Below are 71040 nucleotides of genomic sequence, written 5' to 3'. Positions count from 1 at the left end.
TTCAGAGCTGCTTTTGTTGTGGCCTGTGGGGCGTGTTAGCAACAAGGCCGAGAGTGAGAAGGCCGAGAGGCCGACTGGCTCCGGGGACTCTTCCCCCTACATGTGGACGACTTTACAGTTCGCTGCAAAGATGAGGAGAGACAAGGAGAAAAAACACTTCCTCGCAATCCGCGCAGAGAGCGGCGACGAGCCAGTGCGTCACACTGTCTCGTCCCGTTACCGGGGTCAGCGGTGCCGATGCTGACAGTGATGGGTGTCACTGCGGGTTTGTAATTAAATGGCAAGAGGCTGTTTGAAATTCAGTGCCATTTCTTTCTTCTTCTTTTTTTTGCCTATATCACAAAGAGACACAAACACACACACACACAGGCTGATTCTTATCGCCCGAAACTACCTGTATATTCGAAATAAATGGCCTGCCAAGCAGTTGATGGGTTGGCTAGAAATCCCAAATGCTTATACTGCCTTGGCTGCTTTCAAGTAATCATCCCCATGGTAACACCTGACACCAGCTATTCATCATGCAGCCCATATAAACTCCAGCATATTCACAACAACAAGTCAGAGTCAACTTTTTATACCAGCCGCTGACAAGTAGCCACACAAAACATGTCAGCGCATGATGACGCGTTCAAAATCTAACGATCTGCCGCGCACGCGTGTCGCCTTGCATCATGCTCTTCCCTCGGCATTAATTGTCAGTCGTTAGAGCTAACGTGACAGGGGGAAAGTGAATTTGTTAAGATGGAGCTGATTCTCATGTGCCGCCACGGTTCACATCAGTCAGCGGGGGATACCGAGGAAGCAGGCCTTCATTTAGCATTTATACAAACAGAAATGGAAATTCTTTGGCTTTAAATTAAACAGGATGAGGATGCGCGCACGGCACAAATAGTCAGACTGTATGAAGATGTTTTTTTTTTCCCTCCCTCACTCTTGCTGTGCTTCTACCATCTGTCAGAGATATTGATGTTTCTCACAAAGGGCTAAGGGGTGCGGGATGAAGGAAAGGAGCGAGCGTGAGGAAATATTTGTGGGATGTAGACATACACATCTTCTCGTCACTCCTGGGGACAGATGTAGAGACCTGGAGGGTTTATGTCGACGCTGGACCGCGCTCAGTTTTAGTCAGCGGTGAATTGATCTGATACCCAGTAATTATACGTCCAGTTTTGCAGATACTTTCAACTAAAAGGCAGCTTATGTAGGGGAGAGCAGTGTGTCATGATTTATGAGATGACTTTGCAATTTCCACAATAATTACTTAATACGACATAAAACACCTTTCAGCTTTTCATGTATTTTGAAACATGGGTGTTATTAGAGACCTGGAGGGCAAAAATGTGCCTGTCTGTAAAGAATTTTGGGTCAACTTCTGTGGTTTGAAAGTGCTGTAGGCTATAAATTAAAATAGAGGTGACAGTCAACACAAAAGGGTTCAGACGTTTTTCATTATGCATGCTTGAGGTATATCGTTTCATTTCCAAAAAATAATTTATTTTAAAGGGTTCAGTGGGCTGTATGCTGAAGTTTGGAGGATAGAAACAAAGTATCGATCATATCGCCCTAGTAACAATCCGATATTAGTACCAGTGTCGGTATTGATCAGCCCTCCTCTAGTTCTTGCATAAGAGCAGAGGAGTTTGTGCAGACGTGTCTCCTTTCTGATGAACAGGAACAGCATATTGAAGCCGATACCAATACCAACGATGCATCGATACTATCCATACTTGGATCGATCCGCCCACCCCTCGTCATGGGTGTTGCGTGTTAATTTCCACTCCTCGCTAGCATTGCAAGCGGTGCAGTTTTAAGAAATATGCAATGCCTGCCTTCGGTCAACCACTTTGGTTCGGACTGAAATATATAAACACTAAACATGTGGACAGGGGATCAAGCCGTTTCAGTCAACAAAGCCTCAGCTCACCCGCACTGCAGCATCCGCAAACACAGATTTTTCTCCATCCATGGCGGCACATAGATGCTCCTTGTGGTTCAGATCTCGTTTCTGGCCTAAATCCCATAGCTAAGGCTCGAATTTCTCTCGGAAGGGAAAATATTCTTTCAGCGTGTGGCTGCTATCCTTAAACACTTCAGAGTTTATGCTTCCATCTATAAATACAAGTTCACCTAAACCGCTGTAAGAAAAACAGCACCAGACTTTGTTGTTCCCACCTTCCTCCACCACTATACCCTTAGTGCAGGCTGGTTGGAGAAACTTTCTGCCTACAGATCAGTCTAGGTGGGATTTGGTCTCATCTCAAAATAACTCATGTTCACATGCTGCTATTGTGCAGTTTTTGTGTTTTTGTGCTTATGAAATAGGCTTCCTTTGCTAATAGCTTTAACTGTCCATCTATGTTTTTTGGGGGGAGAAACAAATGATCTTATAGTGGAGAAATGGATGAGTTTCAGCTCTGTTTGATGCAGATATTCATGTTCCTCTAAGGGTGTTTTCACACCAGTCCCATTTAATCTGTTTAAGTCAAACTCTGGCTTGTTTTCCCCTTGGTGCAGTTCATTTGTGCAGATGCTTGGACCAGAGGAAATGGACTATTGGTGTGAAAATACCCTAAAGGTGAGCTATCATTAATTGCTGGTTCAATCCCCGGCCTCTTTCACATACTGAAATGGAGGAGAATGACACTGAACCCAAAGTTGCATCTTCTTTGCCGTGCCATTTCTGCCACCATTGTCATGAGAACATACACTGTATATAAAAGATGGGCATAATCACCACTGTCTGAAAGCAGACGTCACTGGCTTGAGACTCAGGCTTGGGGAGAATGTGCTCCGCGCAGAAAATCTATTTAATCTATTTAATATGAGGCAACAGTGTTTGAACAAGTACATGATGAAGTTATCTCTCAGCTCTCTGTTGTAGAGTTAACTAGCACATTAACACATCATCTAAATCAAGGATGGGTCATTAATTTTCCAAACGGGGCACAATTAGTGCCTGGCTGTGCTGTCTTCTGTTACCGGTAGCAGTTTATAAAGAGATTAAATTAATATTGAAGAAAGTTGAGTTCAGCTTATTGGTGCAGTTCTGGTTCAAACCAGTTCTAGTTTCTCACGTGGCCTCCTTGGTAAAATTAATTTCCCACCCTGCTCTGAGTCCAACATGTAAACACAATCATTTTGCACATGTTAGCATGGATGCTAATAATAGCATTAAATAGTAAACGGACTGAGTCTTATAGCGCTTTTCTACTCGACTACTACAGTACAGCTTCCCTCATTCACCCAGATGTACAAGCACTTTTTAACCATCTTCACTCTCCGATGGATGCACCAGAGTTCAACTTGGGGTCAGTATCTTGCCCAAGGATATTTGGCATGCAGACTGGAGCAGCCCGGGATCGAACTACCAACCTTCCCGCTCTGCCTCCTGAGCTGCAGCCACACATATTAGCAGTTCATCATCAGATGGCGAGTGCAAAGATCTGCGTGGACAGTTGCTTGCCTTCCAGTTTTTTGCGGCCGTGCAGACTCCTCCGCGAGGTCACATCATCAGGAGGGAACCAGGAGTGGGCGAACACACCACTTTCTCACTTTCCTCACTTCAGCTTTTTTTGTTGTTGTTGTTGTTTGTTTGTTTGGGCCAAATACAAGAAACAAAGCGGCTCTTCTTTCTCGTGCATGGATGTCGCCAACTGACCCGAGAAGCAGACAATGACAGCGGTGAGCAAGGTTGGAGGTTTTATTTACAAAAGCAGAAACTTTAGAAATCAAGGTAGAGGGAACGGAGCGGGAACTAAAATCTAGGCTGGTGGTCGGGGAGGGTCTGTGGAGATGGGAGAGACATGGTTAGAGAGGGTGGATGGACAGGGGCCATATGGATAGGTGTGGGTTGAGTGGATGTCTTACGTGCAGTCCAGGGAAAGGTACTCGAGAGAGGGGTGGTCAGAGGGCAGGCTGTTATCCGGTGGTACCTTGGAATGAGCAGGCAGGTTATAATCCAGAGAGAGGTGTTTACCAGAGTGAGGTGGCTGGCTGGGTGGACGAGTGGAGTTGGATCCATCTCAGGATAGAAACCAGAAAAAACCCACAGCCCACCACAGCCTGCCTGGACCCTGACAAAATCCCTTGCTTGGACTTTTGCAGGTCTTTGTGACTGCGTCCATGTAATTGTTCCTTTATGCTGCAGACTCTTAGTATTGTGTAGCTAATAGATATTCATTGTTCAGTCAGTGAATATATAGACAAGCTTTAAATGTTATCATACTCTGGCTGATGATAAAGTACCTGCAAAAATGACTTTCCAGTCAATCTCAGCTAAACTTTAGTGTTAGTGCGCAGCAATTAGCAAGCAAGCCTTTAACTCAAAGAGCCCCACAGCCTCGTCAAGCTGCTAGCGTGGCTTCAAACTCTTTAGCCCTTTTTCCATCTGGATATATTTTTTTTTCCTTTTCATAGCCTGCAAAGTATTTTAAATAAATTATTTGGCACAAAAGAGAGCTTTCTTTGCACGGGGTTCGTCAGGCTGAAATTGTGGAGTTCATTGTTTTGGGTTTTTTTCCTTTTTTTTTTTTTTGCTCTAGCTTCAAAGAGCGGAGCAGAAGAAAGCCGGGCTTCTAACTGCTAGAGGTTCCCTATCTGTGGACTGCAGATAATGAGGTGGTTGGTATCTGTTAGCTTGAAGAGAGCAGCCCAGCCGGACCGGAGCATCTGTCCGCAGAGAATTGACTTCTCGTCCGGTCACAACGGTAGCGCGAGGTTTTGTTAGGTATATCCTGAATTCCTCCAGGTTTAATGTCTCCATCAAAAGGAGATCAAAAGGATGGGATTAGAGCTGCATAACAGAGGTAAGTGCGGAGAGGAGTCTTCACTAAACTCCGGCGCGCTTTTGATACCACTCATCCCTGCCAAAACCGTAGCCATGGCAACAGTGGAGAGGGAAAGTGTGCAGCATTGATAAGAGTGCGACAGGGGATGAAGGGGTTGACAGATCATTTTGGAGGAGTCTGACCCTTCCGCGGAAGGACCGTCGTCTTGTCTGGGAAATTAATACCATACGCAGATGGTGTGTAGAGATTGACAGTCTTGGACCCAGTTCTCTCTGTGAGAGCAATTTAACACATATCATACTACAAAGTGTTAACTTCAGACACTAGTGAGGGTATTTTCACACTGTAAATGCCTGTGACTGTGGGTCTCTTCTTCAAGTCCTTTAGGATTTATCTGCTGTGCCGAGCTTACTCTGCCTCTCATTGTTAGGAAAATATGCACATAACTCCGCTGCCATGCCTTTAGCTGGGCTTTAGCACACTGCCACGGTAACAAACGTCACGCGGAAACGGATGTTCGGCTTCTAGTTTAAACGGGATCAGGTAAAGAGACAAATTAAATATCAACGCTTTTTCCTTTCACCTAATTTTTTTTCCTTTTAAACTTACTAAGTTTGAGTTTGTGTCAACAAGGCCGGTACACATATATGTGTATGTACCAGCTCTGGAAAACCGCGGGGAATTCTTCATTTCTTCTCTTCTTCTCTGAACACATGAAGACAGATAAAAAAGAAAAAACAAGAAGAAGAGAAAGAGCAATGTACAGTATAAGGGCCTCCAGCCTGCCTCAGGGGCAGCAAGCCGGATACAGCCTATGATTTGACAAACAACGTTTTTGCACCACTGATTCAGACGGAGTGTACTTAATTAGCAAAAATGGACACTAATTGAGCCCCAGCTGTATGTGTGGGGGGAGAAAAAGGAAAAAAAAAAAGATGTGAATCTCTAAGCACACACCAACCCAAGAGCTCCAAGTCTCTCTGATCCTCTTCTCCCCCCCTGAGCTCCGTCTGTTCACTCACTGAGCGTAGCGGCTTGTTAGCACACTGGGAGATTTGTAAGGATAATGAAAAGTCGAGAGAAAAGCATGAAGAAGAGGGACTTCAGGATTTGTTCTTTGCTAAACAACACCTTGTCCTGCAAGTCTTGACGAAGTGCTAAAGAAAGAAAGAAAGCCTTCATTTTTCACTACCACTCTAGTGGATGATTTAATCCCAAATGTTTAGCCCTTTATATTGCAATAAAGCGTGGTATTGCATTGAGCATTTCATAACACGCGCAGAGATTGTTTTGCTGCATCATTTGCACAATTTTTTTTCCTCTGTGAAGGAGTGTCCGACTGTAAATGCGATTCCCGAATCTCAGCCAGACTGACTCGGGCGCTGCGGATAAATGAACGAGCACAACAAACTCAAAAGCAGACTTCACTAAAACATGTAAATGAGCTTTTCACTATGCTAATGAATATGTAAATTTCCCACCCTTAAAAAATAAACTATACAGCCAGAAGGCAAAGTGGAAAGAGTAAAATACAATAAATTTGTCCTTCTTCTTCTTGGGAATCCACAGGGGGAGTATTCATGTTTTTACACAAATCCCTGGAAATTATTTAAATCAGCTCCTGCTTCGCTCTAGCATGTAGTGCATGTTTGTTTTCACTTGACAGTGGGCTATACGTTTTAGGCTGGCAGATGTCGTCATGTTCACGCAGACTAATCATGATGATCTTTGCATTTGTGCCACAGCTGCTTGGTATTTTTCAGTCTTCTGTTTGTTGTGATCATGCACTACATAGCCTTATGTGTCCCTTTACAGGCACAAACCAACAAGCAAATATATTATTACAGCATACACTTTGGACCGGAAAGAAAATACCAACAATACGACCTGTTCAAGATGTTTTGAGCCACCATTCATTTCTCCATATTTTCCTGCCAAGAAGCCAGACTTTCTTGTCTTGAGCAGTAGTTCTCCAGGATGCCTGAAGGTCTTTCAATGTTATTATTTGGACATTGGCTGCTTTTTCACTCATGTTCAGTGCACTCCTTCTGCCTGACCATGTTAAGAGGAATGTTTCGATATTTTTTAACCCATTTAACTCTGACCTATCACTCATCCAAGCATAAAAAGGCACCTAACTAAAAGTTTGAACCAGTTTTATGTACACACTTGGCAAAAAACCCGTTTTAAATGGTATCTTTAGGTGCTTTCTTAGCAGCCTGTTGTAAAAAGACATCATTTGTTCCCATTTGTTTTGTTGAATCTATGAGAAATGCCAAAGACAGCACAGTTTGACGGGCATAAAATGGCATTTTTGCACCAACAAGGTGATTCTCAAAGAGATGAAAACTCATATACCTCTGCATGGTGTGCAGTGTGTCCTAAAACAACATCTAGAGCTCATAAAAAGTCTCTGAAAGTCATAGTGGCTGTCAAGAAGATGTTCTTTAAGAAGGAAAGCAAAGAGAAAACGCTGAGGTATGCCAAATTACAGAAATAGTGGACTGCATTGTCAACATGTATGATGGAGGTCAAGAAACAGTACAACAGCGAGTGTCTAAAGCAGGGGTGGGGAACTCCAGGCCTCAAGGGCTGGTGTCCTGCAGGCTTTAGATACCATCCTGGGTCAGCACACCTGAATGAAATGATTAGTTCATTACCAGACCTCTGGAGAACTTCAAGACCTGTTGAGGACATAATTTAGTCATTTAAATGATCTATGTTCGATCAAGGACACATCTAAAACCTGCAGGACACCGGCCCTTGAGGCCTGGAGTTCCCCCATCCTTGGTCTACAGCAATCTGTAAAACACTGAGAAGCTTCTGGTTTGGACCTGCATTTCAGCCAGTGCTGCTGGAGAAACTCATGGAATTGTGAACGTAAAATTCAATTCAATTCAATTTTATTTATATAGCACCAAATCACAACAACAGTTGCCTCAAGGCGCTTTATATTATAAGGTAGACCCTACAATAATACATACAGAGAAAAACCCAACAATCATATGACCCCTTATGAGCAAGCACTTCGGTGACTGTGGGAAGGAAAAACTCTCTTTTAACAGGAAGAAACCTCCGGCAGAACCAGGCTCAGGGAGGGGCAGGGCCATCTGCTGCGACCGGTTGGGGTGAGAGAAGGAAGACAGGATAGAAGACTTGCTGTGGAAGAGAGACAGAGGTTAATAACAGATATGATTCAATGCATAAAAAAGTACCATCAAAATTTTGATCGACCATGTAATACCATCTGGTCCAGATGAACAGAATCAACCTTTTGGGACTTACTTACCTGGATGATTGAACATGCATCAAGACCTAGTCATAGATTGGCCTCCCCAAAACCCAAACCTTAACATTACTGAAGCAGTGTGAGATCATCTTCACAGAGAACAGAACAAAAAGCAGCCAACGTCCAAAGAAGAGCTTTAAATGTCCTTGAAGAAACCTGGAGGAGTATTCCTGAAGACTACTGGAAGAAATGACAAGAAAGCTGCCTGAGAGAGTTCAGGCTGTGTTGAAGTATAAAGGTGATGATACCAAATATTGACTCTCAAGTTTGTTGGAATGGCAAACTCTGTTTTTCTTTATATATTATATGTTTGCACAGATTTATTGCACCTCTTTCACGTTCTTTTAGCGAAACACAGAGGAATGAGGAGCGGCTCGAGACTTTTGCACAGACGCCGTAGTCTTAAAAGAGCCATCTCTTTAAAAATCATCGTACAGATGTGTGCGTGTATAGGTCAACTAACTAATCTAATCAGTCCTAATAAGTTAAAAAGCATAATGCAAGACATGCTCACAGTTAATGATGTATTTTCTTGTTATTAAAGGAAAGTCCAATTAGTAATATCCCAGAAAACCTGTTAAATCTGTCTCAGTGAACCCAATTAAACTAATTCACATCTTTAAAATGAAATATTTATGGCAGATATTCAGTCCAGTAGCAGCGCCTGCTGTTTATTCTTTCAGTTTACTGAATGAAATATATCAGTGATGGCCAGTCTGGAGGACATCTTGATGCTAACTGTTGATAGCTTACAAGTTTCTCTCAACAATGCTGCAAAAGCAGACACTGTCTGTTTCCCCCCCATAAGAGTCTAAAAAACCATGTTTTCTTGTGAGTTTTCTTGTCTTCTTGTCATCAAAGTATTGGCAGGAATACAGACTCTGTAATCAGATTTTAGGAGGCCAGGAGAAGCGGAGACTTTCCTGCTGGTTTTGGTATAAACAATCAGAAGGAGAAACAGTAACTGAGACAACACAAGCCAGACTGTGCGTACAGACATGTGTTGGAGGAGGTAAAGATGCTTTTCATATGTGAAGATTTTGAGAAATTGTCAACATTTGGAGCTCTGTAGACACATGGTGTGTACATTTTTTTAAATACCTTGTTATATTCATCTTGATAAATGGTAAATGCTGATTAGGAACTAGGCAAGATTTCTATTTTAACTTCAACTTCATGTAGTAAATGTCACTCGACGGTGTAGTGGCTATAAATTAATAACATCTATAAGCCTCCTTTTAACTATTCACTTGTCACTGAAGTCTCCTGAGATAATGAAGGCTTTATTGTGCTACCTGAACAGGAAGAGGAAAGCGCTTCTGTTTTGCCCAGCAGCCATTTATATCTTTCCCCAGGTAGCTGAAACCGTGGACAGCAAAACAACTGGGGTACCCGTGGAAACACTGCCTGGAAAAAAAAAAAAAAGAAATCCATTGTCGGTGTGCCAGAAAAGGTGAGAGAAACTGAAGGTAAAACAAGAGTGAACTTCAGAGAGCTCAAGGACCTGTGAGGGCTCAGAAGCAGCTTTCAGTCAGCAATATTCCTCTCAGTAACAACACAAAGCTTTGTAGTCTTTGCAACAGGGTCAGTGGGGGGAACGATGTCAATCTACTAATCACAGAACAAGCCGGTGCCACTGATCTTGGAGGTCACTGCAAGTAACTGTACGCTGGAATCTGCCACTTGTATCTACATCATCTGGTTGGACATTAAGCTTTTCATATTTGATTCAGTGAGCTGATGCTTTTATCCAGACCAAGAGACAAGAACTGAAAAATAAACCCAAAGCTTGAGGCTGTCTCCTAAAAAAGAGTCACTCCCAATAGACTCCCATGTTAAAATGTCCAACTTTTAACCATTAAAAGCATTTTTACAGCGTAGATCTCCATGGATAGCTTCCCCTTCATAACAACTATGAGTGCGGTGATTTTCTTTCTTTTATTCTTCTTTTTAACTCCTCCACCTGGATTATTGATTTAGTGGGCGTGGCTGCATTGACCGACAGAACACAGGCAGCGGGAATCGACTGGTGTGCTCCACCACATCCATTAAAATAGATCGCTTCACTGTGCAACTAATGTTGTAGCTCGTTGGGTTGTGCTTCAGTTTTGGGGAGTAAAATTCTAATATCTTATCAGTCTTAGCACTAATAGCTGATATGTGTGTTTGTGTGTGTGTGCATTGCACCCATGCAGTTCATGGACGTATATCGCTAACCATGCAGGAGAGCGTTGGCTGATGAGTCACGACTAAAAACTTCGAGCTCTAAAAAGCATCACGTTGGTGATCAAAAATGTGAAGTTCAAAACCAGTTAGGTGGCATCATAGTGGCTACATCTGTCTTTCTAAATCATCAGTTTTAGAGTAAAACATACTGTAGTGGTTAAGATGACTCAGGATTGCACTTCTCCTTATTCGTCTCCTAATGTATGAGGTTAAATATGTGCCAAAATTATGTTCCCATGGACACTGGACCGTCTCACTGCAGCATTAAAAGCTACATTTTAGCTATTAGCAGTGGCTCATGGTCAAAGTAGCCATTCGTTTTACCTAAATCCCCTCTCTTCCTTATGATATCACTCCATCTATTATCCTACCCCCATCTCTTCCTTGCAGCTAACTGTAACAACAGCAGCCTCCTGTGACTGCAGGGCCTGTTTCTAGTTGTTTCTGGTAGTACTGTTGACGGCGCAGCAGCTGCAGCCCCAACAGCTATCAATGCAGGTTCATTTGAAACATTTTGCTGCATCTATTTTTAGTTTAGTTTATCTCTTTGCTTTTCAGCTCCACCTTTTTTGCTGTTGTTTGTCTATATTTATCAACCACCTCTTCTACTCTGTACCATTAGGTGCATGAGTGCAGTAAAGGTAGGGGAGGGGCCAGCTCGTTAAGAGATTTGATTGGCCAATCCAGTGCCAGTAATGAAAATGAACGAATGGGCTATTATCAGTGCATACAAGGCCAGCGCATAGTGGCCCTTCAATTGATCAATGGTCCTAAAAGTGCATCGGCCCACCAGGCAAATGCCAGATCACCAGTCCAGCCCTGTCCCCATGTATCACCTGACTTATGTTTGCATTGGTCTCGATATTCGGCACTTATTCTTGAGTAGTTGATGTAATCGCCTGTACCGTAGCAGTTGTACTAATTTGTGAATGATACCTGGCATCATGTTCATTCTATTGATCATTTCATACTATTTGTAAGATGTTATAACTAATCTAATATTCTTATTTCTGCCTGATCCATTGTGAGGTGTTGATTTTTGCGATGATGGTTTTTGTAGTTATAGTTATGAAGAAGATTTTTAAACTTGTATAAATGTGACTCACAATTACTCACACTGATGTTTCTGCTAATATCATCACCCGACTAATCACATCACATGATGTTTATTGGGTTTATTAGGCAGTAACCTCTAACTGGATGATTGAAGGTTTTCCGGTGGATGTGTGGGAATACACAGATATTCCCATTATGCCCGATGAAGGTCAGTAGGAACAAAACATTTTAATTTAATAAATGTATTAGCAGGCTGTAGGAGTTACATTGAAATGCAGGTTTTTTTTTCTGCAAATATGAGACACATGAGCACAACCTGCAGAGCAGCAAAGAAACAGTCAAACAACAGGAAGTGGAAGAAGACGACTCAAGTACTGACACAAAAGTGTTGTAAAGAATAGACAGTCTGGTAGTCATGAGTGAAAACGTACAGCTAAACATTAAAAATAAAAAGGTTTGACAAAATTAAGTAAATCAGAATCCCATTAAAAATTGTAACATTGTGTTCATTTAGTCCCTGTCATCTTCTGTCTGGGTGTAAAATAACGTGAACTACATTCCCCACGTATAATCCAGCCTTGAACGCCGGGTTCGTCACTTTGAGCGCTAGAACTGTTTGACAGCTTACGTAGATGGTTGGAGACTTGATGAATGACTGACTTCCATATCCTCAGATTGAACACGAAGATAAACGCATGAGAAACACATGTTAAAGCAGCATTTCTGACTGTTATCAGAGATACATGATGAACACCTGCCACAGAGGGATGTTTTCTACAACCTGGAAACTTCTTCTCACTGATTGCCTGTAACAGATGGATAAATAATTAGTTAGTGTTTTAAATAAAACCAGGCTTTAGATGCTTAATTATAGCAACACTCCTCATAGGCAGATGTGCTGCTTATTAGAGGACAGAACTTTGATTAAATGCTCTAAATAACATTTTAATGTTCTCCTTTTAATGACTTTTCATAATGTGACGCTCTATATTTTCTAGAAGAGAATGATCTAGCATTTCCTTCTTTGCACAAAAAAGTGAAAACACGATTAATTAACTTGTTCTTAAGCCTTTCTGAGATTAGCTGGCTACGTTTATTTTATTTTATTTGAAGTCTGCATCTCATTTCCGCAGTTGCCAGTCTGAGGCCTCAGAGTAGTGGACCTTCTGTCTGCATCAAACCGAACCTTTCGCTCGAGTGATTTCCATTTAAGGACGCTGATGAAAACTGCGAGAAGCAGAGTTTAATCTAATTCAGGGACTTTATTTTTCAGACATCCTGTGCAGGTTACCAGCGGCCACCACGGGATCAAAACAAGATCTGGAAGTTTAGTGAACTGAAGAGTACGCTTGATTTAATTAGAAGGGAGATTTTTTTTTTCTTCTGTTGCTGGCTTGTTTTTCCTCTGCTGCGCCTTCCCATTATTCGCCAACATACAGTAATGAAAGTCTGTGCTGATTGCAACCACATTGGTGGATCCTTTTGCTCGTTTTAACACATTAACATAGTTTGCAACAACTAGATGAGCTCTTGATGAAAGCGATTTGATTAGAAAATGCTGGATGGTTATGAAACGGAGGCCGAAACACCTCAGTTAATTCAGCTTTGAAGTGTTTTATTTGACAGTCACTGATTGCACTCATCTTTAAAAAAGGACCCTTTAACACAGACAAATTCTCTCTTATTATTCACATTACTCGCAAGTTACCTAAAAAAAACACACACATAGCAAATGTTGGTTTTAACAACATGAGCACCAAGCCAGATTTCCAGGAATTGTTTCTGATATAATTAGTGCCATTTCATGAGGAAAATAGCATTTGGGTATTATCGCAGCAGAGTGGTCCATTAAATAGAGACCTGATAACTGTTCTGTCCTGAGCTTTTGTTTCTTATAGCACCCAATTGACCACACCACCAGAGGGTAATTGCAAATCATCGAGGGAGGAATATCACCAGAAGTGGGAAAAGTAAGCCTCAGTTGGGTTGACAACACCATAAATGTCACTTATGGTCAAATTTCTAAAATTTTGACACCAAGGGAAGAGTTTCTATAAACTGTTTGGCAGATGTCCACTTGAAACTGCCAGTCATAGGCAAAATACAGCAGTCCAGAAAGTTGAAATAGACGGTCCACATTAGACACTTTTAATCCTACACAGAATTCTCCAACATTTAGAGACAGAGAGGAGTTCTAGATAAATATAATTTAGCAAACCCCATAGGGATTGGGGGGGTTCGAATCTATAATATTTTGAAATAACACCCAATAAAAACGTTGACCATGTTGATTATGTTCATTCTAATGTGCAGAGATTGGCTAACCTGACCAGGGAATGCAATAAACAGGACTGTCAGAACAGTCGGCGTTAAAGTCACTTTTGACAGTCCACAAATCCTTAAACTCTGCTGCTCGAGTCCTCACTAAGACCAAAAAAGTGGACCACATCAGTCCAGCTCTGAGGTCCTTACACTGGCTGCCTGTCCGTCAGAGGATAGACTTTAAAGTTCTGATGCTGGTCTATAAAGCTCTGAATGGTTTAGGACCAAAATACATCAGTGACCTCCTGACCCAGTATGAACCATCCAGATCCCTCAGGTCATCTGGATCCGGTCTTTTATCAGTTCCCAGAGTCAGAACCAGACACGGAGAAGCTGCATTCAGCTTTTATGCTCCTTATATCTGGAACAAACTCCCAGAAAGCCTCAGATCAGCTGAAACACTCAGTTTATTTAAATCCAGGTTGAAGACTCACCTGTTCTCAGCTGCATTTGAATAAAGCACCAAATCCACACTTTTAAGCTTAAATTTCAAAACTTACATTTAACTACTGATTTTATCTACTGTTCTGATTTTATCTGTTTTGATTTTATATACTGTTGTTTGTTTGTTTGTTCGTTAATTAGTTAGTTAGTTTATTTGCTTGTTTTAATCAATTTTAAATCATGCTTTTTATTTGTTCTTGTTTCTAATGTCTCTGTAAAGCACTTTGAATCACCTTGTTGTTGAATTGTGCTATACAAATAAACTTGCCTTGCCTTGCCTTAATCACGGCAGCACCTCAGTACATTTAGGCATGAGACAGGGTCAAGATGACCTGCTGAAGTTCAAATCTCACAAATCCCGATCTTGAAATCAAATCTTTAGAGGAAGAAAGGGGATTTAACTAATTTTGAACGCACAACTATCTCCACGGTTTAGAGAGAATAGTCCAAAAAAAGATCAGATACCCGTGAATGTAATGTTAATGTGGGAGCAGAATGGAAAGATGTTTTTGAGCTAACAGGAAGGCAGCAGTAACTCAAATAACTACTCGTTGCAACTAAGGTATGCAGAAGAGCATAGCAGATGGGCTACAGCAGCAGAAGACCACACAGAAATCTGAGGCTCTAATTCACAACTGGTCATTAAAGATTGGAAAAATGTTTCCTGGTTCGATGCGACTTGATTTCTTACACTTTAAGATTTGGATGGCAGGTTCAAACTTTAGTCTAAACAACATGAAAGCATGGTATCAACAGTTCAAGCCGCTGCTGGTGTGATAGTGTGGAGGATATCTTCTTGACATACCTGAGCATTGTTGCTGTCTGCAGTTTGTGTTTGTGACCACAATTTACCCATCTTATGGGCACACTTGTGGGTACACTGAGTACTTCCAGCACGATAATGCACCATGTCAAAAAGTAATCATCTCAAACTGCTTTCTTGAACATGACAATGGGTTCACTGTAGTCAGATGGTCTTCACAGGCACCAGATATCAGACCAATAGAGCAGCTTTGGGATGTGACGAAACAGGAGATTCACTTCATGTTTCTCCAGCTGACAAATCTGCAGCAACTGTGTGATGGTATCAGGTCAATGTGGACCAAAATCTGTGAGGAGTGAAGTGACCTGTGAGTGGAAATGATCAGCATGGCCCACAAGGGATGCAGCTAATGTAAATTACAATTGCTTTTTCCACGCTTCCATTTTTCACACACTAAAACGTGCTTGTTATAAAGCCTTGTGTGAAGCGCTTTAGAAAACCGCTCTTAACTACATCTGCTGCTGCATAATTAATCCTGGTTAAAGTGCAGTTGGATCCTCGGAGAAAGACAGCCACGGCATTCAAAGTTCTTAAACATTCAGATTTTTTACTGACCTCAAGTCAAGGAAAGGTGATCAGAAAAGACACGGAACATTTTTCTTTTTACAAGTTGAGTCAAAATACTGAGCGTGACCTATAACCTCCCTGTGAAAGAGGGACAAGGATACCTTTGGGAGAGTATGAACACCAATAAAATTATCCACAGTGTAAATCAGCTGAAAGGGAACAAAACTATCAGTGTGTTGCTTCCAATTAAAATAAATTTTGTGGGGAGAATTCACTGCAGTCACTTAAACTAATAATCTAGTGATCAAAGTGGAAGATTTATATGAAATAATTGATTTTACAGTGATAAATAATCATCTCGAGGGCCTAGATGCTTGAACGGATCTTAAGTTTAACAAATAGTTTTTATTACTAGAAAATATCCCCTGATGAATGTTGTATTGTGCCCTAACACCGTTGTGTTGAAATTATTCAAGGACAAGGCAGCTGATACTCATTACTTTAGTCCAACATGTCCTTTAGTTTATGACCTGCAAATGTAATAGCATTCAGCGGTTTGTGCTTAGCATTAATTAACAAATGCTAACACGGTAGCACACTAAACCAAGCTGGTGAAGCTGGAAAACATGATACCTGCAGCATGTTAGCGTTCTTCTTACTGTTTTTAGCATTTAGCTCAAAGCACCGTCTAATTACAACCTAACGGTGCCCCTAGCGCGCCTGCAGACACGTAGCTGCCAGTGTGCTACAATAAAAGCTAAGAGAAGGTCAGAAATTTGCTAAAGCGGCTGAGCGCTGAACTTTACAGGGTTTTATTTGAAGAGGCCACTTTTAATGAGTAACTTTTCACCTGTGGATTAACTTGTATTAGTGCAGTGGCTCTGTGGAACAACTAATTGCAAGTTTGCAGCTCCCACGAGAAGCAAAGGCGACAGGAACGAGGGACTGAAGTCGTTCACCTCAGCCTCCCGCCACCACAGCAGTCGACCTCCTTTGAGACTGAGCAGAGAAAAGAGTTACATTGTTTTTTATTTAAAGATTTCTTAAAAAAACACGACTTATCTGAGTATCTTTGGGATTAACCCTGGGTTTTCAGTGTTCACCTCTTACCAGGGTACATCGCCATGGTAACTTAAGCTCCAGGTTTAACCTTCTTGGCAGCAGGTTGTGTTCCAGATTAGAGATCAGTCAGCTGTCCAGAAAATAACATCACCAGTCCTGGAAGATTCCTGTGTCTGTGCACAGATAGCAACAGGATCTAGAGTTTTCTATTTCCAATGTATCAAGAAGAAATATCGATTCTTTGACACTAATCATTTCACTGCAGTTTTTTTCTAAGCTTTAATATATTGTACTGTGCAAAAATCTTGAGCTGTTCCTCTATTCTTTATATAATATTTCCGGAGAGCCAGACTTTCTTCTAATTTTGCAAAAATAGTTCTTTCAGAGTTTTTCTTTGCAAATTGGCTGCTTTTTTACTCATTTTTATGGTGGCGGTAGATGTTGGATTTGTTATTGATCTAATTACAAACACAGAAACATACAGTCTGAATCTGATCTAATATGTAGAACCATGTGGAAAGCATATGATCCACGGTGGCTTCATTTTTCAGCATGAAGATGACCCCAAACACACTGCCAGTGCGTATCAATCATGCCTTCTCCTCCACAGAACCAGAGCACAACATTGCTGAAGCAGTGTGGGATCATGTTGACAGAGAACAGAACAAAAGGCAGAAACATCCAAAGAAGAGCTTCGAGAACTATTCCTGAAGACGACTTAAAGAAATGACAAGAAAGCTCTATCAAATGCACATTTCAAATGCTGTGACGACAGAGCATTGATCCTCAGACACTTACATGCACAGTCAGCGTTTTTGCTGGCTTTCCTTCCTGGTTTCAAAAAAAACCTTATTAGTGTAGTAGGTCTTGTCCAGTGTTACTGACCAAAGCACAAACATTCATATAGCTCTTTGAACACTAACACTTTCACTTTGTCAGTATGTGTCATGTGTTTAAGCTCTTCATATTTTCCTCATATTATCTCCTTTAGTAAAATCAGCCGCTCGGCTGCCAGCACACTTATCCATGTTTGTGATTGGTCACATGCTGCCAGTGCCAACCCTTTTCATGTGAACGTGCTGCAGCTAGACTGATAAACCCTGGATTAACCTGTTGAGTTTATAACCACCTTCGTGCGACGGCTTCATCTGATGGCTGATGTCAGGGAAAGTGAAGCCAGATTGTGTAAAGATACTTTGGGTGTACTCAAAACCCAACTTTTAGCCTAAATTTGAGAACAGCCCACCCAAATGACTTAAAACTCGACACTGCACTTACTGTGGCCTCCAGCAATATACCTGCCAAGGCTGAAGTAAATCATATCACCCGAACACACACGTTCAGAGATTCCTTCCTTTAGATTTAATGCCCTAGTGAGTATTTACAGCAGCATATGTGGGACCGACTTAAAATAAACAAAGGGTTCGTGGCGGTTATAATGAAGGAAAACGCGTCCCAGTGCAACAGCATGGCTCACTGGTGTGTTTTAATAGTTTTTGAACAACAATTAAGTTATGACACAGAGGAATAAGTAATATCAGGCTACTGCTATGCATACAGTACTTGCAAGGAGGCACAATTCTCTGTTGGTTTTCCTATTTTGGAAGGGATTTAATGACAATTAGAAAATATTTTTAATAATCTCAGAGCTTCCTGAGGTTTCTGCACATGCATCCTTTTACTGATCGGGTTTGTGGGCAAAGGCCAGAGTATCTGCATTCTTTTCTGAGACTGAATTTATGCCTCACCATTCCTTTTCTATGAATCATAAGCAGAGCTAAAAAAAAAAAAAAAAGAAGAATAAAAAAACGTTCTCAAGGCCCACAAACATGAAAACAGCAAGGTCAGTGTGTTTACTCTGCCGTTGGTAATATAAAGCTCATCTCAGCGCGAGTGTCTCCAATTACAACAAACCACTGGGCTCGCTGCTATTCCTTAATAGCTTCTTCCATATCTGACACTCTTCATTTCACGTAATGAGGGTCTTCAAGATGTGAATAAAGGTATGCATATGATTTGGTGCGAGGGCTGAAAATGAGACGTGCCTCGGGGTTCACTTCAAACAAGACAAAATTTGCAGCTCGAGAGAAACTCGGTGGCTTTAAAGCCGACATCTGTTCTTCGTCCCTCGTTTGGGGGCCAGAAAGGAAGCAGCCTGAGCTTCTGTGCCAAGGAGCCTCTTGTCTAAATCTCTGCCAACTTATTTGTCGCTGTGGCCTCATTGCCCGAAGAACCAGCCAGCCACTCCAGCCTAATGGTACGGTCATCTGTCGGTTCATCTCACAGCTCGCAGCTAAAACCTGGTGGCACAGAACATCAGAGAGCAGAAAGGAGGAGGAGGGAGGGAGAGATTGAGAAAGGGAGGGGAAAGTGAAACCAAATCCCCGAGACTGGAGTCGGTCCTCGCTGTTAACACCGTGAAGTCACCTAAAGTTTATTGCTTGTCCATTTGCCAGCAATCCAAAGAGAGGCTTAACTCTCCCAGGAAGCCCCAGAAAGCTCTTTAACTGCCTGACCTTCCTGTGTTTTTATGGAGCCGGGGAGCAATTTAACATGTTTTAGTTAGTCTGCTTCACCTCAGCGGAGATGCTAGAAAGTGATACGATGCTCGGAAATCAGCATTAGCCGAGCCTGATAGGCCCAAAGCTCATATCTGCCTCGAACATCTCAACTGCATTCACATTTCCAGCAGGAATTCATCATTAGACTGGCCTTGAAGTGCATTATACCGCTACCTTGAAGTCTAATGGCCTGTAATAGAGACATGTAAGTATACAATGAAGTTAAGGCTGCGAGACAGAAGCTGAACGGATCTCCCCCAAAAAAGAAGAATAGACGGGGTGAAATTCTGCTACCTCTGGGATAAAGAAACTGTCACACAGGCACGGCTTCCAGTTTATCTTTTAATTAACGTCTCATACACCGAGACAAACACACCATCAATAATGCAGCGGCAACATGCTACAATATTAATGCCAGACGAAATGAGGTAATTAGACGGGGGGAACTATTTCCAGCGCATGTGCGCGCCCAGCTAGCTAGCATCGCCGAGCGGGAATTACTCGGCGGGATACAAAAGGGATACCGCTACAATGGAGTCATGAGAAGAGGGGAGCAGCTGATCCCATGTGTGCCAGGGCCAAACGGGAGGGGACAGAGGGCCAACGTTTTGTTTGTCAGGATGAACAAATGGTGACAAACGATAGCAAATTGGAGTGAAGGCCCCCTGCTGAGCTATGGTCTGCCCACTGAGGTCTCAATAGAGCAGAGGTGCTATGGCTCGGGAGGATAAAGACACACATATATAAAGTTATCGAAATGTAATAAAGTTCTAAGGCGTGCCGCGCATACAGAAGCAGGCCCAGCCACGACAATAAGATGCCAGAGACAGGAGCCATTGGAAGCTTGGAGACGACACACAGAAACAAAGGGCTCCCCTGACTATCTAATCCAATGTTTCACATGAAAGGCTTGAGCCTCTGCTGAGGACTAAAACAGCATTTGGCCTAATCCTATAAATCTATATGATCGAGACAGATGGAAAGTAAGTTCTCTCAGTCTGTGCCACTGGGAAAAAAAGAGAAAAAGCTTCATACCTCTCACCCCCATAGCCCTTGTTTCCAGCCTCATCTGCGGCAAGCTGCATAGCATAGCAGGCGTATAACCACAACACGGTCTAAAATAGATTTCGGGGGCCAGCTCAAGCCACGTACAAAAAAAAAGTGTATTTCATTTAATTGGCTGGATAAGACAAAGATTTTTTAATTTCCCCTGAGATACGGGTTGCCAACTTGTGTTTTTACACTGAAAGAAGAAGAACTGTACTCAGAGCAGTGCCAAGAATTTACAATGTTCTCTCTCTGTTTCTTTTTTTTTCCACGGGCGATGCTGCGTTTTTTCTCTCTCCTCGGAGAGCTCTGCAGATATTGGATTAATTATGCAGATGTTTAAATATCAACCTCGATCAAAGACTCCTACTAGTCTGCGAACCTTAGTTTGTCTGCTCTCCGTCTCCTAAGACCTGTCGTGGCATATGCTCCGGCACGGAGGACACACTTTCAGCTTTTCCTCTCCGTTTCGTGATTCTCCTTCCCTGCCTCCCTCCTCCACACAGACAGGCCATTGTGTGCGGGCACAGATGAGATTTGCATGCATGTTAGACTGGATTACACATGCAGGCTCTGGGAACCCGGACCCCTGTGGTCTTCCTTCACCGTTTGGGCCCGAAAAACCGGCGAGTTCTCCTTTCAATCAGCAACTTCAAACAAATCTCACAGCTTAATTGGCTCAGGAAGATACAGAATCAAAGGTTACATTCCTTAAAATTTGAGAGAGTGGGAGAAGAAGAAAAAAGTTTTGCAGTCTCTCTGCAGCTGCCCGTTTAAATTTGTCTCAAAATCAACTGCAGTGAAGCGGGGCCCTCATCAAGTTTTACATCCATCAGCAGCCAGGTTCCTAACTCGGGGAGATAAGGGTTAATCCTCTAAGTGATACGTTTAATCCCCGATCTTAAGATGCTGTGTGCGAGAGGGTGGGAGATGCCAGATAAGAGAAGGCAAATCTCCTTAAAAATAGCTGAGAACGCAGCATCAATCTGCCAGGAGATGCAACAAACATTTGATGATTTGATTTTAATTTCATATTGCCTCTTTCGTCAATACATCCTTGATCATGCACGTGTGTGTGTGTGTGTGCATGCGCGCGCGCTTTCCGGTCAAGCCTCTCCAGCCTCGTCAGTGTATTTATAGAGCATTTGTTGACACTGACACAGTATTAAAGTGGCTGCCAAACAGACAATGAAAACATCTCGTCTCCAAGCATTTGTGTGTCATTACATTTATTCATACGAACATTAAAGTAAATTGTCAGCGCTGTCTTCTTTAAGCAGCTAAGCCCCGCGGAGCGCCTCTCCTCAGCGGGATTATAAATGAGATAGGATTTAATATTGATCCTCCGCTGACCTCCTATGAAGTTCTCATCATTTCATAATATTCTCCACAAATGCTGCTGATGCGATCAATGAACTCCCACAGGTCCGCGCGCGTAAACCTTGACCTTAGCGCTTGAGCATGACCGGGCTGTGCGCGGCCACAGGAGAGGATAAAGGCGAGGGGCGACGCACGAGGATGCCTTGTTTACTTGATATGGTGACTCTCCGTGCGAGCCCCTATCACGCCCCCCCCCCCGGTTCTCATCATCTCTTCATGCTTGCATCTCTAGTTTGGACACTATTACATTTTTAGGCTCCACAGCACGCCGCTGAGTAACGCCACCTTCAAAGGGCTAGACCGTGAAGTATTGGATAATTTTTTACCTCGCACTGGAACGAAACTGGTTGATGAGCAAATTTACTGTCAGCTCTGAGGCTGTCTGATGCTGCTCCTCAGATGAAAAGAGGAAGGAAGGAGGAAAAAAAAAGGAAAAAGAATCTGTCTCCTCACAAAACACGGGGCTCATAAGCAAGCCACATAAATAAATGAGCTTGATAATTATCGGAATATATTTCCATTCCTCTTACAATGGTCCCCAATCAATGAGCCTGCCTTAAAAAGTCAGAGCTCGCATATGTCCCAAAGGCATTCATTTCACTGACGCTCACATATGAGTTTGGGGGTGGATGCTTGGTGTGGGTGGAGGCAATTGATTCAATGTATCTGAGGCGATGCCAGCCGTACATAATACACAAAAAACAGCGACGGAGGAAGGGTGTGGGCGGCGGGGTGTGTGTGTTTGTGTGTGTGTCAGAGTAGGGAGGGCTACCTGAGTGACTGTAGCCTCTAATAAATCAAATCATTTGCCTTCCCGCCAGCTAGTCCTGTTTTGGAGTCTAAAGCTGCTTATGAGAAAAAAGACATGAGGAATTGTGATTTGTATTCATCGATACTGAGCCACAAGCACACGATGTCCCCTCTCCCACTCCCCTGTCAGCTCATTAGTCGCCCATCTCGATATTGCTATAAGGTGTAGATTCAAGCTCTCATCTAATTATGCCTGCACACACAGAGAATTAGATAAAGAAAACCTTTGCATAATTGGTCCAGAAATGTCCCTCCTTTAGTCCTGTGTGTATGGGTGTGTGTGTGTGTGTGTGTTGGGGGGGGACAGAGACACACACACATATTATTGGACAGGAGCCACACCCTGGCAATGACATCCAGAAGTTAGATTTTTAAGCCGGTAACAATAATGTGTGTGAAACTGTAAATCTTCGGCCAAGCTGGCAGGAGACCAACCGCCGACATCTATTTAAAAGATTTTTTTGATGGATAGTCTCCTCCGAGGAAACAGAATCACATCCTGGATATATACATTCCTGTATAATTAAACCTCTTAATAAATGATTTGCGAGGACAAATCTTTCCGCACAAAAATATGGATGGCAACCAGAAAAGGAAAAAGAAAGAAAGAAAGAAAGTCGTGGAATGAATATATCTGGCCTGATTTCTCCCCCCTCCCCCCACCTCCGTAGCTAATAACTCATTTATCATCTGCGACCTATTAATGACCATCTTCAGTAGAGCCGTAATACCATCAGGAAGAGGAGAGACACTCTTTGCCTTCCTGTTGCTGCTAACATAATTGTTACAGATCATCTCCATTCGAATGCGGGTGCAGGTGTTTGGTTTTTTTCTTTGCTTTGGGACCGAGTACCTTTATCTTTGTCAGATGACAGTGTCAATTTGGCTTCAAAGCCGGTCAATGCTAAAAACAGCCGTTTGTACATTTTTCCCTTGATAAAAGTGGAGTGGATGCATTTGATCAAATCTCTGTTGCATTTAAATTTCTATGGGGAGGAGGAAAAAAAGTCATCTTATGTTGACTAATGTGTTAATTAAAAAAGCACCCCAAACCAAATAAATTATAATACAAAAACACCACAAAATTTACATTCTTGCATATGGAAATGTGTGCATTAGAAAGGTGATAGAAGATACAGTTCATGTAATGCATGTAATTACATATTCTGTCTTCACTCTGTGGTTTCACATTACTATACTGCCCGAAGCTGGCACTTTTCAATCCATGAAATCCACAGACTGTATATTAAATATAGACATCCTTAAACCCCCAGACTCTAGCTTGATCATCCATGCTATCAGAAGTAACCAAGTATGCTAAGCTAACATCGAACTCCAGTAAGGATAGTTACCAAGCTTGTTCCATAGACTCCGTGTGTGCATCATATACAGATACCTGCTGAAGTAATGTGAAAATAAAACATTACCACACAGCAGTGAATATTATTCCCAGGAGGATATCTTTACAAACTAGTACAGAAAGAACCAACATCACAAACAGGTTATTGCAGTAAGTAAATAAGTAAGCTATAGAAAAATTAAAAACCTGTTTATTTTTGCTGTGAAGTTAGTTTTGGAGCATGGACGATGAAAAAAGATGGATTTAGCTTCTGCGCTGAAAATATGAAGCCGATTCTGAAGTGACTTAAATCTGCTTTCTATCTCAAGGCCACCAGATGGCGATAGCTGTGGTTAGCCTAGTAGCCCCTTTCCACCAGTACTTATTCAGCTCGGTTCGGCTCTATCTGACTAAGTTTGTAGGGTTTTTGATTAGGTGGTAGTACCTGCACCCCTAAAATTTTTAGTACCAGTTCAGCCGGTATGACACCAACAGACAGCATGCCACCGACTGGCAAGTCACTGCCGTCACTCAATGAGTGAAATGGCAACGAGACAATGGCAACACAAAAATCAGCACCCTGGTCTCAGAGCCTGACAAAAAGCCATACTTAGATATACCATCGCCTCGACATCCTCCGTTTTAGTATTGTGTTCGTGTCACATAGATATGACCTCACAGGGTTTTCGGCCGCGTTGTTATAGCAACCCGATGCACATTAGGTGGCACTCAATTGTAATGGAAAAAGAGAGAAACCCAGTAGAGTTGAGTCAAAGCACGGCGAGTTGCACTATGTACAACTGGAAAACAGCTACATGTGAAAAGGCCTCTGTAAACACTTTCCTGCTGAGTTATGGTCTCACTAACTCAATATGAATTATATTGAATTATAAAATTAAATCTATTTTGTTACTTGTGGTCGCACAATGTTTCAAACTGGAACCTTATCAGTGATATGAAACCGTCGTTATCCAATGAGTGTGTGGTTACACAGTCAGACCCGCTGCTCCCCACCAGCCTTCAAAACCAAAGGGTGATGTCATTATGCTACACATTATCAAGTCACTTTAACCTGTGGGTTATTGATGGGGTCAGTTAAGTAGCAGAGGGGATTGTTAATCAGTTTTAGCTACTTTGGTATTAATGAAATTAACAACTGTGGCACTAGAGGGGTAACAATGAGACAATCCACAAAACAGGAATGCTTTTACAGCTGGAGGCCACGGACATTTTATCTGACTGGATTTACATTATTTTAGCATTTGGCTAAGATCAGTGTCATTGCTGGTAGCACGAGGCGATACCTGACCCTACAGAGGTTGCACAGGTAGTCCACCTCCTGTTGTCCACCTCAGGAGTCCACCTCCACCTCCTCCAGGGTGGCACATCAATATGTGACATTGGCAGAAGGTTTGCCGAGTCTCCCAGCACAGTCTCAAGATCATGGAAGCGATTCAAGGGGACAGGCAGTTACTCTAGGAGAGCTGGACAGGGCCGTAGAAGGTCCGTAATCCAACAGCAGGATCAGTATCTGTTCCTTTGTCCAAGGATGGACAGGATGAGCACTGCCAGAAGTAGAGCCCTACAGAATGACCTCCATCAGGCCAATTGTGTGAATGTGTCTGACCAAACAATATGAAAAATGGGCTTCACGAGGGTGGCATGAGACCCCGACGTCCTCTGGTGGACCTGTGCTCCCTACAGAATTGGCAGGTCCATCACTGGTGCCCTGTACTTTTCACAGATGAGAGTTTGGTGGTGGGTTGATGATGGTCTGTGGATGCTTATCCATGGAGTGCTGCACTGCCCTCTATAGACTAGGCAACAGCACCCTGACTGCCATTAGGTATCTGGATGAAATCCTTGTGCTTGTTGTCAGACCCTACACTGGTGCAGTGGGTCCTAGTGCATGACAATTCCCGGCCTCATGTGGGGAGAGTATGCGGCAGTTCCTGGACCCCACACTCGCCTGACCTAAATCCACCAAAACACCTCCGGGACGTTTTGTTTTGGTCCAACACCACAAAGTTGCTCCTCAGACAGCCCAGGAGCTCATTGATGCCCTGGTCCAGATCTGGGAGGAGATCCCCGAGGACACCATCTGTTGTCTCATTAAGAGCATCCCCGACGCTATCAGCCATGCATACAAGTATGCAGGGACCATACAAACTACCAAGTACCATTTTAAGTTGCTGCAAATTAGTTTTCTGTCAAATGGACAAGCCTGCTGCATTGTTTTTCCACTTTGATTTTCAGGGATCTTTGAATTCAGCCCTCTGTAGGGTCCTGTCACTCCTAACACATTATCCAGTTTGTATCAGTCCAGATATCCAACATATTTTTTTCCTCATTGAGATCTGGTGTATATTGAAAACTTTTTTTTAGCTTTTTATTCATGAGAAAAATGTCATGACAGTAAAACCACAAAGACCTGGCATGATTGGTTCAGACTGAGTTTAACACATTAAACTGTAGTTATTTCACTGTTCACAGCTCGGTTCACCACAGAGCAGCAGTAACATAATAACCCGGAGTAATGGCTACATCCAGCAAGATATTTTTACACGATAGCTAAAATAACCGCACACAGCAGACTGATTGTTCCTCGACATGGCATGAAAACAGTTTGTACACAGAAAGCAGACTGAGTCATTTATAGTTATGTGGTACTACAACATGCAGATGCATCCACTAAAGCTCCACGGCACCTTCATCTGTTCCACAACCAGAATAGCCAGGGTTTCCGCTCTCCAATTACACAACATTACTTCATCTTTTGGCCTCTTTCTATCCCACTCACAAAAAAAATAAAAAATCCCATCTCCATAGCAACAAACTCTCATCCATAGTTCACAAAAATAATTGTTTGCTCCCGCATCAAACAGTTGTTCCGTGGAAGCTGTTAAATTTTGAGAACTTGTGCGTCTGTGCCCACCTTTGGTATATTTAACATAAAAGCCCAAGGCCTCTGACTTTTCTATTTATGTCCTTTGTGTGCTTCTGCCTCTATACGCTGCCGCAGAGGCTGAGGTGGAAGATAGTTGACTGCGCCGGTCCAGACGGTCTTAAAAGCAGGACTGTTCATTATTCACATGTCCTTGGGTTGAGTGGATGCATGTCTGTATTGCTTGTTATTGGTCAGCTCGGCTCTGATGCTATCACATAAAGGCACAGATGCTGGAAAAAAAAGCACTTAAATAAAAAAGATGTCAATGTTTCTCCTGCTTGTTGCCCCAGAAAGACAAAAGAACTTGTCGCCTGGTGATGCGATGACGACACCATGGAAATGTTTACCTGTTACAAAGGTGGTAAAGACCACACTAAGCTAGCTTAGACTTCTGAAATCAGCAAGAGCACATTCGACTAATTTAAGTTTATTAAACCGCAGATATTTAACAGATTTAAATGTCTTTTGTTTATATTTATGTTGCAGTATAGGAATTTCTTTCAACCCACAGGATAGCAGGAATCATGCTGGAAAAAAGGAGAGTAAATTCAGGATTGACCTGATTCTACGCTCCCTCTTATCTCCCTTAAAATGTCAAGTACCTGAATGCGCTGATCAGGCCATGAAAGTACTTATATATATTATGTCCTTGAGTCCCAGAGATTAGAATTTCCATTTCAGGCAGAAAGCCTCTAGAAAAACCAAACATCACATGCTGAGTGAAGAAAACTGGAAAGGTTACTGAGCCTTATCTGCAATTATGCAAAAACAGAGAGATTGGCCAAACCCATGTTCATTGCTACAAAGGGAATCTACAATGCCTTGATGTTGCATTCTCGTCTCGTAGTGCAGATATGTAGCACGCAGCACATCCTAGAGGAGGCTATAGGCAAGAACAGCTGACTGTACACTACTCACACCTAGTCATGTTTTGAATTATGAACACAGGCAATTAAACTTTAAATCCCCCCTTAGTAAGAAGATAGAGCCGACTAATTAAGTAAGTCCTTTTTAAATTTGGTTTTAATTCAGAGCTCCTCGAATGCCAAGCCGGCGTAGAGGATCAGATCAAAACAAGCTTGGTTTACTTTCATTCAAAGCTTTGCATTTTTGTTTGTGTTACATTCAAGTACTTAGTTTATTCCAGCATTAGAAGGGAACAAAACAACAAATCTGAAAATCTTCACTCTGTCTGACTTTCTTCTATCAGCAGCACTGACATGGAGCTTCTCAGATGTTGACAACTCCACTTCTGGACTCATTGTGTCATCTGTTCTCCGTCTCTCTTTTTTTTTCCCAAAGGAAGAAAGACAAGAAACAAAGCTTTGCTACAAAGGTCACTCGGAAAAACCTGCTTCTTTCTCTCATTTATTTATTTTTTTCCAACAAACACCGGGGGAATAAAAATAGTTTGGTTTAAAAATAATGGCTTTCATCTTCATTTATGCCTCTGAATATTCAATATGAGAGCAATGGTGCCCCCTTGTGTAAAATATAATTAACAGTCTGATAGTAAATATGCACCTAAGGTCAATTATAATTGAATCTGATAGCACAGCTTAGAAACGAACAGTGTTATTTAACCGTGAAAGAGTGTGATCACCTTTACAGCAGCTTCTGAGGTCCAGCATGTGTTTTGAACATTTTTTATTCCACATTCATACAATTCCTTCTGCAGTAAACCTGTATTGATTCTCTCAGAGGTGAAGGGCGCTCCCTCTGTCCGTCTTTAGCCTCTCCTGCTCTTCACAAGGACTGCAGCTCTATCCTCCGCTGTCAGAGCTCTGTGCACTCTGCACCGCTCGCGGCTCAGTCAGGCGGTCGTAGGACAGCGCTGTCATAACCTGTGAAAATGTACAGTGTGATATGGCTTTGGAGAATAGAGAGAACCAAGTAATAAGTAGAGGCTATCAAAGACATGCTGAGTTAAAGATTTTACTGGCTAGAACAGCCTGTGGCTACTGTTTTTCACACTGGATTAGTGAAAAAAAATTTTTTTAAGCAGTAGCTTCGGCTAGTTTCAAACAGGGAAGGTAGATGAAGGACAGAAAACGGAGCTCTTTCTCTCTGCTGACATTAAAATTAAAATAACCATTAAAGATTTTGTAAGCGTTAAATGATCAGTCTGAAGCCACACTCGTGTCTATGCTAAATGTGAAGCTACAGCTAACCACACAGCTTAACTTAGTTTAGCATGCAGAATAAACAGAAATTCAAAAGAACAATTTGGAATTTAATCACCAAATTCCTTTTTTTAAAACAACAGTAGAATGTAACATGTTATATTCCAGTGAGCTTTCCCACCTGCTAGTTTGTAGCGTCTGTTTTCAGTCTTAACGCTATGTGAAGCTAAAGTAAGCTATCCTTTAGCAGAAGGCGATTTTCTTAAAGCCATACACAGTCAGTCTGCCTAATGACCAAGACTATATTAGAGAGACACGTGCACTACCCAGACAATCACGAAATGAACTATGGGATAATCCAAAGCACAGATGGCTGTATTAAATATAAGTTTAAAGGGGAGAAAGGCATTTTAAACCCTATTTTGAGCTTTTAACAGATTATGGAGTATATATATAATCTAGGGAAAACTAAAAGGAACATTTTTGGTTCAGTCGCACTATAGCAAAAATTGAGCAACAACCTTCTTGCAACTAGGAAAAATTGGTGATTGCAGGGTTTATGCACTGATGTTGTTTGTTGTGTTTTGTCTTTCTCCCCTCTCACCCTCAATCGGTCGTGGCAGATGGCCACCCTTCACTAAGCCCGTTTCTGCCAGAGGTTTCTTCCTGTTAAAAGGGAATTTTTCCTTCCCACTGTGACCAAAGCACTTGCTCATAAGGGGTCATCTGATTGTTGGATTTTTTTTTTTTCTGTATTCTATGTATTATTTTAGGACCTTTACTTAGGGCTTAAAATCTGGGACTGTCCACCAATTGCTCTTAGAACTGAAGAAGCTTCTCAGAGGAGAGATGAAACGTCTTCAAGAAACCTAAAGAAGTCCAGACGCTTTTCTTTTAAACCTCCTTAGACTATGATGACCTGGATGACTGAGAACCTTCACAGACATAGGTCTTAGCCTTACAATCCGGTTGTTCAGTGATGACGCGACGAATCCTACTTCCGGGTCTAAAGTAGTCTGCGTTTAATTTGGCTTTTGTGTTGTTAACATGTTTAATGTTTTGTATTTTCTTCTATTTGATCTCAAAAAGCTCCTAAAACAGTCAGTGATCACTGCTGACCTCCCTCGGCTTTTATTACCGCTAATCATTTATTTAAGCTCAGTTTTTAAAACCTTAGGATGTAACTACAGCCCAGCCCATGCAGCAGTATATGAATGACTAACCTCGTATTGTGGATGGATTATCTCAGTTGTTCTCCTGGCTGAAGTTTGGTCCTTTTACAGCATCCTGCCATGCGATTACATTTGTTCCTGACCACCGAGAACACTCACGTTAACTTTTATCGAGTGGAAAAAAAAGTTAGCTTGTTTATATTATGCTAACATAGCTGTGTCGCTAGCGGTCACGTAGCACATCATTATATACCAGCTAGCCAAACTTCAGTAACCCTACAAACGTCACTGCTGTTTAGTTTTCTGTCTTCATTTATGCTGGAAGTGATAACAGAGCTGTACGTTTTAATTTGTTTCCAAAACCCCGCAGTCAGGACATGCTATATTGTATTTAGATAGAAGCTAGCGAGCTAACTCCCTGCTAACTTCTAACTCCGTTAAATGTCATAAATTCCGTTTTCATGGATGCCTGGATGTTAAACTCAATTGTTACACCTGGTAGAGCAGAACGCTGATCATTTTATTAAAGATGAAAGACTTTAGACAGTTTTTCAACTCTCAGTAATGCCATAGTGATGTTTGATATATGGACCTGCAGCGGAGTTTAGACCCAGACACGGCTAGTGACGTCAGACTGAACAACCGGATAAAAAGTGCATGGAGGCAACTGTTGTTGTGATTTGGTGCTATATAAAAAGAATTGAGCTGAACAGAAAAGTTTGTGGCGCGCACTTTTAATACTAAGGCAACTGCACAGGTGGATGATCATGGTCCCCCTCAGACTGACTGCAATCACTCTCAGATACCTTGTAGAGGTTGCCAGCTCACTGCAATCAATCAATTATTCTGCACCAAAGAGTGCAACCTGTCTGCAATAGGTCTCCTTGCAACAGGGGACTTGACTCAAGTGATTGCAAAACAAAATTAATTCTCTATTTAAGCAAGCTTGCTGAACGCTTATGTCATTTTGCAGTTAAATCGCTGTCCTGCAGCAGCTACATCACTACTTCTGGAGGAATTTCAGGTCTGGATCTATGACGTAAACGCTACAAGCTATAGCTTAGCTTAGCTTAGCACTCTATAAAGAATAAAAATTTGAACAACACAAAACTTTCCAGTTTCTCTTTTGTATCGGTTAAATAACTGTATATGGCATGTCTTATCCCGTTGGTTTATCAGTGATAGTAGATATGTGTTAGTACCACATAATAGATTACATGCTAAGCCAAGCTAAGCTAAACACCTGACAGAACACAGCCACATAGCCAGTCTGTGTAACACTACACTATTACTGAGCGCCTTGTTCTACTTACTGTGATCATAAGAAGTAGTGCCAGCATCATGCCCAACATTATGTACAAATTATTAGTCAATCCTCCAGCCCACAAGGGACCCAAGATTGTGGCCAGGCCCCCAACTGAGCGTCTGACACCTTGGCTGAATCCTTTTGGTGAGGGATCACAAAATATTAGGTTATTTATTTCAGATATAAACATAACAATATGGCTTTAAAGTTCGCTACGTGTAATTTTTTTTTTCCTATGCATCACATGCGCTGAGCAACAATCTGTTGTTTTAATGTGTTGAGCCAGCACACGGTGCCAAGGTAATATGAGCCAACCTTGTGTTTTCTCAGCAGTGACTTTGGAGAAGAGAGACACCTGAGACACGGCCACAAAGGGAAGCCCCAGCAGCTGCAGAAACACTCCGATGATGAAGGCCGACAGCTCCCATCCATAACCACCTGGCAGGGGTGGGAAGATGATATCACAGGATCGCTAAATTAAAGTAGTTTATCACAGAGTAAATGGAATACATAATTCAGCAATTACCTTTAGCGCAATCCAACATAAACCCTCGCATACCTATATTTGATAGACCTAGTGGCCAATAAATATGACAGTTCTGAAGCTTCTTATTTCTCATGTGGAGTCATGATCATTCAAAGAGTGTGGCAGATCATGCTTCGGTTGCCCAGCTCGTCCGTCCGTCAGTTTTTAAGTTTCTCCCACAAATGGGCTGGCAACACTAGAGACGGCTCAATCCGAAAAACGAAACCCCTGCCAAGCTGGCAACCACTCGATTTTTGTTCTCTGCTGCTTTGCATCATGCACATGCCTGTATGAATTTGTGCCGACTCTAATTGTTGGAAGTTCTTGCATGAGCTGAAAGTCTATCATTTTACGATCAAATTACAGTTTCACCAATCAAACATGCCTCTCGGTGGCCCCAAAGGATAAAATAGTTTTTCTTTAGGTGTCTTTCTTTCGGGTTTTATGTCTTTGTTCGGTTGCTTTAACCACAACGGTTAACAAATGGCAAACAAATGACAGCCACGCTTTAACAAATAGCATTTTTGCTAAATTTGATTACTCTAATCCTTTTATATGTACTCAGGCACTACCCAGCTCCAGCACCTGTCACTTGTAATCAGAGCGATAAACGTGACGAGCTGCAACAGACGCAGGCCAACATTAACATACAGGATCCGGTTTGCCTCTATGGTATCCTGCTGAATGATATCATTTACAGAGCACACTCAGTTCAGCCAGTGTGTAACCCAATATGGCTCTGCTGTGCTCTACACACCGACACTGGTGGCACAGAAAGGATTTGGCTCAGAAAAAGAGGCATTTTTGTGTCTGTGTGTGCCTGCATTTGTGTGTGTGTGTGTGTCTGTGGGTGTGGTTTTTCACAGGCAGGTTAGCACCTCGGGGGTTGCAGAGGAAGATGAGGCACCAGATACAGGCGGTGCAGCAGATGACCAGGCCCGCTGCCAGCACGGCGCGGTCCGCCACCTTCCTGCTCAGCCAGCGTACAAAGAAGAAGCCCAGGATGACCTCCACCCCGCACAGGCTGTACATGAGGCTGTTGCCCAGCTCACCAAAGTTGAAGTGGCGCTGCGTAAGAGGGGTCACCATGGTCTGTGAATTTTTAGAAAGACACCAGTCATTTAGGCAAAGCGGTCCATTCAGAGGTAAAGAAAGGTAACCAGAGTATCCAGTTAGGTCAGTTTAATGAGAGGTGAGAATGGATCTTTACACAGAGGCTGATTATGTGCTTCAGCATTTAACTGATTATTTTCCCAAAAGTTTAGATCTTAGAAAACTCCATGTTATTCACTCTGGATGGTAAACAGTATGACATAGTGTGAAATGTTTGGAATCGCTGCCTGATGGATCTCGATGGTCGCTGCTCTCACCTCCAGCGCCGTCTGATTGAAGAGAGTGATGAACTGAGCCGTGAGGACAACAACTACCTCTTCTCTCAGGAACTCTGCGCAGAGAAGGACAGAGAGAGAGATACCAGAAGAAATAAAATAGGGAAGTCAGGGAGAAAAATCCCCAAAAATCTTCAACTGCTAGCTTCAAATTGAAAGTTTCAACTGGCAAGTTAATTCGAGATCAAGAAGTTTTAAGAGAAAAGAAAAGTTGGACGATCTCAAAGCGGTTGTAAGATAGAAGGAGGCGTGACAAATCCTGGCCGCCTGGTCGTGTTGATCATGTCGTCCAAGACGCTCTATATCTATTTCTTTTGATGGAGAGAAGTATGGATTCTGATATTTATCTTATATCCAAAACATGATTACACAGGAAAAAAGGGGGGGGGAAGCTTTCAATAAATTCCAAATTTTGATACCAGCTTTTCCTGGAACAAATTCCTCCTTATGGGCTTGGAGAGGAGGAAAACGAGCTGGGCTTGCTGCTAAATTTGGATGCCAGATGGCTGGAGAATCGGCTTGATATTACACTGTGTGATCCACTACAGTTCAGTTCTCTGTGTTCAGCGTTTGCACTGCTATTGACATGGTTTGATTATTTTATGTCACTGGATGTGTATGTGTGCAGGTAAATACCTGATGTGGCTTTAAAATGATTTATTGTACCTCAGAAAGTTCTGAGACAGATTTTTTTCCCCAAGATTTCCCAGCTTTTATTCCAAAGTCTGAGTCTACAGACTGATTATTAGAATCAAAAATGCTTAATAATGGACAAAAAAAGTTACAAAGTGGTTGCTAGGGTTGCCAGGTCTTTGGTATTAAAGCAAAGGGCAACCACTGGAGCTGAAAATTGCCTTGCTCTAAAAGAAGGTCAATCCTAATGTTAAAATATCCAGACAGTAGAAAGCATCGTTAAAGAACGAAAAATAGTTTGTGCATTTTTTCACATATTACAAAATCTCTGAGCAGAGAGGGGTTTTTTAAGGACTCTGGATACTAGAAGCTGGGGGCGCGGCCAATTTGACCAACAGGCATCCAGACACAAGCAACTGTAAGCAGTTTGGGTCTTCTAGGTATCACCTCTGCTAATTCAAGCCACTGAGCTGGATCTTACCTCCATGCTTGTGCTGTTGGTGCCTTTTATGACAATTTTAATTGGCTAATATGATGTGTTTCTGCGTGGTACGAACTCTCCCAGAAGTTTGTGTTTCTGGTTTGGTGAGTGAAAGTCTAATATTTGATTATTATCTTTGTTAACACTAATTAGCTGATTTGTTTGTCTGTTCATTGATCCTATGAAGTTTATGGAAGCAGACTGGTAACCAAACCTGCTAGAGTGAGCTGAAAACCTGATTCTTCATCCAAACATCAACTCTGTCTTCAAACACCCCCCCCCCCCCCCCCCCCCAAAAAAAAAATGGTGACAGCAAAAACATCAAAGCATCAATTCAAACGGCAAACGACTCGGAAACTAGTTTTTATCCCATCTATGGATAAAAGCAGCTCAGCGGCCAATCCAAATTAGCCCAAGATTTATTTATACTTTTTAAAAAAATCCAGGTGGCCACTTTGATGCTTTTCCTTTGGACCTTAAAGACATGCTCTTGCTCAGCTGATACATTTTACATTTGATGCTGCACAGAAAATAAGTAATAAAAAGATCTATGAGGAAAATGCTTTGACCTAAAGATGGTTTTCTGGTGATGCCACAAGTAGACAAAGCAAAACAGCAAGTTCCACCGTTTTATTCATTGTATAGCTTAGCTTAGGAAAGAGACTAGCTAGCATGGCATTAAAATTAGCTTACCATTACTTCTAAACATTTCATCACTCGTGAGAGGAGGGGTACAACCTGAAAAGATCAACCCAAAATTCAACCCTAAAACTAATCATACTTTCTTGATCTAACTGGAAAAACTAAGAAGCTATATAGCCTAGAACTGTTTTAAACCACATATTGACTTCATTGATATCATTGTTGTTAGTTATCCAGGAAGACATTTACTAGCAGAGGATCTAGCACAGAGTAAAACCTGCATTTCTTTTATTTCTATATTTTTATACATGTTAAACAAATGAAGACATTCACTCCTGCATCTGGACTTTTTGCTCAGTATGAAAGTGGAATCTAACTCTTGATTACAAAATATCTCTTAAGTATGTTTCAGATAATACATCTTTGAATGTTTCAGTCTTTTCAAGGGAGAAGAACTAGAGCGTGAAACAGAGCAGGCTACAAACCCGCAGTGCCGTGTAAGCATGTGTAAAATCTGATCCAGTTCAGATACAATACAAGTACATGGACTAAAAAAGGCAGTTGTGTAGTTTTCCTTGTTCCAAAAGCAAAGATTCACAGAGATTTTACTGGTGCTGTTATGTACTTTTTTCTTTCCACGACACCTACCAGAAAAATCAAGATTTGATGAAAGAAAGTGAAAGATCTGCCCCGATTTTCAAAGCTTCTCCACTGATACACAAAAAGTCAGAAAGATCAATAATTCAAGAGAGCGAATACCAGACACGCTGTAAGGGCTAACAGACACTCCTACTGCATGTGCCAGAGAAAACATCCTCCGCTCCTGCTGCGTTTCTGGTGTTGTAGCTTCTCTTCGTACAAAAAGGAATCAATAAGAGGAATGTTGGCCACATTACCAATTCTGTCTCCATTTCATCCACAAGTCAACCACAGCAAGTCAGTCAATAAAAAAGGAAGTCTTCCATCCTTCCCTCTGCCACGTCTTCAAAGAGTGAGAGAATCAATACAGCACATACACACAAACACACGCACTCGCAGTTGTGTCTTTAGAGGACACAACACCGACTCGCATTTCCTGGAGAGTTACTTCAGTCTTAAACACAACTCTGACCCCAACACTCACCTCGACCGTAAGCTTTAAACACGTCTGCAGCTTAAATTTAACGACGTCCCCCAAAAGAAAAATAAATCCCCAGAATGTGAGTGCGTAAATCTACGATCAAAGCTTTAGGTCCTCACAACATGGTTAAGACAAATGAGTAAGTACTCAACCCACTCACTCCCAAGACACACACACAGTCAAAGAAAGTACAGAAAGGATATTGAGTAGTGGCAAACAATCGCAATCGCCATGTAAACGTACTATGACACTAATCCAATAGTGCACCTGACATCATGTATATACATGCTCTGACATAAACCAGACATGTACACGCAAGTCCAATCAATACACCGGGAATCTGATCTGACATGCTGCAGAAAATTCCTCAGAGAGACCTGGAGAATGGAAAGTGTGTGCGAGACTGAGTGAGCAAATACAAGCAAAATCAATAGAGCAGATATGAAACATGTGCATTGGCAGTGACACCTCTTCCTACCTGAACGCTGCAAAATGGGGCAGAGGAAAGCTGACTGTAATTGCTCGAGACAGGCAGTCAAACCTGCCGGCTCACCTCTGCTGGCGCTGAAGTTTCGGAAGGGGTCCGAAGCTCTGTGGACGGGTTGCATGTCAGACGAGGTGGAGGTCTCCAGTTGGTCGGAGTTGAGGGCTCTGTAGGTGTGCACCGGCTCCTCGTCAGACCCCATCAGCGGCACCTCTTCCTCTACCTCCTCCTGTTTCATCTCCATCATCGTGGCTCCCCCCTCGCAGCTAACGGGTGGTACATCCCAGTACATAGCCAGGACGACAAACTGGAGCAGCACCCACAACAGGCACATGAAGATCTGACAGCATGGAGGAAAAACCCACATGTCTTCAAAGATCTTACAGTTTAAACACACAAAAAAAGATATTTTCACAGGACCAGAATCCCTGGAAGCTTTCAGGAGAGATAAAGTGGTTCAGCTATGGAAGCGCTGCCTGGCAGAGTGAACTCTAGAGAGGGATTCTGGGTCATATTATGCGGAAAAAAATGGAAGCAGGCATATAAGAGCTTTGTTAAGTCTCATTTAAGCTTCATCCACGCTACAGGTGTTTTATTGAGGCACACTTAGATAGAAACAGATCGATACAGGTTGTTACGGGACCGAGTACCGCTGCAGGTGTTTTGTATTCCTCTTACTCACAGGAGAACAAAGGAGGAAAAATATATATGTGAGCACAGAATGTAGAGCGACTATTTCTGAAGGTTATTTCTGTATTCATGAGCCTTTCACAGAACCTTAGATTACTGATTATCTGGATGCTGTTACCCCAGGAGACGTATACTTGTTCACAACAAAGGGCCCCAGTTTGAAATCACACAGCCGCAGGAACAGGTTGAACGCCGGCCCTGTAGAGACAGGAGGAAGTGCTTTAAAGATGAGATAAATGGAAGATGTGTGGAAACAGTAGCCTGCTCCTTAGTGATTTTATTGAATGTTTTTTTTCTGCTCACAGTTTAAATGAAACATCAAAAAAGAAAAAAGGGAAAAAAAAGGATCACAAATCTATCCCGCTGTCTGATATTTCCTCACAGGGCAGAAGGGGTGGTGAGAGGTGAAATAACACCTATTTCTCTGTGGATAAGTGGAAAGGGTAGAAACTGACCGACAAGAAGACCGGCTTGTCGACCAGCCATGATGGCAGCAAATATTCCAGCTCGCTCCTCCGGCTGAGTGCTCCGAGTCAAAAAGCCAAAGATGGAGGACCCAGCTCCTGCTCCGACACCTTAGGGCAAACATATCAAACTATGATATATTACATGCATTGAGTGTTAACCGTTTTACGTAATGCATGCGTGCATGTGTGTGCATTTGTCACCTGCTACAATCCGACTGCATAACAAAAGCCACTTTGAGTATCCAATGAAATACATAAAGTTACCTGAGAGGAAATAAAAAAAATAAAAAAATGTTGTGAAATGCATCTTCATCTGAGGCAAGATCTTTGTTTAAATGTTTCCAAAAAAGTACTGGCTTCACACTGTAACAATTCCATTAACTTCTATACTATTCTATACTTTGGCTAGTTGGCTAATGTTAGCATGCTAACATTAGCCAACCAATGACTGTATAAAAAAGAGATTTCTTTTACTAAAAAGGTCGACAGTCATTGATTCCAACACATTTGGTGACAATAGAAAAACACTGTATCTAGTAAAGTGCACATTAACAATAATAGACGATCATGTGGTACTGCTAATGTTTTAGTTAGTTGATTTTAGCTGATAGTAGCTAGGTTTTAGCTAGTATTTACTAATATTTAGCCACTATTTAGAATATACTGTTAGTCTAATAGCATTCAGGTGATTTTGTTGTTTGGTTGACAACATAAATTTCTTTACAATGACTCACATCATCCCTATAATGCTTTGCTTAAAGAACAAATTCATAGTTCTTTTAGAAATTCCCATAATCCATTGTGTGCATCCTATAGATAAAAATTTGAATCGCAGAGGCAGCTAGAGCGTTCTCATTCTGAAGCCTGTAGCTGGCTATTTTTGTAAGTGCCCTTTTAGCACCAGTCACACAAGCCTAGAGACTAGTCAGTGGCTATCTGGTAACCGTGGTCCCTATGGAAACATGTGCATCCACTAACAGATTAGCCAGTGGCTGCAGGAGGTTAAAGGTCCACTGTTAATAGCCCAGATACACAGGCCTAGAAACTAGTCAGTCACTCCCTAGCAACCCTCCAACCACGGCTGCTTGGAGAGTGGTTGCTAGAGGTTGGCACGCACTAGCATGAAATTGGTCACAAAGCGGTATGGAGGTATACCGTGCGCTACCATGAACCTCCTTGCAGTTGCTTTGGTCTCTAGCAAATTGCCGGTGTCACCAGTAGTTTGCATGGAAGACATGTGAACCTTCTGTTTCAAGTCTTATTTTAGTTTTACAACAGCAAACTATGGGGCAACTGCAGCAATCTGCTATCAACAAAAGCAATCACAAGGACGTTGTTGGTACAGTACCCTCTTTGTGACTGATTTCACCTAGTAACCTCCAGCAAACACTGACCAACACAACCCAGCGGGTGGTTGCCATGCGGTTGCCAGCCAGTATAGGTCTACATAACTGAAGCCTTTTTTTTTTCTTTTTATGAAACCACACGTGATGAAGTGTGACTGACAATCACATGGCAGTAAATGGCCAAACACAATTTAGCAAGCACTTCCTTGCTGTGTCTTTTACTCTAAATGAGACTCAGAACAGAATCAATATTTTGGGAAGGGACCAGTAGGGTGATTTCCTCTTTGACTTTTCTACAATCAGACTTCTTTTTGCAACTGCAGAAGCCACCCTCTGCTGGCCATTAGAAAGAAAGCAGGTTTAAATCAATTCTGCGCCTCTTTCACTATTCACTTGACTTTCTTCCTCCCGGAGGCTACGTTCAAAGAGAAATTTAGATTGCATTCAGATGAAAGGAATGACCTGATATCAGATTTTTTGTAAGCTCGGTCATCTATAAGGAATTCTCTGTGTTGCATGAGGTGAAAATAAATGCGTAAAAGATGACCCACAGAGTCTCTTCATACAGAAGCGTGACGCAGAGTCTAAATTAGTCATGTGATGTCTCGTGGCTTGACTACTTACCAACAATCTCGAAAACATTTGAGAAAAGGACAATGGACTTTGTAGTTTTGCTTCGATCTGACCAGATGCCAAATAGCGGGCCCGTGACCAGTGCACTCAAGCTGAAGGCAGACAGACCGAGACCCAGGAAGTAAGGTGGGGCCTCCAAAATCTGTAGATACCTCCATATTGTAGGAAGAATGACAGCTGAGGCCACCACAGAGGAACAACAGAGAAGGGTTGAGACGTGTGCATTAATATGCCAAAAACAACCCTGAAATGATATCCAGTTCGATATGAACTTACCGTACTCTATGCCACTCAGCATGAATATCAGTCCAATGGTGAGAAAAGTAAGATTCCTCTTTTGGTGATTATCCATTGTCCTCACTGACTTGCTTCTTTTTACATGCCAACCTCTATCTGCGCATGCTGCTCTGAAACATTCTTCAGAGCCATAATCAGATAACAAGAGACACCATGCATCCTATTACAGCTGCCGGCCCAGATAATCAGAGGAATCTGTTGCAGCGCTTTACAAGGTCACAGCAAAACTTCTTAGAGATGGACAACAAAGACGATGGGAGGCTTTTCTTACAGAAAAAGCTCAGGACGAACAAAGCCTGGACTACGTCACAGCAAACATGGAAACAATACAAACAAATATGAAATGATTGCAGTAGTCCAATTCCATTGGGCATTTATGTTAAAGATGAAATTCTGTTTGACTCCAGTCCTCGGTGTAGCACCACGCTGCGAGATCGAGGCAAGTTCTCAGGTTGCCCGGTGAGGTAAAGTACCCTGAGGTTTATACATATTTAAACTTGTTTGCTTCAGTTTCATCAAAAGCACCTCACAACCTTGTGAAAAAATGTGCAAGGCCTATCTGCCCCTTTTGGTTACACAGTAATATGCAAAAGTCTTGAGACACTCCTCATTTCTTTATACTTTTCTTCCAAGGAGGCAGACTAAAGAAGAACATCCAAACATCTCCAGGCCTTCTGAAGGAGTTTCAGAGTTTTTCTTGGAACTGACCGTTTTCATAGTAAATCTTTTTTTTTTTGTTGCTTTGTTTTGTTTTTTTTCTGTTAAGCCACTTAACACTGACCCATGAATCATTCAAGCATAATAAAAGCTCCTACACATAACAGAGAATAGGACAAATTGTATCTTTAAGGCACTTTGTTACTTGAAGCCTGTTGCAAAAACACATCTTCTGTTCAATTTCTGTAGTTAAATCTATGAAAAATGCCAATGATAACATAAAATAGTAGTTTTGGCGCAGTAATGTGATTCCCAAAGAGCTATTAGCTGAAAACTCGGCATATCCCGGCATGGTGTGCAGCTTGTCCTTAAGAATTTTAGGAAACTGCTGAAGAAATCCAGCAAAGACTTGACACAGGACCTGACAGATGCATCTGGTGCTTAAGTTGATCCATCTACTGTTCACTGAAGCCTAATGAGAAATGATCTCATTGAAAGGAAGAAGCCAAAGGAAGAGAAACAGGGACAAAAGGCTGAGGTTATCATGTAATGCCAGATTATACAATAACTAGACTAAAAATGAGGAGCAACAGATGGAGTGGTGAATCCAAATATGAAATACTTGGTTCAAATATGTACAGAGGTCAGGAAAGAGGTACAACATAGAGTGTGTACAACATGGTGGAAGCTCTATCATGGTTTTGGGCTCCATTTCGGTCAGTGGTGTTGGAGATCTTGTCCAAATTGATGAACACAGAAAAGCACCATCAAATTTGGATCCATCATGTAGTACAATCTGGAAAGCTTCTGATAATGTTTTAGCATGACAATGATCCCAAACACACTGCCAATGCAGTAAACACACAGTGAAACACTACCAGTCATGAATTGGCCTCCCCAGAGCTTGGACCTCAACAAGCAGTGTGGGATGGTGTTGACAAAGAACAGAAGAAAAAAGGCAGCAAACATCCAAAGAAGAGCTTTAAATGTTCTTCAAGAAGCTTGAAGAACTATTCCTGAAGACTACTTAGCCTGAACTCTCTTAGACAGAGAGTTCAGGCTAAGTAGAAGAATAAAGTCACACCAATTATTGCCGTTCATGTTTGTTAGAATTGTACAAACTCTGTTTTTGCCTCACATACTGTGTGTTTCCATGCATGTTTGCACATGCTTCAATAAATCCCTGCACCTGTTTCCTATTTCTATAGCACAATATAAAGAAATAAGGGGTGGTTTGAGTCTTTTGCACAGGTCTTTAAATAGGAATTGTGCTTTTTACAAGCATGGGGCTAAATTTAGCTGTTCAAAAACACAATAAATCACACAGTGATAAAACAAAAAATAATGAAATACATCAGATAAACAAGGACTATATCTTATGGAGCTTTAACAGCAGAGCGGGCAACGGAGGAAACTATTCAGCTTAACGCTGCAATGTATTCAATACTGAATAAATTAGGTATGACACTGCTGTCTGTTGTGTTGAGCTGTAGCTCCTTTTTTCAAGCTGCTGTGGTGTTCCTAGCCTTGGGCTCGCTGTATTAAACAGAACTGTCACCAAGTTAATACCGCCATATGTTTTTCAGCAACCCATGAATAATACAAAACATTTGATTGTTTGAATAGCAGATATAAACTCGCTCAGCATCATGTGCTCATGCCAAATAACGTCCAGACAATCTGAGAGGTTTCGAGCTCACCAGGCCCCTGCAGTGATGAAAAGTCGCAGGACTCATGTATTTGGGTAGGAATCTACTATATATGTATGCGTGCATTTTTTGGCCATAGTGTTGACCTTTCTGTAATTTTTTTGATGAAAAATGATTTCATAGAGCATGTGTACTCACCAGTGTAGCGTCACTGCGTGTGTTTCATTCTGTGGAAACGGTAATCAAGGAGGGATTCATCCGGCTCGGCTTTTCCGTGACAAACGGCTGCTGCTGAGTGTCACAGGCCCGCTGAGAGGCCATTAGCATCCTACCTGCCTTACCTGTGGTGGTTTCTATAGAAACACATATGAGGGTGGAAGGTGTTTTTGCACTCACCTTTGAGCCTTGGTAAACAACAGGAAGTTCCCCGGTGACTAAACTGATATCGAGTCCACTCAGCCAGTCACAGCAGTGCCCCGGAGCCTGTTGGAGATATGAAATGATCAGCTGCTGGCAGAAGGACATTTGACTTTCAGATAGAGAGGAGCTTGTTAGGTGGATATACTGTACAGGAGGTAGCTCAGATAGGAGTGGGCATGTGGTTGAACACAGATTCTCCCCGGAGGTCATCCAGCATCCCCATTAACATTAACCTGCACGGTGCTCGCAGGCGGCAGACACGGTAAGAGCCGGCAATCGACTGGGCCAGGCAGCAACACTTTTGGGTTCATTATGAAGGAAAAGCACGGCTGAATTTAAACAGAGCTTCACATTATACACGCTATAGGTGCTCACTGGGTATGTATAAAAACCAGTTTGTGGTGACATCAGTCAGTTCATACTGCATTCCACTGATTGGGCATATGATTACTACTATAAGCCTGGAAAATGTACATCTTCTGTTTGTAAAGTTGAAAAAAAAGCCTATATTTTGTATCCTGTCCTGCCTCCAACAGGTTACAAAACCAGTAAGTTTCATGACATCCTGCTGGTCTGTTAATGGTGTCGGTTAAAAAGAAATATTGTATAAATATACAAACAACTGCAGCAGTCTGTAACAGATATGCACTGTTGTAAACAAAGGACTAGTCAAGATTTTAGAAAAAATGATTCAACATATATGCATGTGTGAGATTACAGCACATGCACAGCACAGAGTATTTCTAAATGTATGGCTTGAAGGGGAATGATATATCAGAAATAACCTGTATACACTCACCAGCCACTTGCTACACGTTGCTAGTACCAGATCAGCCCCACTTTTGTCTTCTTTCGTTTTAATTCCTCATGGCACAGATTCAACAAGGTGCAGGAAGCATTCCTCAGAGATTTTAGTTCATCGCACAGTTTGTCAGCTGCACATCCATGATGAGAATCTCCCATTCCACTGCATCCCAAAGGTGCACTGCAATGTTCAAGAAACCAGTTTGAGCTGATTTGAGTTTTCTGACACGGTGCATTATCCTGCTAGAAGGAGCCATCAGAAGACGGGGACACTGTGGGCATAAAGGGATGGATGTGGTCAGTAGCAAAACTGTGTTAACAAAATATCCCATGAAGCTGAACTGTTGACACAAGGCAGGCTAGATCCATGCTTTTGTGTTATTTATACCAAATTCTGATCCAACCATCTAAATGTTGCAGCAAAAATCAAGTCTTATCAGACCAGGCAACATTTTCCCAGTCTTCTGTTTTCCCATTGTAATGTAGCCTCAGTTTCCTGCTCTTAGATGACAGGAGCAGCACCCAGTGTTGTCTTCTGCTGTTGCTGTAACAAATCTGCGTCAAGATTCAACCTGTCCTGATCTTCTGCTTACATTTGGTGTAACGAGTGGTTATTTGAGATACTGTTGTTTTTCATCTCACAGCAGTCTGGCTAGCCTATGTTTATATGGCTAGATGCATTGCTTGCTGCTGTGTGATAGGCATGAACAAGCAGCGAACAGGTGCAGCTAACAAACTGCCGATTAAAGGAAATACTAAGGCCCACATTATTAACACAGGACTAATTAAAATGATTCCTCCAGCTTGACCTCTAATCACTGATTTATTGTTTATGGGCAGTGTTTTTTTCTTACAGTGTTCATGTCTAGCTAAATAAGCTAGTTCCTAAACTAATGACCTTCCCATGAGCCTCTGCTGCGCTTCCTGTTTATTGCTAATTAGCAAGTGGTACAATGGCATGCTACCATGCTAAGTGGCGTTTAGCTCGAACCACCCGTATTTTCAAACAGAGCTGCTAGCATGGTTCATTTTTTGAAGTTTTGATCACATTTTGTTGTATTTCATTTCATTTTTATCACTTACATTACTTTAACTACATTTTGTATGTAAGTCATTTATTGTTTTAAAGAGTGTAAAATTAACCAAACGTGAAATCATTTAAGTTTGAATCACTTCTGAATTAAATCCCTGTATGTGTGTGTGTCTGTGTGTGTGAGGCCCGGGGAATTCTGCCACACTATGGTGGCTCAGGACCGCGATCGAAGCCGAGGAGCTGATGGGCACGGAGAGCAGGGGATTCGGACACAGGTGCCAGGTGCAAGCGTCGGGGAGGACCGCGCCATCCTGCTGGGCTGCACCATGATGGCCTTCTCTGTGTTCATGTTCTTTGTAGTCGGCATCACAATGATCAAACCCTTTGTTAACAGGTACACTGGGGAGTGTTGTCTCGTTTCCAGGCTCAGTTAAAAATGCATCCCCTCACTGAAGGCTTGTTCTCCCCGTGTCTGTGCGTCCAAAGACGTGTGTGTTAAGAGTGAATGCGAGTGTGAGTGGTTGCCTGTCTCTCTGCGTGTTAGTCCTGAGATAGAGTGGTGACCTGCCTCTTGCCCTGTGACAGCTGGTGTATATTTTTCCTTCTGCTGAGCTTTCTTAATCATTTTGAACGATTTCTCCGCAACAAACTGATAAAAGGCACTTAAAAACACATGACATGTGATTGTTGTTGCACCCTATTCTCCTGCAATAGCTTTTACAAGTTTTATTGGCATTCACCATCAGTTGTGTCACATAATCTCCTGTTAGAATAACAAAGCCGGTATAACAGGAATCACTGATGATGCTTATGCTCTGTATTCCTGCATGGGATTTTTATTCCAGTAGTTTTTCTTGCCTGTCTGAGAGTTCCCAGAAGAATTCAGCACAACAATGGACAATGACCGACAGACCAATGACAGACGATGCTGAGCAAGTCTAAAGTTTCCATGTTCAGGATCTTAATTTAGCTGTTAACATGCTAAATATTGGCTAACTGCACTAAACCACACAGACGAAGTAAGAAATTATAAAAACTTGGGCAGGAACCCTGCTCCTGTGGAAAAGTTGATGGGTCAGTCTATCCCACACTAATTTTGCAACTACAAATTGCAGTAGCAATCCTTTTATGCAGCTGTTTTAATTAGTGCCATTGAGGTGTGCATGTGAATTATGTAAGTCTGAAGGCTTCTCTGAAGCTTCCCTGCTGGTTGTCTTCCAGTGGCTGGGATGATGGTAATGCCAGCTGTGTGCTGCAGAAGAGTGAGATACTGGAGGAGTGGGTGGACTGCAGAGGTGTGAGCACAGTGCCGTGCCTCAAGGCGACGGTGACGGTTTACTTCAATGGCTCCACCGAGGAGGCCGTGCTCCACTTAAATGAGGATTCTGTTCTCCTCGCGACCGAGGTGTGGATTTAAAACACAAAATTCCAGGTTTTAGGAATTGTTACATGAACTGCTCAGGAGGAGGACATCAGCTCTGGAGCATTAAATCTGAATATTAGGTCTTTATATCTATATAGCACAGCATGTAAGATTACTTTGTTTAGTAATTCTTAATTTTAATTCTCAGGTGTTTTATTATCCATCTAAGCATGGACCTGGGAATGCATGTGAGAAAGCGATGAAGGCTGAAGTAGCTGACAGGATGGAAAAGCAGCAACACTTTTAATGCCTGTGCCCTTGTGAATAAGCCAGTAGATATTATTAGGAGATGCTCTCACACTGCACTTCTGCTCCATTCAGAGAGATGCTATGAAGTATTTTTCGGCACCGGTGCAGAAAACGGAGGCTTGTAAATTCCCTTTGCTTTTTTTAACAGACACCAAAAAAAAGACCCTTGCAGCTCGTCGCACTGATTGCAATCAGTCCTGCCAACTGTAAGGGGTAGGTCACTTGATAAAAAATTACACTTGAATCTTATCTTTTTCTCTCTCAGTGTTTCTACATGCCCAAATGCCAAATGGACAGAAAAGCACTTCAGGATCAAGTCCAGAAAGTGAACGGCAGCCTGGACAGTCTGCTCGGGAACAACACCGCATGTTTAACTGATCAGACGAGGTACCCCAACCACGCCATCTTACGCAGGAAGTACACTTTGCAGATGGTCCTATTTGCACTGCTGTGGCCCTGTATACTTCTGGGCGGTGGAGCTCTGCTGGTGGGCCTTGTGAAACTGACTCAGTGTCTAGCCCATCTGTCCACAGAGGTGATCAGTGAAGCTGCAGGGGGCCGGCTGACTTCAAGATACACTCAGGGCAAACTGTACAGGCTGCTCCGTAGGTCCAGCGCACAATCTCCCTCATGACATGTCCAGAGCTTAAGTTGTAATATGTCAAAAAATGCCATTTTTGTAAGCCTTTTAACTGGTACATATCCAGTTATCTAGTGTTGATTTGTAAAAGGTTAGTCAAAGTAAAATGTTGGTCTGAAGTGTGAGAATTGAAAATCTATACAGTTTTTGCCTCCTTATTAAAAAGTGCCTTCCTCTGTTATTAAATAGACACTGATGTCCAAATGTTGGCAGAAAGAAACAAAGTCTGCTTGAACAGCCACACCATTCATGATGTTTCACACTCAGTCAGCACCAATTAGTACCTCTCATGTTTAATTAGGCATATATTCAATATTTGTTAAGTGTCGAGCAGGTAGCGCTCCAACTTTCTCGGGCCAGGGATCACTTACAGGAGAGAAGCATTCCAATGCTCTCCTGATAATCCAAACACTGATTTATCTAGCCTGGGCTCTGGGTCACTGACTAATACTTTTTAATGTTTTCCAGATAGCAAGCTGGCTAATAAGTCTGTTTATGAGGGATGATTATTTGCACCCTGAGAGAAGTGAGGAAATTCGTGACAGATTGATGTTATGTGTCACAGTTGGATGAGAGTTTCTATTGGTCCAATGATAATATGTGAGGGAGTACTGGACACAATATATTTAGAATAATAACAGACTCTGCTTGAATGTCTTTGCATGATTCATGGTTAAAAATAATTCTCATCCTGGAGTTTTGTGTAAAACTCTCAATGCACTTCCCGTGTCTTTATGTTTCACTTCAAAGGATCCAGACTCTCTTGTTATTTTTAAAGTGCTTTTGAGAGATAGATCTACAGGTTTTTTGAAGCTTTTTCACAGTATCTCTTTTTGGACACTTGTTGTTCTTCATTCATTTTCAGTGCAATCCTTGAATAACTGAACATGTCCAGAGGATTTCTTCTTTGTTTGGTGTTTGTTTTTAAGCCACTTAACACTGGCCTATAAATCAGTCAAGCATAAAAAAGCAACTAACTCAACGGATGAACCAGTGTTGTGTCTACATGCAACAGACAACTTGACAAAGACCATTTTAAATTGTATCTTTAGGCACTCTGTTAACTTGTACCCATTTGCTTAGATGAAAAATTCTAAGAAAGATGTATAAAATAACAGAGACAAACATGAAGTAGTATTTTTACACCAACAAGGTGATTCCCAAAGCGCCAGTTGCAGAAAACATGACCTAACTCAGCATGGTGTGCAGTGTGCCCCTAAAAAACCATCTATAGCAGATGAACTGTATCTGAAAGTCATGTCTGTAAGAGACAATATCCAAAAAAAGACCTGACACAGGACCTAAAGATACATCTGGCACTACTGTTCACTGAAGCCTAATAAGAAACGACCTAAGTGGAAGGGTGGGTGTTAAGATGCCTCTCTTAATGAGTGGACTGGACTTAAAATCAGTGGCAACTGACATTTTTTGTTAAAATCATTGTCAGTATGTGTGGAGGAGAGAGGTACAACAGTGGGTGTCTACAGCCTTCTGTAAAACACGGTGGAGGCTGTGTTGTGGTTTGGGGCAGCGTTTCAGCCATTGGTGTTGGTGATCTTAACAAAATTTGTAGAACAGATCAGCATGAATGATCCCGAACACGCTGCCAATGCAGTGAAAGTATACCGGGATAGAAAAATGCAGAATGTAACACTATCGCTCCCTAGATCCTGGACCTCACAAAAAACAGTAAACATCCAAAGATACGCTTTGAATGTCCTTCAAGAAGCCTGGAGAACTATTCCTGAGGACTACGCGATCGTGGCTCAAAAGTTGGGAGTTCGCCTTGTAATCGGAAGGTTGCCGGTTCGAGCCCCGGCTCGGACAGTCTCGGTCGTTGTGTCCTTGGGCAAGACACTTCACCCGTTGCCCACTGGTGGTGGTCAGAGGGCCCGGTGGCGCCAGTGTCCGGCAGCCTCGCCTCTGTCAGTGCGCCCCGGGCAATGTAGCTTGCCGTCACCAGTGTGTGAATGGGTGGATGACTGAACGTGTAAAGCGCTTCGGGGTCCTTAGGGTAAGGCTAAGTAAAGCGCTATACAAATACAGACCATTTACTTTAAAAAAAATGAAAAGAAAGCTGCCCAAAAGGGTTCAGGCTGTGATGAAGAATAAAGGTAGTCATATAAAGTACTCACTGCCAACCTTCACCTTGTATACAGTTTCCATGTTTTTACTTTTCAATAAATGTACGCACTTATTTCCCCAATTCTGAGCAACATATAAAAACATGAGGAATGACTCAAGACTTTTGCACAGTAGTATCAATTACTCTTACCGTAATCATTTAATGTTAGATAATGTTAATTTATTTCACAAGTGTGCCATATTGCACAGACCCTTCTAATAAGTCTTTTTTTGTATTTTTCTATGGAAACCTTTATAATGCTTCTCTTCATGGCTTTTGCTCACTGTGTAAATATTATTCTGGAGTTGTTTTTTTGTAAGCATGGAAATGAAAAAGTGACTTGTAAATTACCTAAATTTTTAAACGAGTAAAATAAACCGACAGACTTATTCACGAGGAGAAATGTTTTTATTCAACAGCACAATAAATGAATGCATACAGACATGGTGATATGAGGATGACTAAAAATAAGTATTTGAGGTGTTTTTTTCTGACATATACAGGTGGAAAGATAACTAGCATGGGTCTGGATCATTTTAAAACATGCAGGGTAGTTTCTTTGTACGCGTTGTGCTTAGAGACTTCCACTTGGGGCAAAAATTCCCTCCACTTGATGTGAGAATGGTACTCCAACTGCAGCACCAAGTCCTTGTCCTTCAGTCACATCCTTTTCGATGACAAGAGGCTGTTTGCTGGATTTTGCGTGAGGATGGTGAATGTTACACGTGACTCCTCCTTTTTTTTTAAACTTTTTTTTTTTGCCTTTTTCCTGGTTAGCCGTTACTCATGAGATTGCTTACATTTAAAAAATACAAAAATATATTACCTCTGTAGTTATTCAAGGAAAGCATTTGCACACGTATCAGTATCTGTTAACTTCACTGTGACTTTGTTGTACCTTAAACAAGTAACAAGGTCATTTCTATACATGAAATTCAAGTAGACAACATCAGGTCGAAGAAAAAAAAAAAAAAGATAGATAGTCATGCATAATGCAGTGTGAGAAACAAAACAAGTACAAAGGGAGAGAGCGTGGTTTAGATAGGGCTTCTATAAAGTATATGTGAGGGTTAGTTCTGTCAGTTCGGGTCCGGCCCACTGCTCTGTATCCCGTACAGAAGCGCGTGCATGTCAGTCGACAGTTTCCTGAGCAGTTTTAAGTCCTCGCTCAAACTTCGCTTACTTTAACAGACTTAACGTTTCCAGGAAACCGCCCTGTTAGGCATCACTTTAGTAAAGCTACAACACTTATGGACGCGTACGAGAGTCTGTGCAGCGATAACGCCGGCCACGCTTCCACGCACAGGGCAACAATCACAGGTATGGAAGAAGACACTTGGAAGGTTTCAAAAATATAACTTCGGATACTTTTCTTTCTTTGCTCTCTGTGATTGAGAGCAAAAAAGTTTTTTTTGTTTTATTTTTTTAAACACATGGCTTAGACCGAAGCTCCAAAGTTTCTCAAGGACAAGTAAAAGGCAGGGTGCAGAGGTGTTTTGCACAGCTCTTTCTGCTGGGAAGTAGACGATACTGTTACACGGCAACTTAGTGAGTTTTTTGGGGTTTTTTCCTTCTTCCATGCACTTTCTATACAAAGTCCACCGACGGTTCTCTGTGCGAGCACGCCAGGGGGAAGATGCGCTTCCCTCTGTGCCCGACATCAGTATACAGTACATGTTATAGTATTATGACTTGCATAGAGTAACTGCACAGCACACGAAATGAACACCGCACATCCTTTGTTTCTCACCCGTGTTAGCTAAACGACAATAAAACCACCAAACAGGAAAAAACAGGGATCTGCTGATATCGAGTTATCGAGCCTGACGTTTATCGACCTGTCAGTGTCGTCCAACATGAATCTGGTGCTGGCTAAATGTTCTGAGACTCTGTGATGAGGATGACCTTAAAAAATGTTTTTTCTAACTAACGTATTGAGCAAAAACATTGTTTTCCTGAAACAAACTAGCGCAATACAAAAACAAACAAAAAGGGGAAAAAAACCCAAAAAACGCTTTTGGCCAAATTCATATTTTGGTGCATCCAAAAAAGAAAAGAAAAAGAAAGACGAACCCTAACCAGCTGGTCATCAGAAAGGTTTTCTCGGGTCCATGTGCACTGAATAGATGACACGTTTATGCCTCTACATGTGACACAAACTAATACTGACAGACAAGGAAAAAAACAAATACTGCAGACATCAGTGCTAAGAGTACACACAAGACTTGGAATAGTAGTGATTATTTGGGGGGGGTTGTTTGTTTTTAACAATAAGACTGCTGACTAGTGGAGTTATGCATGTAGTACTTTGGCTCAGTAGAGAATAGATTCAAAAAGGAATATGTGCACCAAATGCATACAAGTATATGGATATACTGCTGTACAAAAAGTCACTTATATGACGGGACATGATTTGTACACGGGTAGGTTACAAATAGGTCATCATTGCAATTTCTTCAAATAGTGTTAAATGCTTAGTTGAGGTTTTCCCAAAAAACTTTGAGGTTTGTTCAGTGTTTATATAATCTTATTGGAAAATTCTGAGAGTACCTGGCAGGTGAGCTGCCCGGCTGCAACAACAGCCCCATCTTCACCTGGCCCCGCCTTCATCAGTTCAAAAATAGGTAGTTGAAATAATTCGGTTTCAATCTCTCTTTATAAAAAGCTAGCTGTGCTCATCGTGTATCACTTCATGAAGTTCCTCTCTTAATGTTGATGGTTGTAGAAGCTTTGAAAATAAAAAGATAAAATGTAACCTGTCTATACTTGGTTCACATAAAGGCCAATACTGTCCAGGTCCACGCTAGCTTAGCTCCTATGAAGACAACAGGTGAAATTTAACTCCACCTTCTTAAGTTCATAATGCAGGGAGAGAAATTTCAGACGTCTGTAAGGAAAAGGAGCATTTAGGCATTTCTTCTGAGCGTGCTCGTTTTGAGTCTCGCTGGCAGGCAAAGTTTCAGAGTCAAGCACTGGCAGAAATATTCACCAGGCCTTAGTGTGTTAGGGGAAACAACTTGCTTATTTTTTATTGTTCTTGTGGTTCTTCGTGTCCTGCTGCTGCCACCATTCTTTCCTCAGTTCATGGCATGCTGGCGAATCGTGTGGAAGATCCAGTCCATCTTGGTAGTCCAGCCGCCGTGGTGAGCGTCGTTCATCTGCTTCATGAAGTAGTCCAGGGCCTCCTGCTCCGACTTGTCCAGGGCCAGGGTCTTCCTGATATAAGCGATGTCGTCGAACGACTGCAGCTCAGGCATTCCTGAGCCCAGCATCATGGAGAAGAGGTTGATGAAGAGGTTGGCGTGCTGCCGGATTGCCAGGTACGCTTTGTAGCACATCTCCTGGAATCTGAAGAGGGAAGCAAAACGAGCAGGGTCAAGTTCTGTTACCCACCCCAGTTACCCACCAGAGACTGCTGCTATTTTAAATCTGGCACTGTGTGCAGTAAAAGACAACAGAAGAATCATCGACTTTCTTACATTTGAAGTGCAAGACCTCAATTAGAACTTATTCACACTGTGATTGGCTGTGTCCAAAAATTCATTCCCTAGACATTTTTGCAGGAGGTGCAAAAGATACTGGGAGAGTCTTTGAACATGGACCCCTTATCTCTTTCGGGACATCCAATTTGGAACAATATTGCGGACATCAGCTTCATTAGACTACATCCTTGCATACGCTGCAAGGAAAAACATTTCCATGTCTTGGATAAATGACAAACCTGATCCAGAATTTCTATGGAACATTTGAGCAGCTTGCGTCATTCCGCCAGGAAACAGTTTATGAGAATCTGGGCTCCGGATCTTTGTTTCACAAACTCTTCAGTCACTTTGTTGCTCTCAGATCTCATCAGTGACAGAAAACCTTTGGTGTGTGTTTACAATAAGATCACTAGCGGCCACATCTGTCACGGCTTGACTGTCTGATCTTTTGTCTTTGCTACAAGCCTGTGGTGCCTACCATTTGATTTATATTTATTTACTTCTTCCGTTTCTCTCCTAACACCTTCAGATTTTTATTTTTACACAGACTAGTTGCTGTGCTGAGTCATTTGTTGTAACAAAAAAGTTTAAAAAGACGACTCAAAAAGCACCTCATCCGCCCTTTCAGCGTCGCTGTGGGTGAAGCATTACCTTTCAAACTCCCTCGTTTTGGTGCACTCTTGCGTTCCTTTGCTAATAACAATCAAAAAGTCCTGTGTGAGCACAAAGGGGACGCGCTCCCTCTTGTACCCAAACTTCTTCTTTTTGTGGTCAAGGAAGTGACCAAAGTCTATGTGGAACAGCTGAGAACACAGAAAATATAACACATTAAATTATAAAGGATAAACCAAAAAATCTAAAGTATAGAGATGAAGTTTAACTCAGAAAGAGAAGCGGCTGTAATCATTACCTGCCCATCATCTTTAACCATGATGTTGCTGTTGTGCCTATCTCCTATGCCCAGGATAAATGTAGCTACACAGTAGCCTGCGCACGACCGTGTGAACAGATCGATGGCCTGGTCGTACCTGAGACGGCAAAAAAAAAAAAGCAAAATCATTTGAGGCAGTCTAGGAAATTTATGCAGATGTCGTCACAAAGGAAGTAGAAATAGAAAAAAAAAAAAGGCTTGGCATTAATAATTAACATTAATTAACATCTCTACTGAGCTCACATCTCTCCCTTGTTCTTATCCTTGAGCCACTGATGTAGAGTGTGGCTGTTGAACTGCAGCGCCCCCTTTAGGCCTCCTTTGCACTGGATCTGCATGATAGTGTGAGAGTTCCTCACCACCTCGATCAAACCCACGCAGTCGCCGATAGACAAACAGCCATAGGGCAGCATCCTGGAAGAGGAAGCGTAGAAAACATGAGAGGCAAGGCGATAAAGAAAAAAAAAATATATATATATATATATCAAGACAGCACTGATGGACTTTATATTAAATGACGTGAGGTGGCTGGCAGGGTCTGCCTGCTAATCTGCATTCAAGTATGGCTCGCAGAACATGAAAGGTCCGGTGCCTGTTAATGGATACCTGCATCCCTGCTGTCATGACGAAGTGAGGAGCCTACCTGAGATCAAGGCCTTGGTTCTGCCAGATGTTCTCCATTATCCTAATGATCTGTAGCGTCAGCATGTCCTGCCTCAGATCTGCAGAGGCAAAGAGAGACAAGGAGGTGGATAACGGTGAGGTGAATATGAGCTGCTGAGCTGCTTTGATCAACTCCATGATGCATTATGGAGCAGAGCTTTCAAAGTCATGTTGGTCACAGACGCTGCAGCAAAAAAGCACAACCTGCTGCCGTGAAGCGGGGGTCAAATACGAGCACTGCTCCTTCTGAGTTCTGCGTTAAGAGCCCAGTTATAGTTGTATTTATGTAGCATGAAACGACGCAGCGCAGGCTGAACTGTGCGCATGCTCGGCAGGTCTGTGTGTGCTGAGAGTGTCAGCGCTGAGGAGAGGACAGACAGGCGGAGGTAGAGGCACAACTCACCATCTCCATTTTTGAAGATGATTTCATTGTTCTGAAAGAGCAGCTCCGACATCATATCTGGGTTTTCCCAGTTAAGCCACAGAGGTCTCTTTGCTGACGACATCATCCTGCATTCCTCCAGGCTAAAGTAAAGACATGGATATGTTTTAGCAGGAAAAATACACATACATGTATATAAAAGGAAAGCCTTCTGTAATTGTGGTTGTGTTCATCACAGCAACAGAGCTCTACAAGCATTCAGTTCATAATGGTCCTAATGTGCTTGATATGAACCAAACTGTTCAGCTCTTATCACATCTGGTAATACTTCAAGCCTCGGAGAGGAGAGGGCGAAAGCATCACCTGCAGGGGGAATAAAAATCAAATGCCAACCATTTGAGCGGACTGCGTTAGATAAGAGTGCTGAAGTACCGGAGGTTTCCCAGCTGATGTGCCGGATTCAGCGGAGAGGTGAAGCTTTGCAGTGCATCCATGTAGTCGGGTCTTTTCATCTGCTCCACCAGAAACTTCATTTGAACCTTAGAGGGGATTAAACAAATGTGACAGTTAGTTTCCTCAGGTGCTGAGCAACTGGATAAACGGGCTGGCCTAAGTTCATATGCAGCAATCACAGTCAACTTTCTGCTGCTTCTCTTCAGCAAAATCTCTCACAATGAGGTAATGCTCCTTCACTGAGGGCTTTCAGGCAATGACATACACCCTCTGGTGGCCATGCTGAACCATCTAAGAAGCACCAGGTAGATTTAGATTGGATGGGCACTGGGCATTTCATACTGGTTTAATACATGACCAAGCCATCCAAGCTAACCCCTGTGACTGGCATAGCAACTAGTAGCAAAACATTTTTATAGCCTGTAGCTACATATTAAGTTCACTAACTACTAACGACTGCTGACCTTAAGTTCCATATTTAACTGGAACTAGTACTATAAGGATAAGAGACCCATTGTTCTCATTTCAATGAAATATTTTCATTTGACTCTTCTGGGTTAGCTCTGCATGAGTCACAGTTTAAAATAATCCTTGTTTATTTCATGCTGAGCCTTTGTGGAGTCCCTCGGGTCATCCTCTGTCTTAAACGAGGAGGTTGCTGATTAAGTCCAGCATCCCTTCTTCTGATTGGCTACCCCTCACAAACAGAAAATTGGAACAGCAGGTGGGTGGGGCTTCTGTTATCTATGTTTCTGAGATGATTGAGGTTTTTCACTCTCACTGATGTCATAAAGACCCAAAAGCAAAATAATAATAATAATAATAATAATAATAATAATAATAATAATAATAATAATGATGATAACAAAAAATACACTGAATGAGTGATTACAAAAAGCTTTTTAAAAAGATGAAATATCTTATGCCAGTGTGGCTGAATATTTTACTACAAGCAATTAAGAGGGAAAAAAGGAGAGAAAAAGCAAAGCTCCAAATTCTATCACTGCACTCTAATGTGGTGTCCCTGCGGCCAGGCCGGTCCAGATGTTGTCAAGATTAAACCAAACGATTCAGTGGATCACATTCAAAACAGCTGCCAGCTGTCAGATTACCTTCTGAGCCTCATCTTTTTTCTCCTGTTTGAGGAGGTCAGTGAGATTGATGAGCTTCTCCATGGCCTCCACCTGTCTGCTCAAGTGCTTCAGATACATGCCACAGGCCCGGCAGTAGGACTCCAGAAGCAGACCAAACCGCTGGCTCACTGTCTTGTTGTGCATCTCTGACCTTCACGCATAAAAACAAGGAAAGAAAAAAAGTTTAAGAGGTTCTGTCCCAAAGAAAATACGCTCTGCCTCCCTGGAAATCCTAAAACATAAACCAATGTGAGGCATCTTCAAAGTATGTTTTTTAAATTCATCCGTACCCGAGGCCAAACACTCAAACAAGACTTTAACCTTTCGCTTACAAACAGTTCCAACTTCCTGAAAGAAAATCCTTTTAAATAAACTCACTTTAAATGCCAGAAGAAGAAATGTCCTATCCTCTGATTGGTTAACGCCTTTTTCAGCAGGAACCGTGCGAGTGGGTTATCAAGGTACTGCTCGTACTTCAGAACCTAAGACACGGCCACAGAGAATATATTGAAAATACCTTCAGTCCATCAAGCAAAACATGTGACTCATCAGCAAAACATGGCAGAATGAAAATGGCTCCCGCGGCTTAGTTTGATCTAAACACACCTGAACCAGCTGAATGAGATACTGGGAGAGTTTGTCATCAGTTAGGTATTTCTCAAGGCACTTCACAGCAAACTCTCTGACCATAGGATCGGGGAAGTTGCAATCCAACAACTCCATGGCTTGTTCTGGTTTGATAGCAGGCCAGTCCTTTAGAAGGCAATACATCTGAAATGAGAAAAGGCAGCTAAATACAGAACACAGATTTTGAACAACCCTGTAATACACAGCTGTATAAGGACTATGAGAAGTTGCCCCTTCATACATGTTGCAGACAACAGATTCTCTGTGTCAGAGTTGTATTCTCACCACTGCAAAGTTCTCCTATAGATTTAGGTGTATAGTGTTCCCTAGGTAGCTGCTGAAGGAGGCAGGACACATTACACTCACTCACTCCCCGTGAAATCTCCAGCCTGCCTGCTCTATTCTCACACTGTCTCAATCTGACATCACACAGACTTTGTACTAGGGAGCTGGCAGGGTGAAGACTGCTCGAGTTCAATCCATCTGAGTATGACATTTAGGTTCTCGCATCAAGCCCTGCTGGGTCTAGAAAAGTCATGCTGTGGCTCATGTGCAAAAACAGGTCGAGAACTTGAGTAAGCATATTCAATCACTGTTAAAAAGTGATATCAAGGTGTATCAGCTGTAGAAACCCCGCACTCACCTGTGCAACCTCATCTCTGGAGTTCCACTTCACAGCCAGGAGGATCTTGGGAAGGATCTCTGGCATATTGATGCAGTCATGTCTAAAATAAAATTGGTGACAAAACAAATAAGTTATAACTTTTTCCACCATCAGCATTAAAGACTTCTGTGTACAAATCTAGCAGCTACTCGTCCTACTGCTCATTTTGTCATTAGAGTTTTCCATTAGGTGGTACTGGTGGTGTATTGTATTGCCCACTCTTCCGGGGATCCAAGCGAACTGAGTCAATCTGAAAACGTGACATCAACAGGCTGCATGCCACTGATTAGACTGGACAGTGGCGTCGTGAGAGCCGGCAACGGCTACACAAAAAACAAAATCGTGCTACCCCAGTCTGAGAAAAAGCCATACACTGAGCTTCAGGTGTACCCTCTCCTCTACATCCTCCATTGTTGTGTTGCATACAAATGATGTCGGCACATTAGGTGCTCTTCAATTGTAATGGAAAAAGACTGAAGCAGAGTAAAGACGAGTCGCCCCGAGTGGGTACTAGCTCAAAAGCCCTTTATAAAAGCATACCAGCACACATCATTACCTGTGTCTCCACAGGAAGTCCTTCTCCTGCTCAGTGATTTCAGAAAGCGGGTCTCTGTTACACACTTGCCGTAGCTGCTCATTGTCGCCGTCAGTCAGGGGGTTGTCCCGTGCCAGTCTGTTACTCTATGACACCAAAATAACACAGTTTAGCAAAACAAACCAAGGAGGTCAGAGTCGGTTCTAGAGCCACTTGTCATATAACAGCGGGGTGATTATTCTCATTTCCAGCTCCACATTTTCAGTCACATTTGCTATAGTGACTCTGCATGATTCACAGTTCAAAATAGTCTAAGTCTATCTTGTACTGAGCCTTGGTGAGGCCCATCGGTTCATCCTTTGTCTAAAACGATCCGTTTCAGCTCCTTTCCCTTTAAGGAAACCCTTTCTTCTGATTGGCTGCACCTGATTGAGTCCCTGAGATGACATTATTAGGGATATCCACTCTCAATCACATCACAGAACCAAGAGGCGAAGAAAATGACCTTATTATTAGAAACGCCCATGTCTAACTGTGTATATATTTAACAGAAAGATAAACCTTATAGGCCCCCATACTTTCTGTGTGGAGTGCACATGAACTATGATGTGGCAGCTCTTCAATGAAAATCACGTCAGATAATGTGTTCATGTATCTGACCAGCAAAGCAAAACAGAAACCAACAAACACGTGTTTACTCTTACCAAACCAGTGTGGCAGTAATTAAAGCCAAGCTCTCTGGATATGTTCCAGTTTGCATGATCCTCAATGGTAGACATATCAGGAAACTTGACAGGGGAGCTGTAATGGTCAAATTCCAGCTCCAGACATGGGGTTTCCTGTATGTTTAGAAAACGGTAAAGAGGGGAAAAGGTCATTCAAGGTGTTTATTGTAATCAAATTAAGGCGCTCGTGTCAATGAGTAATTAATTAATTGGGATAAGGAGCTTGGTTGCTTAAATCAAGCAGCTTAAGCAGCAGCTGCTGCATTACTGAAACTGTACAAGGTGTCGCCAGCTTTGCTATAACTGGGTCACGAGGCTTAAAAGTTATTATTATGCATAATGCGTGTATGTGAAAAGCTTCAGATGCTGGCAAAAACTCAAGTGTTTATAAACTGCATCCTGATCCATTCTGGTTTATGCAAATTAAAGATACAATGCTACTATTATCAACATGTTTGTATATACAGAACAGAGAAACACTGGAAGTGCAAACAACAAAGAAAGTTTTGCCACTTGCCTTGTTAGGGTTGGAGCCCGTGACACCGATAGGGTTGAGCAGGTCTTCCAGGCCATGTGGGACAGGCCACAGGTTGAGAGCCATCTTCCCTGCTACTAGTGTGTGGGTGTAGTCAAACAGGTTAATGTTGCCCCAGGCGAGGGGACAGTGTTCCTACAGGAAACGAGTAAAAAGGATCCATGTGAAAATCATCAGCAAGGCAACAGCTGGTGGATACGGAGCAGACAGGTGCAGTGGAATAAAAACAAACAGGGAAGTTGGTGATAATAAAGTAAGAACAGGTAAGACGATAATAAAATGTCCAAAGTACATGTGCATCATTGGTTTGGCTGATCATAACTGTTAATAGAAACATGGTTTTTAACAAAAAACCACAAGAAGAGAAAAAAAGAGCTGCAGCAGGCAGACTGCACAGCTCCAACTCCTGCCCTGCTCCTGTTTGGAAATCCATTTAAACCACGCGCACCATGAAACTTAATCGCATCTGCTGCTGGTCTGCTGGGAAAAGGGCCAATTACTGATTGACTTTTTAATTAAAACCATGCTAGTTTGTTTGGCTGTCGGGCAGATGCACCACTTGTGCTTTTGATACATTTCTGACAGAATAATTTCTCCACGAGTGCTTGCTGTAATATTAAAACACACTTGTTGGCCAAAATCAACAAGGTGTTAAATCGTGGCCTCTTTCACCCCGGAGGGGGCAAACAAAACAAAACAACCACTCTGTGGCTAATGAGATGGTACGAGAAAAACACAATAGCTAAGATTAATGTGCTTCATTTCTGTTGCACCAAATTCAGTGGAGGTGCAGAGAATAATCTTGAGAACAGTTTCGATAACATCTGTGGCACTGATTGGTTTATATTAGGCTGTTATTCACTCTCCATATTAAAGGTTTGATTCAAGAGGAGCAAAGACCATTTTTGAGGCTGTTTTTCAACCCTTGTAAGTCACACGATGAGACATGGATAGAATAAACCAGTCGAGTTCGATGCATGAGGTTGCGTGATTGACAGTGTCTACTGAATCACAGGCATGACACACCAACGCAACATCGACGCTGTTTCTTTCTCTGCTACACACTCCTTGGCACAGACACGATCATAGTTAAAGAGCATGTCATATTAAAAGATCAGCTACATTTTTTTCTTGGTTGGCATCCCAAACATTTGTTTTGGCACATTTTACTTCCATCAATTTGGTTTGTGTTTTTTAACAAGTGCCCGTGTCGAGTAGATCGGGGCATGAGTTGTAGTTGCATTCCAGTTGGCTGACTGGCGAACACAGGTCCTAGAAGCAGTTGATGAAAGATTAATTTCTAACAATGCCTTACTGTCAACAACCATCTTTGGCTACTGGAACATTATAAGGGCCAACTTCACTTACTGTGCCGTGACTGATTCAATTTCGGGATTTTTTAAAAAGAAAATATGCGAATTTTACGACAATACCTTGAAGATTTTAATATAAAATGCTGACATTTCAGTGCTAACCTCTTTAGCTCCCTTCCGTCCTTTGACAGAGCAAATGGAGAGGCAGAGTCGGGCAGCTCGGGGGACTTCTGGAATGTACATGTCGTAAGTCAGCCACTCGTTCCACCTGCCACAAACAGGAACATAACCACAGATATGAATCAGTCACATTAGTGCCACAAAGCTCAGTAAAATCTTAAGAGTACAAAACACTTTGATTATGCACAACCTGGGGTTTGAGCACGGCACACGTAGTGTGTTGACATTGTCGCACAGCTGCTCTCCACCATGGTATATCCCAGTCCTGACATAGATCTAGATCAGCAACAAATCAAAAGATTTATAAAGTAATCTAAGCGATAACGATTTCTTTCAACACATTTCTGACTGAGAGAGACGGCTAGACGCAGTGCAACATCTTTTAATAATCTCAAAGCTACTGAGATGGAATATTACAGTCAGAATAAATTTTACTCAAATGAGAAACAAGCCAGATGAGCTTTAAAGAAAAACAAGATGACAACAATGTACTGCAGTTGTACCTTGTCAATGTCTCTGATGTTGACATTGACATAAGTGGCGCACAGTATCTTAATCCTTAGCGTTCCGTTGATAGTCCACAGATTCTTGGTGGCTGTTTCCCCATTCATGTAGGGTGTTGCTGTGGATATTCGCCTTGCATATGACGGCATGGTGAAGAAATCCATGGGCAGTTGGGAATACAGGCTGTCTTTTGACATTAGCATCAGGTTAGGCATTCTTCCCAGCATGATACAGCTGCGCACATACTGTTGAGGACAGATAAAAGTGACATTTTGAAGTGGATGCGATTGTGACATTTTGACGCCGCTCGTGTCATTTTGACATTTTGAAGCCATTCGTACACATCTGGGCCTATCAAAATGTAAATTCCAAGAATTTATAATTGCAGCTCAGCAATAACTGACGCACTCAGCACTTTGTACTTGTGTGATGTGTGTGGGGCTTTTCTCGAACGTGCACACTTGACTGGCCGAACATTTCCTCAGAAATTTAATTTCATGCCCTAAGTGTCGAACACATTTGTGTTGGATGATAATTTGATGTGAGGTGGATCTGTCTCTCCCCCTCTAAGTACAATAGAATCAGCTGCAGCTAAGCTAAGATTTAATTAGATTACCTTGTACTGACTCAGAGGGTATTTCTCCAGTAAGTACTCATCACAGCCGCAGACTTTGAGGATGTACTTTCCCTGATACTCCTGCACACACATCTTTAACTGCTCCTGGGAGAGCAGCATGCTGCGCGTCTTCTTCCGAATGGCTTCTGCAATCACTTGCTCTGGTACATAATCATGATTGATCTTCAGGGTGTACTTCTGTTTGTCATTGGTGGGCGAAACAATGACCCAAATGACCACAATGATTTGACCTGAGGGAAATAAAGTAACAGATGAAACGGAGGGCAAAAGCATTGGCAAAACAGTTCCAGCACAGTGAGGGGTGCTGCCCACCTCGGAGTAAAATGCCTCACCTTTGTCTAGCTTGCTATAGATGTGCCTGGGAAGCTCTGCTGAGGATTCAACATTGGGAGGGTAGACGTACAATGCTCTGCTGTGGGGTCCGTTGCTGTCTCTGAGGTCCACGGCTTCTTTGCAAACGTTTAAAATGTTCCTTCTGAAGTCCTGCACCTCAGGGTCTTTCACCAAATCAAACTCACATATAGGCATACCAATAGCAAAACCTGCAAGGAAAAAAAAAGCAATTGCGTTTTGTTATTATGTATTAAAAAGGAGAGCCAACGACAACACAATACAGTGTATATAACACACAGTATAACCAAATAAATACGGGCTGTTTTTAACTGCATAGTAACTCAGGAACTGTACCTATCTCTCTGTTGAGAATCTTCTCTTCTCTGTTGCCTACTGGCTCAATAACCTTGAGGAAGGCCTGGAAAAGCCTAAGATCACATAACCTCCTGGTCTCATCATAAAACTCCTCCCGCTCTGCTTCCTGGGTGACACTAACAAAGATGTAGGAGCTCTCCTCCTGCAGCAGATGGTAGAGAGGGTACTTCCTGGCCTCTTTGAAAAGCTCATGCTTGACTGTAGTAAGTGTGGCCTCCCGGAGGCACTCCAACGTGAGAATCATGCCATTTGGCAGAAGGCAGTCCACTAGAATGCTGGGGGGCATCAAGTGCATCCCCCATAGTTCTCCCGATGATGGTCTGGGAGCCATGGCTTCGCCAGCAGATCCTCTCTATTCTGAGCCCAGTAATTACCAGATGAGCAATTTCGACCAACTGAGAAACAGAAAGGAGCAGAATTACGCCTGTGGTAAATATTTCACTACAGTTATGGCAGCTGCTTCTCAGTGACAGGATATACAAAAATGTAACTATATCCAAGGGAGTTGGAAACATCAAACTTTAACTGATTATGAAGAATTTTAGAAGAATTGCGAACAAAAATAATTGTAGAATACCTGTAGTGTCACTCTTTAGTATTTGTGTGCTACTTATATAACAGATGTTTCTTTGGCTCGGTTAGCACAAGAGCGGCAGCACAACATATGCCAACAACTTGACGTTACAAACTGATCCAATGATAACAAAAATTGTCAACTCATCAGATGCGCAAAATCGACCACATGTGTCAGCTGGTGTTGAATTAGCTCAAGTTAAAGTGGACAGACATGAACTGATGCAGGGCTGTGGACTCAAAAGGTCTTTGAGAATCATGTAAACAAACTTGTTAGCTAGCAAATTTCCCCGTATATTGGTTTATCACGGCTAACACAGCTAAGCCTTGAGCTTGACATACACATTGACTGGTTGGATGTGTACTGCTGTCTGGTGGTTTAACTTTAGATAATGTTTCTTTGACGAGCTAGCTAGCCACGCTAGCCAAGTTCACCAAGAAGATCAATGTCATATACAGTATGAAGACCTCTCCTCATGCACACGCTATTTTCACGCTGGCCCTAATGTAATTAAAGGGTAAGAGTGAACAGTGTTGTGTGAGTAACTGGATAGCTTTATCGATCAACAGCAAAACCAAACACACTGCAAAAAAACAAAACAACAACAAAATTAACATGTTAGGTTTACCTGTGTCAGCTAACGGCAACCGGTTAGCCGTAAAGCTAGTCGGACTGCTCAATCATTAGCCGCGGCTAGCTGAGTAAATCCCATCCGCTCCAGAACTCCCAAGCAGCCGCGCTACTTTAGTCCATCCGAAGAGTGACACGGGGTGGTCGGGACAGTGCCGCTTTTCAGAAGGAAACACGTCCCTAGCTCCCACCGAGGTTGTCAATATTCTGTAGTGGAGTAAGTCTATAACACTTCTTGTTGTTCGTCATCGTGCCGTCCCGAAAATATACTGCACTGCTTGGTAACACGCTAGCTCCACACAGCTAGCCTGTTCGAGGGATGCTAACAGGCTCATCGTCTTGGACCGCCTTCCCACACTGACCGAGCTGGTGGAGGAGTTTGTCATGAGATAAGACTGGGGAATTGACGGAAAACTGCCTGTTCGCTGTTTTCTTGAAATGAAATGTCTCCAAAGAAAAGCTATCAGATTGCACATGCAGAGTCCAAACCCTTTATAGAAACGTGAAGTGAACAAGCCTACAAAATACGATTGCAGCACTATTTTATTTAATTATATATGTACACTCAGGGCATTATATTTCCACACATTTCTCGAGTATCTGTAAAACAAACAGTCTATATTCAATAAGCAAAGGAATAGATTAAATGGTCAACATCACTGAGTGATTAGAGTGTGAGCAGCTTAAAACTTTGAAAAATTGATAATTGAAGAAGCCATATTCAAGCATATGGATATGCAGTCAGGCAGCCGCCTGTGTTTGTGATGCAGGTTTTAAAAATCAGGTTCTCTTTCATTATAAAAAAGCTGTGAACATTTAGCAGAGGTGCATCTGTATTTGTTTTCTACCATAAGAAAATTCTGAGGGATTGATCATTTGTTACAGTTACAAGCCAGACACAGCCAGCGAACTACCACAATGTAAGATGTAATTTCAAATAGAAAATAGTTATAGAGATGTAATCAGTAAAAATTGTGATCCTGGAATACGAAATCAATTTATTTAGTCTGGTAGGCTGAGTCAGTGCACATGTACACTGTGTCATGATGTCTCTGATTTTTCACTCATTTTCAGTCCAGTCCTTGTACATGAACATTTTCAAAACAATGTTCTGTTTGTTAAGCCACATAACATCTATGAATCATTCACCACAGAACAGACAACCTGGCAGCGCTGCCATGTTGTTACTAGCAGTCTGTCACAAAAACACACAATTTGCTCCCATTTCTTTAGTTGCCAAACACAGTTTGACAGGCATAAAACAATACAACCAACAAAAAAACTATTAGCTGAAAACTTCACTTATCATGGCATGCTGTGGAGTGTAGCCTTAAAAAATCTGAAGAAACTGGACAACTGATGAACAAAAGAAGAAGCGGCACGTTTATCAAAATGCTTTCCTATCATTGTCACATTGTTCGACATCATCAGCTACAGACACTTCTGCTCAGACAGCGATGTTTTTCTCCATCGGTTCAAATATTGATTCGTTTTCGTCGGGTATGTAACACTTGTAAACAAGCACTCTCAGACATTTTTACCATGCTTTAACATCTTCCCAACCGCGCTCAGATCTTTATACAGCTGACAGTTCATTCACATTTATACACTTGCTCTGAGGTGAAAATCAGCTGCACTCAATGTTTCAGCTGAAGAGAACGGTTTGCGAGATGCAACAAAACATTCATTTGGTTCCCAGCAATTCCTTTATGTCGTGCGTCTCTCACAAACCATCAATTTCTTGGTTTATTTTGATTTTTTCATGTCTTGAGCTTCCCTATCTCTTCACACAGTCTGGAGAGGTACTGCGTTAGCTTTACCATCATGATGATTAGGGCCCCTCCTGCGAGCGTGCAAGACGGCCAGAGCAGCGAGTGGAAGACGGCGCTGTGATCGTACAGGCGAATCAAGAGAGTCATCTCCTGCTGCTCGGTGGGGTCGTAGTAACACGGGACCTGCTGGTTCGCCTTCAGTCGCTCAGAAATGTTCAAAATCATGGCGTGCATGGCTGTGCTGTCCTTCTGACACCTGGGCACATAGAAACACTGCAAGGACAGGAGTGAGGGACACAGAGGTCATCCAGAGGGCAATCAGCCAGTCATACTTTTTTGTTTTTTGGCACTCAGAGCTACTTTTGTTTTATTTCACAACACGCTATCTGACATTTCTGAATTGGGCATCTATCGCCGGGCCAACATCTGACAGCCATTGTCAACATTTGAAACAGTTCAGTAATTCCCAGTATTTTCTCTCTGGCACCGTACTCACTTCAGAGCTGGCATCACGGGTCTCTTCATTGTGAGATAAACGGCTGACACGGCCTGTGTTATTGACGCTCACATAGACCTGCAGGCAAGGGTATCTGGATATCCTCCAGCAGTCTGACCCACAGCTGTAGGAACAGTTCATGTCTGCTGTGACCGTGGAGTTGAGAACAATACACACACCCTCCTCCGTCCACACGCTATGTTGACATTTAAAGGAAGATCCAATTTATTACGACAACAAAAAAGAAGAAGAGGACAGAAAGACAGCATTCGGGATGTTATGCCATGAAACGAGCTCAGTTTGGAAAGTGTAATCTGCTCCTGGAGATCTGGTTTCATAAAGTATTCATTTTTGCATTTTTCCCGCTTGAACGAGCAAAGAAACAGTTTGCCAACAAGCACATCTGATGAATAAAACATGTTTCTGAAAGAAATATCAGAGCCGCCTCCTCCAAACACTAGCAGGCCTCTACCTGTCTGCATAGGACCGCAATATGGTGATACCCAGGACAAAGTACATCATGACTGAAGAGAGGATCATCCCAAGTCCCAGAAGAATGGCCCGATCTTCTCCGGGCTTCAGAGCGGTCACCGTCTTCTTCTTGTCCAATATATCTACCTCTCGAAATTTCTGGTAAATTGTCCTGATGATGGAAAATTAGAAGGAGTTAATTTTTTTTTAAAGCTGTAGCTGAAATACTTTTGGCAATCGAAGTCCTCTTGACATTTCATACTTTTTCAAGCCTGAAATGATGAGAATCTGTTACCTCCTTTCATTTCCTCTTCCCGATCCTGCTGTATTTCTGGCCCCTGCCACAAAGAACATCTTTCCGACAATGATGGTGATGCACGTCTGCCTGTGTCTGATGAAGCAGAATGGAAAGGCTGCTGGAAAGACCTGTGAAAGAGTGCAGCCGGTTTTATTTTTAAGATCCTAAACCAGTGGTTCTTAACCTTGTTGGAGGTACCGAACCCCACCAGTTTCATATGGGCATTCACTGAACCCCTCTTTAGTGAAAAATGAAATATGATTTTTTTCAAATTCAAGACATAGATATGTTTTTTATTGGTGCACAAAATGAGCCGTGCATGTCACGGTGGAGGCTCTGCCGAACCCCTGAGACCGACTCACCGAACCCCTAGGGTTCGATCGAACCCAGGTTAAGAACCGCTGTCCTAAACGGAGCACAAATCCCGAGTCGGTGGTTCCAAGGGAGATTTGTAAGACGTGAGAATCGCAAATCACGCTTTACCTCTGGTGCATATTGGCTGTCAAAACGCACTACGTTCCGGATAAAGTAAACACTACTTCAAATAGCCCTCGAACAACAGTTCCTCATTATGCTGCACTTGATATGGCACGCCCCGCCAGGTAAACATCTCATTTTGAACACAAAGAATTCTACAAGATGACGGACTGGGACTGATGAAAGGCATTAATGCTGACGTGGCACACGTGAAAAGAAAAAAAAACCCTACCTGCTGTTTTCTGAACACTGTCAACACAAAGTCATTTGCACCTATTGAGACACGAGCAACACCTTGCATGGGCCTCCTCCACAGGTCCTACCACTGCAAGAAAACATACAGCATTCAATGCCGCTGTACGTACAGCTTCTTTAATATCATTAGCTTTCATGTAATTGAATAAGCACCTGAGACATTAGGAGTAATTGGTCATCTTTAAGTTCTTAAAACACTATTAAGACTGCATGTGCACGCTGTAACTTGGGGTGAATTTCACATATTGTCACTGCTTTTATTTGAAAATCAAAAATCAGTTCCTCCGCAGGCTGGAATTTATTTAGAAAAAGCTTCTATTTACGCCCCAACAGCCCTCCAAAGAAAACATTAGCTTCATTCAAGGCTCAAAATGGAAGCAGAATGAACACAGCCTCTTTCTTTTCTTTCTTTTTTTTTCTTTTTTGTTTGTGAGGGGATGACAACCCTGCCAGAATGCTGGGACCAGAATAGTTAGAAAACAAGCCAGCAAGTTCCTCCTAGATGAGTAATTTCCTTGTTGTATCACATTCCCAGCTGCTTAGGGGAAATGTAGCTGAGAGACAGCTCCGGTGTGACACAAGACATCTGAAGGAAACCATTAATGTTATCAACAAAATGCGCTTCTCTCCAAACACTCCACATAAATTTGCATGCATCCCCACAACAAAGGGAGTCACTCACACAAATTTTACGCTGTGTCTTATTACTTTTAACCAGCCCCCACACACACACACACCCTGCCGTTGCCCCTCGAGGGCCTCAAGCTCAGTGCATAACTGTATTGATTTCAGCTAAACGTGGACACCCGCACACACAATTTCAGAGAGAGACCCCCTAACTCCATGTGTCTACTTAACTGTCAAGCAAAACATTTTAAAGGCTTTGAAAGCTGTAAACGTGTTGGCAGCTGAGCCTTGTGCTCAGTGCAGGTTTGATTTACACTGGCAGCACAACAGCCTGTGAGGAATGGGCCTCGACTGTTCTCGCTGGTAAGTGAGGCTAACCAAAAATGCAGCTGATGAGGTTTATTTAAAAGTGATGTTAACTCAAATATATTTCTAGAGATGTCTGGAAATGTGTTATTTATGTGAAATGTCTCAAACTGCAGTGAAATAGTGTTAGAGGCTCAAAGAGCCTGTCGACAGTTTCGAAAAACACGAATTTCTTCATGTCTCTGCTTATTTTTTTTTAAAGTCTACTTAGTCTGCATACTGTCCAACCCCACAAAGCTCTGCAGGGTGACAGTTTTTGCGTGCTTGAAGAGATTTTCCAGCACCGAGTGCTGGTGTGGAAATGCTTACAGCAGCAGGAACGTATTGTTCACACTTTCCTGTTATCATTTTAATGAACATCCTGAGCCAGAGGCCGATACGATCAGCCAGCGTCCCCTCATGTTTTCACGGGTGTGTCCTTAGTTCATGTTTCATCCAGCTGCCTCGCTTCAATCTCGTGAGCGCGAGCGAGACTGAATGATAGTGAACAGAGATGGCACGTGGTAGCTCGCGTAATTGTGGAGCCACAAAAAAGAAACACAAGTGACCAAAAAATAAAAAATGAGAAAAGAGAGATTTAGAAAGATTGCAAAGGTGCACAAAACGGAGGCAGTGAAGAGATGACAACAAAGGTATGTTCATGTTGTCCTTCCAGTGATTATTGCTTTCCCATCATGTGTCCCAGTGCTGGTCCTGCCCCTCAGCAGCCCACATAGGTACAGTATAAGCGCTTTACCGAGGGCCACAGAGTAATGCTGTATAATATGCAGGGGAAAGTGAGCTGCATGTTAACTAAATCAGCTATTTATTATTGCAGCAGTTGTGAAGGTTGCAGCGCTGTTCCTCCGACTGAGTAAAAAACATATGATTCTTTAGGCCACTCCAGGAGGAAAATCACAGTGTGCTCCATTCAACAGGTCAATGCACTGCATCTAAATCTGATCGCTTAGAAATAAATAGCACATGCACCAGATCTGTAAAAGATTCAAACTCTTTTGTATCCGTTTTGTGCTAAATGTCAGCTTTCCGCTGTGTGCCGGTTCTTTTTTTAAGCACACATGGCCTGTGTTTCTCCCCCGGTGTCCGTGATAATCTCTTTCTTTTCACAGCCGAAGTGAAGTAAGCCCCAGCTTTTGAATTAGCTTATGCTGAATTGAAACCGCAGCGATAACATGTCAATTCTGTGAAGTCCTACCTTTTGTCGCTCGTGGTGGGGGGGCTTGTTGTGATAATCCAGTCTTTGGTGTACAACTGTCAGCAGAAGCTCTTCCAAATGCTGCCCAGGCTCCTGGGGACAGCAGCTGGCTACGTCTTATTTAAACTCTTACCCCCAAGTGAACAGGATGCCTGCCATACCTGGGTCAGTAATTTGAGTTCCCTTTACAATGCCTTAAAATGTGTTGGGCAGCACAATGATCAGACCTCTGACTGGGCCTGTTACTATGTTTGTGCGCAGCAGTTACTTCAAATGCTTCTTGCCTTATGTTGTACATATGTCTATATCCATTTACTTTCCTTTATCCAGTTCAGGGGCAGGCTACACCCTGGAGAGGTCACTAGTCTGTTACATGGCTAACGCTCAGAGACAGACAACCACTCACACTCACATTCACACCTATTACAATCACAGTTAACCACTGACTGCATGTCTTTGTGACTGTGGGAGGAAGCTGGAGCGCCTGGATAAAAACCACACAGATACGGGTTGGATATGCAAAAACCACACAGATGGTGGATTTGAACCCTTGCTGTAAGACAACAGTGCTACACACTGCACCATAGTGCTTCCCCATTTACAGGACGTTTAGGCAAATTCAAAGTCAAATGCTGTGACAAGACAAAAAAAGAAGTTGCAGCTACATTGTGGCCACAAGGTGTCTCTGCAACCTCAAAAAGTGGAAAAAGATAAACGTGGAGGGTGGCTCTCCATCCACTGATTGAACATTAAACGTGTAACTCAATTCATTATGAGGGGTGATGCTTTCACTCTGGTGGAGACATGGGTGTTAAAGTGTGATTTATTTATTTTTTGTAGGGATATATTTATTATTACGTGTGTGAAAAGATCATGCTGATCAGGCAAACCACATCGCTGGGATATCCCTGCTTTTATTCTATACGGGGGAATCTTATTGCTTTTTAAACTTCTGGCTCTCTTCATTAAAAGCAAAAATGACAATTAAATCCACTTAAAAAATAAAGACTAAAGATAGCAAGAAAGAAAGAGTGAGAGCAAACATTCGCTCAGAATTTAATCTGCGAAATTTCTAAATCTTGAGTGATGTAATGTAATCACATGTGATGTATTTTATAAGGCTTTTACTGTTTCAAGTAACCATGAGTAGAGATTTTGTACACAAATGCTTTTTTAAGCTTGAAAATAAAACACAATTTGCAGATTAAATCTGTAGAGTTTTTTGGGAGGGTTTTTAACCTGTTTTTACCACTTCCCTTTAAACAGTAATTTCCTCAACAGCCTGACCAGATGGTGGATTTTACTTCACCGACCCCAGCTGATGAGCCATCTTGACTGCAATCTCTCCTCATCCCGTTTGGTTTTGAGCGATTGAGCGAACGTCTGCCCTTTTCAGTTATAGCACAAGATCTGATACTGTCACTGCTCACTACTTGACTTTCTCTGCATCGTCCAGCTGATTATCAGTGTACATTATACAGTGTAACACCAGACAA

General features: G+C 42.3%; 4 protein-coding genes across 4 annotated transcripts; 1 reads left to right on the top strand and 3 right to left on the bottom strand.

The window, feature by feature from the left end:
- Positions 1–28233: 28233 nt before the first annotated feature.
- Positions 28234–41386, bottom strand: mfsd8l2 (major facilitator superfamily domain containing 8-like 2). Its single transcript, XM_005939060.2, has 11 exons — positions 39891–41386; positions 39606–39791; positions 37837–37899; positions 37624–37743; positions 37287–37366; positions 36548–36818; positions 33101–33174; positions 32609–32822; positions 31520–31642; positions 31212–31342; positions 28234–28447 (listed from the first exon to the last, which is right to left on the bottom strand). The coding sequence occupies exons 1-11, from the start codon at positions 39964–39966 to the stop codon at positions 28367–28369; spliced, it is 1419 nt and encodes a 472-aa protein (XP_005939122.1). The 5' UTR covers positions 39967–41386; the 3' UTR covers positions 28234–28366.
- A 3032-nt stretch (positions 41387–44418) lies between these two features.
- LOC102305847 (calcium-activated potassium channel subunit beta-3) lies at positions 44419–47237 on the top strand. Its single transcript, XM_014339012.2, has 4 exons — positions 44419–44547; positions 44659–44868; positions 45696–45879; positions 46412–47237. Coding segments are annotated over exons 1-4 (765 nt in total). The 5' UTR covers positions 44419–44545; the 3' UTR covers positions 46781–47237.
- A 2063-nt stretch (positions 47238–49300) lies between these two features.
- LOC102304410 (phosphatidylinositol 4,5-bisphosphate 3-kinase catalytic subunit alpha isoform) lies at positions 49301–63940 on the bottom strand. The gene is made up of 21 exons (XM_005939059.3): positions 63586–63940; positions 62363–62778; positions 62008–62217; positions 61655–61905; positions 61038–61283; positions 60725–60810; positions 60517–60622; positions 59024–59176; positions 58486–58620; positions 57803–57927; positions 57226–57307; positions 56562–56726; positions 56334–56437; positions 55935–56106; positions 54802–54908; positions 54391–54512; positions 53968–54046; positions 53568–53738; positions 53304–53421; positions 53045–53196; positions 49301–52259 (listed from the first exon to the last, which is right to left on the bottom strand). The coding sequence occupies exons 2-21, from the start codon at positions 62712–62714 to the stop codon at positions 51989–51991; spliced, it is 3207 nt and encodes a 1068-aa protein (XP_005939121.1). The 5' UTR covers positions 62715–62778; positions 63586–63940; the 3' UTR covers positions 49301–51988.
- A 222-nt stretch (positions 63941–64162) lies between these two features.
- kcnmb2 (potassium large conductance calcium-activated channel, subfamily M, beta member 2) lies at positions 64163–69663 on the bottom strand. The gene is made up of 5 exons (XM_005939058.2): positions 69545–69663; positions 66622–66752; positions 66328–66498; positions 65856–66051; positions 64163–65632 (listed from the first exon to the last, which is right to left on the bottom strand). Exons 2-5 carry the CDS (start codon positions 66678–66680, stop codon positions 65348–65350), a joined length of 711 nt encoding a protein of 236 aa, XP_005939120.1. The 5' UTR covers positions 66681–66752; positions 69545–69663; the 3' UTR covers positions 64163–65347.
- Between the last annotated feature and the right edge of the window lie 1377 nt (positions 69664–71040).

The sequence above is a fragment of the Haplochromis burtoni genome, unplaced genomic scaffold, assembly GCF_018398535.1.
Source record: "Haplochromis burtoni strain Fernald_Lab_line unplaced genomic scaffold, NCSU_Asbu1 Contig_257, whole genome shotgun sequence".
Classification (NCBI taxonomy): domain Eukaryota; kingdom Metazoa; phylum Chordata; class Actinopteri; order Cichliformes; family Cichlidae; genus Haplochromis; species Haplochromis burtoni.
Note: the sequence above shows the minus strand (reverse complement) of the source record. Positions and strands in the feature narration are given on the sequence as shown.

Excerpts from the sequence above, each read along its gene's own strand:
- LOC102304410 (XM_005939059.3), bottom strand. The coding sequence starts at position 62,714 with ATGGCTCCCAGACCATCATCGGGAGAACTATGGGGGATGCACTTGATG. Across the intron at positions 61,284-61,654 it reads ACCCTCTGAGTCAGTACAAG|TATGTGCGCAGCTGTATCAT; the intron begins GTAATCTAATTA and ends TGTCCTCAACAG. Across the intron at positions 56,727-57,225 it reads CCAGAGATGAGGTTGCACAG|ATGTATTGCCTTCTAAAGGA; the intron begins GTGAGTGCGGGG and ends TTCTCATTTCAG.
- LOC102305847 (XM_014339012.2), top strand. Across the intron at positions 44,869-45,695 it reads ATCAAACCCTTTGTTAACAG|TGGCTGGGATGATGGTAATG; the intron begins GTACACTGGGGA and ends GTTGTCTTCCAG. Across the intron at positions 45,880-46,411 it reads CTGTTCTCCTCGCGACCGAG|TGTTTCTACATGCCCAAATG; the intron begins GTGTGGATTTAA and ends TTTCTCTCTCAG.
- mfsd8l2 (XM_005939060.2), bottom strand. The coding sequence starts at position 39,966 with ATGGATAATCACCAAAAGAGGAATCTTACTTTTCTCACCATTGGACTG. Across the intron at positions 37,367-37,623 it reads ACAAGCCGGTCTTCTTGTCG|GGCCGGCGTTCAACCTGTTC; the intron begins GTCAGTTTCTAC and ends CTGTCTCTACAG. Across the intron at positions 33,175-36,547 it reads AAACTTCAGCGCCAGCAGAG|AGTTCCTGAGAGAAGAGGTA; the intron begins GTGAGCCGGCAG and ends TTCTCTGCGCAG.
- kcnmb2 (XM_005939058.2), bottom strand. The coding sequence starts at position 66,680 with ATGTTCTTTGTGGCAGGGGCCAGAAATACAGCAGGATCGGGAAGAGGA. Across the intron at positions 66,499-66,621 it reads GGAAGAGGAAATGAAAGGAG|GACAATTTACCAGAAATTTC; the intron begins GTAACAGATTCT and ends TTCCATCATCAG. Across the intron at positions 66,052-66,327 it reads TTGCGGTCCTATGCAGACAG|CGTGTGGACGGAGGAGGGTG; the intron begins GTAGAGGCCTGC and ends ATGTCAACATAG.